General features: G+C 46.2%; 4 protein-coding genes across 4 annotated transcripts in view; all 4 read right to left on the bottom strand.

The window, feature by feature from the left end:
- Positions 1 to 47: 47 nt before the first annotated feature.
- LOC130126356 (gastrula zinc finger protein XlCGF48.2-like) lies at positions 48 to 6,756 on the bottom strand. Its single transcript, XM_056295834.1, has 2 exons — positions 6,573 to 6,756; positions 48 to 1,767 (listed from the first exon to the last, which is right to left on the bottom strand). Exons 1-2 carry the CDS (start codon positions 6,754 to 6,756, stop codon positions 668 to 670), a joined length of 1,284 nt encoding a protein of 427 aa, XP_056151809.1. The 3' UTR covers positions 48 to 667.
- A 13,760-nt stretch (positions 6,757 to 20,516) lies between these two features.
- LOC130126355 (gastrula zinc finger protein XlCGF48.2-like) lies at positions 20,517 to 27,801 on the bottom strand. The gene is made up of 2 exons (XM_056295833.1): positions 27,565 to 27,801; positions 20,517 to 22,713 (listed from the first exon to the last, which is right to left on the bottom strand). The coding sequence occupies exons 1-2, from the start codon at positions 27,746 to 27,748 to the stop codon at positions 21,614 to 21,616; spliced, it is 1,284 nt and encodes a 427-aa protein (XP_056151808.1). The 5' UTR covers positions 27,749 to 27,801; the 3' UTR covers positions 20,517 to 21,613.
- A 5,781-nt stretch (positions 27,802 to 33,582) lies between these two features.
- Positions 33,583 to 53,009, bottom strand: LOC130126880 (4F2 cell-surface antigen heavy chain-like). Its single transcript, XM_056296525.1, has 8 exons — positions 52,688 to 53,009; positions 50,103 to 50,293; positions 48,553 to 48,726; positions 46,874 to 46,968; positions 45,079 to 45,221; positions 42,135 to 42,447; positions 36,843 to 36,899; positions 33,583 to 34,899 (listed from the first exon to the last, which is right to left on the bottom strand). The coding sequence occupies exons 1-8, from the start codon at positions 52,915 to 52,917 to the stop codon at positions 34,549 to 34,551; spliced, it is 1,554 nt and encodes a 517-aa protein (XP_056152500.1). The 5' UTR covers positions 52,918 to 53,009; the 3' UTR covers positions 33,583 to 34,548.
- Positions 53,010 to 60,234: 7,225 nt separating this feature from the next.
- Positions 60,235 to 71,873, bottom strand: part of LOC130126881 (dehydrogenase/reductase SDR family member 13-like) — a 14,254-nt gene continuing 2,615 nt past the window's right edge. Inside the window, exons 2-6 of the mRNA XM_056296526.1 lie at positions 69,105 to 69,223; positions 68,653 to 68,776; positions 63,666 to 63,838; positions 61,877 to 62,030; positions 60,235 to 60,675 (exon numbers count right to left, since the gene is read on the bottom strand). Coding sequence (XP_056152501.1) covers positions 60,416 to 60,675; positions 61,877 to 62,030; positions 63,666 to 63,838; positions 68,653 to 68,776; positions 69,105 to 69,223 — 830 coding nt within the window. The 3' untranslated portion in view covers positions 60,235 to 60,415. The remainder of the gene's footprint in view (positions 60,676 to 61,876; positions 62,031 to 63,665; positions 63,839 to 68,652; positions 68,777 to 69,104; positions 69,224 to 71,873) is intronic.

A 71,873-nucleotide genomic window follows, 5' to 3' on the forward strand; every position in this document is an offset into this window, starting at 1 on the left:
TCAAAATACTTGGAAAAAGTCAAACCTTAAAAATGTACCTCCTTTATTTCCAACAACAATCTTTTTGAGTTGAGAACACGTTTTCTTAACGCAGTTTCTCTTGGCAAAACAGCAGTTTCATGTTTTTTTCCCCTCTACGTTGAAAGTCACTGTGGATATAAAGAAGCATGGCTTCTACATTTCATGGCCAGCATAAAACAGTAATTTCAGATTTTATCCACAAAGCAAACTAGGGAAAAACATGCTGGCAACCTGTTAATGAAACAAGATTCCTGGGAATGAAACAAGATTCCTGGGAATGAAACAAGATTCCAGGGAACAGCAACATTAATTTGGAGCTAAATGGTTCCTTTGTACTGCATTTGAGTCAAGCAGGTTCGGTTGATTTAGTGTGAATACAGTACCTTAGATTTACTTTGGTAAATAATGCTGCCTTAACCACTCTCATTGGCATCTAAAAAAGTCTGGTGTTAAGCACAGAAACTCCGTTAAACTGAACAAATTCGTGGCAGGCTTCTCTGTTAACAAAAACGTTCTTTTCTCCAACGATGCGGGATGCAACATCCACCTCAGAACTCTAGCGTGATCATCAGGTCAGTCCGTTGGACATAGATTAATCCTGGCGTGTGGACAAAGTACGTTTTTTCACAAGATGAGCTAACTTATGTTATCTATGAAACGTCATGTGTTTGCTGTGACTGTACTTATGGGTAAACCCTTTACCACAGACTGAGCAATTCAAGGGTTTCTCTCCTGTATGTATTCTCATGTGTGTCTTCAAATGCTCTCTTTGAGAAAACCCTTTACCACAGACGGAGCAGCTAAACGGCTTCTCTCCTGTATGAATTTTCATGTGTCTCTCTCTATCTTCTCTTCTTGAAAAACATTTAGCACAGGCTGAGCAACTAAAGGGTTTCTCTCCCGTGTGTCTTCTCATGTGTGTCTTCATGTGTCCTCTTTGAGAAAACCCTTTACCACAGACTAAGCAACTAAACGGCTTTTCTCCTGTATGGATGTTTGTGTGTTTCTGTCTATCTTCTCTACTTGAAAAACCTTTACCACAGACTGAGCAACTAAATGGCTTCTCTCCTGTATGGATTCTCATATGTCTCTCCGTAACATCTTTTCTTGAAAAAACTTTACCGCACACTGAGCAACCAAATGGTTTTTCTCCCGTATGTATTCTCATGTGTGTCCGTATACATCCGCTTTGAGAAAACCCTTTACCGCACACTGAACAACTGAAGGGTTTCCTCTTAGTAAATCTCTTGTGACTTATGTCATTCTTTGTTGTGTCCAATCCTGACTGAGTTTTTCTAGTCTTGTTCAAACCATCACTACTGTCATCAGTCTCACTTTCACAACCATCTGAGGGGAGGGGCTCTCCGTCGCTATTTGGTGGTAAGTTAGCAGCTGGATCCAAGTTGCTGGCTGGTTCTGATAGTCCACAGTCCTCTTCATCAGGTTCTGTTTTGATCTGATCAGTTGAGGTGCTATCTGAAGGCTCTGCCCTTCTGTTCTCCTTAGTTTGACTTTGATGAAAATGTGAGGACTGAACTTTCACCTCACCAGTTTCACTCTTAACAGTGACGGGAGTGAATGTCAACACCTCCAGTCCTTGAAGCTGCTCTTCCTCCTGACTGCTCCAGATTTCCTTCTCTTCCTCTTTAATGTGTGGGGGCTCTGGCTCCTCCAAGACTAGACTGTGGCTCCACTCCTGTTCCTCACTGGGAACCTCCTCTTTACAGTCAAATAGCTGTAGAGGATCTAAACACAGGGAAAATAAAGACATATCAATGTTAGTTCTACTTGTACAGTTGCTTATAGAGGTAATCACAAAATGGCATATCACTCAAAGCACCAGTGAAATATTTATTCAGGCTCTCTCCTCCATACCCACCCTCTCTCAGGTCTCAGTCAATGAACTTGTAGATAATTCTATATCTAAAATTACAGATGTTATCGATACTATTGCACCCGCTAAGGTGAAGGTGGTCTCTGGTAAGAAAGATCGCCATGGAGATGTGCTACGCTGGTCAGAATAGAAAAAAAGAGTGTCGTAAAGCTGAATGCAGGTGGCAAAAAACAATTACTGTTCATTATGAAATCTATAAAGAGAGACTGCGCATTTCCAATTTGGAACTGAGAAATGCAAGGCAGTCTTACTTCTCTGACATCATTGCCAGAAACAATAATAATGTATGTGCCTTGCTTTCTACTGTCGACAGGCTAAGAAACCCCCCCAGTGGCAGCTGCCTCTGAATTTCTATCTACCAGGGCCTGCAATAAATTTGCCTCCTTCTTTAATGACAAAACTCATATAATTAGACAGGCAGTCAGAGCCTCCATAGTAGGTACAGGGCATGTGCTGTCCCTAAAGCCACCTAAAATCAATTCAAATAACATGTCACTATTTGATCCCATCAACCATAAAACCTTGGGGGACATTATACAACATCTGAAATCCTCCTCCTGCTGCCTTGATATTCTGCCACCATGCTTTTTTTTTCAAAAATTCTAATTGCATGTCCTCAGACCATCTACAAATTGTCAACACTTCTCTCATGTCTCTACCCACAGGCCCTGAAAACTGCAGTCATCAAGCCACTTAAGAAAGAATAATCCAGACACTTCACTAATGAACAGTTATAGGACCATATCAAAACTCACGTTTCTGAGTAAAATCATTGAAAAAGCTATTTTTTGGCACTACACAACAGTTTTGATGTCTTCCAGTCAGGATTTCGACCACACCACCACACTGAGACTGCTCTTATTAAGGTTTTTAATGACATCCGCTTAAACACAGACAGTGGCAGAATCTCAGTCCTGGTATTATTAGATCTCAGTGCTGCATTTGACACAGTTAACTAAAACATATTACTGGACCTTTTGGAAAACTGGGTGGGACTTTCTGGCACAGCACTTAACTGGTTTGAATCCTACTTAAAGGACAGGGACTACTTTGTGTCTATAGGTAATTACAAATCTGAGCATACAAAAATGATCTGTGGCGTTCCCCAAGGCTCCATTCTGGGGCCGCTTCTGTTTAAAATCTATATGCACCCATTAGTCCAGATTATGGAAAACAACAAAATATGGTACCATAATTATGCAGACGACACACAGGTTTACATAACCATATCACCAGGGGGCTATAATCCCATACAAGCACTGAGTAATGATTGGCAATTATGTAGTATATAATCCAGTGAGTCAAGTAAAAGACAGTACAAGCCTGTTTCATGCCATAAGCAATCATCAGCTGTATATATATACTATATATATATATATATATATATATATATATAGTATGTGTGTGTGTGTGTGTATATATGTATATATATGTGTGTGTGTGTGTGTGTGTGTGTATATATGATATATAAGTGTGGTTATCCTAACTGGGCATTTGTTAAAGCCAGGAAGATGCCCAAACAGTGCAGCCAATTGAAGAGAGAAGAAGGACAATAGCTGTCTAAGTGTAAACCAGCGGTGATTCCGTATGTGGCAGGAGTGTTGGAATGGTTGCTTTCAAACCCCAAAACATGCTACACCAGAAACAGGTCCACCCCAAGGATTGGGTCCCCCGGCACAAACAGAGCAATATAGTGTACGCTGTTAAGTGCCAGGAGGATTGCCATGACTTGTACATCGGGGAAACCATACAGATGAAGGCCAATAGGATGGCACAACACAGGAGAGCTAACACGTCAGGCCTGGACTTCACAGTCTACACCATCTACAGGCCAGTGGCCACTCGTTCAAAGATGAGGATGTGCACATCCTTGATAGGGAGGAACGCTGGTTTGAACGGGGAGTCAAAGAGGCCATCTATGTGAAGAGGGAACAACCATCCCTGATCAGATTTGGGGTGGGGGTGGCTAATCGTACGTAAGGGTAAGGCTGGATCCGAATATCTGAGTAGTTGGATATTCGTTCGTTGGGTAGGTATTCAGTTTCAATTTTGGGATTCGGATATTCGGGGTTTTTTTTGTTTTGCTAAATGTAGGCGATCAATGAAGGTAAACTGTACATACACTATACATTTATCAGTATCAGCCCATTCTCGTACTTCTTGTACTATATTTATACTCTTTAATTCCACTGTTAAAATGTGGAAATATAAACTGTCTCAGCTGCGGCGCCTGACGTCCCTCTCACGCACAGCAGTGACATCATGCTTCAGTTCAGCTTGGCTGTTAAGGGGAAGATGCAATGCCGAAGACTTCAGCTGGGTGGCGACACTTTAAACTGAGCGATGACAAGGCAGTGTGCCAAATATGCCATTTGAAACGGGCCTACCACGGTGGCACAACACGCATGATAAACCACCTGAGTGCTGTAAGCAGTAGGCTATTCTTACATGGTGTACAAACCGAGACTATACTAGCTAGCAAACTTAGCTTAGCTCATGTCCATTTTCCAAGCTGCTTTTATCCACCATTCAAACAGTAACGTTACACATGATAAAAACGTGCACTTACTTTGCTTGGAAAATAGTTGCAACTGATCCGAATAGTTAAAATAAAACACAAGGAGTAATGTGGGAAAATCTGAGGCTTACGCAATTATTGGCATAAGAAAGCTTAATAATAATTTGTCCATAGGTGCATTCTCAGGCACTGCAGCCATCAACATCCTTAACCACACCCAACACTACATAGCAGAGCCTACAGTTCCAAACACCATTAACAGAGAAAAGAAAGAGACGTAACAGATGCCATCGTAGAGTTCCTCACTATGGGTATGAGACCCATTAACGTAGTCGAAGGCTTCAGAACATTAATGAAGACGATGGAGCCTGACTACACTGTACCTAAACACGCCAGTATCTCACGCCCGGTCTCTGAAGTACAGCAATGTGCCAGACCAAATGTTAACTCTTGTAGAAAACTCAACTGCCTGAAGTTTCACCAAGGACATGTGGACCTCGGTGAGTATGGAGGCGTCCATGGCCGTCCCCTGCCACTTTATAACTCGGGACTGGGAACTCTGGGCCTTTGCATTAGAAACCAAAGTAATAGAGGTGAGCCATACCGGGGGTCAACACTGCACAACAGCTTGGAGAAGCGCTGGACGCCTTCGCCATTCCAAATTATGAGCATCTTTTTATTTGAATGTTTGGAAAGAAAGTGTTTACTGTAATGTGTGCTGCTGTTATTATAATTGCGTTGGATATGTTATATTCAATGGTGACAGGCATGGGCACAAGTCCATGAATACTGGGACAGCATCCAGCGTTTTACCTGGGCTCCTGTCCATAGGGTTAGTGGTTGTGTCAAGAAGGGCATCCGACGTAAAATTTTGCCAAATCATTATGTGGATTAACAAGACCATACCTGATTGGTCAGGCCTGGGTTAACAACGACCGCCATCAGTGCCGTACCCTCACACGGTACCGATGGAAACTTGCAAATCCGCTGTGGCGACCCCTGGGAAACAGGGAACAAGCCGAACGAAGAAGAAGAAGATGTTATATTTAACCCATTTATTCAGGCGCTCCCCCACACCAAACGGCTCTCCCGCTCCTAACTACTTCCTGTCTACACTACTCACTTCACCTCACCTAGGTCGTCCGTCAGGACACCCCGTAACTGCTTCCACACGGCATTTCCAACTATCCCGCTCTTTCACGATCATTTGTAGCTCCTGTATGTTCTCCACCCGTGTGCTTTAATAGGTTGTCCACACAGGTGAGTCTTCCTCTACCACGTTGAGTTTTTCCATCAGATGGTTGCCAGAGCACCAGTTTGTTGGCAGCTTCATCACTGTGACACACGCAGTGGCCTGCAAGGCGCATTACACTACACCCAGCCAGTAGATGATGCAAACACCACACCCTTCCTCTTCATGGATTAATACTTTCACAACAAATAAAAATAACATAGTAGTAGTAGTAGTGGTAGTAGTAGTGGTAGTAGTACTAGTAGTAGTAATGGTAGTAGTGGTACTAGTAGTAGTAGTGGTACTAGTAGTGGTAGTGGTACTAGTAGTACTAGCAGTAGTAGTGGTAGTAGTAATGGTAGTAGTAAGAGTACTAGTGGTAGTAGTGGTAGTGGTGGTTATAGAGCGTGACGTCACAGTGTCGGGTGTCCAGAGCGGCATACATTAAGGAGGGAGGACAGCCGTGTGATGGAGCAGAAAGTGCAGCAGCCAGGTTGCTGAACGGTTTCATGACAGACCAACACGCCGTACAAACATGGAACCTGGACAGTCAAAGTTTCTTTTCTTCTTCTTCTCTTGATCGAGGGCGTTTACTGTAGTCTTGAAAAACGAACAAACAGCGCCCCCTACAGGCGACACATCGTCACTTTAAAGTGGAACGACAATTTCTTATCAGAAGCCGCTGGGTAAGAAGGCAACTTGGGCGTCGTGAAAACACCGCAGGGCTTGGAGCACTGTCGCTCCCTTGTGCCCCAAATTCACCCCAACACCACGACAACGCGCCCCACGCCTGAGCGCCATCTTTTAGCGCCCCCACCCCGTTAGCCCGTGTAAAGGAGCGACTGTGGCGGTGACGACAGGTAACGTCGTCTGGTCACCTGAATGAGACGAAGCGGTTTGCCACCGACCTGCGGCGCTGCTCGCGTCCTTCCCGTCTGCCAGCAGCCCGTGTTGGCGAGCTGCGGCTCTGCGCTGGCGTTCTAGCTCCTCCTCGTAGTCCTCCACGGTCTTCTCAAACACGCTGAAGATCCCCTCCGCAGCCGCGCTCAGGCGCTGCTGGACCACCAGCCTCAGCATCTGGAGTCTGGACATCTTCTCTCTTTCTCTCTCTCCTTTTTTTGCGACGACTTTCTAATCAATGTGTAACTGTTTCACCACACGACACTAGGCGCTTCCGCACTCTTCCGACTCCAACCAACTCCGACTCCAACTCCGCCTACTTTCTTCCTCCTTTTACTGCAGTTGGCAACCCATGAAAGGCGCATTATCGCCACCTACTGATCTGGAGCGTAGCTGAGGAGACGTTTTATTTTCTGATAATCATCATCATCATCATCATCATAATCATCACAATCATCATTAAATTTGTGTAGCGCTTTTCTAGACACCCAGAGCGCTTACAAACAAACCAAAATTATATGGATTTAAAAGATAGATAAAAAGAAAATGTGATGAGGGGGATGCCAAGCAGCGTCCAGGTGGCGACCACCATGGACACCTGGGAGGAGGACAGACTGGACGTGCACACAAGGGAGACTCGCATGACACCATTCACACGCACAAAGAGAGAATACAGTACAGTAGTACAAATATAACAATTCTATTTAAAGAAATATACAAGGAAACGAATATATAAGTGAATAAAAGACAAATAACAAACAAGAAAAATAGATAAAATAGATAAGTTATTGTCTTAACATATAGCCCAATTTCTCTCTTGAAAATACGAATGTGAGGTTTAACTTTGGAAGATTTACGTTTAAGAATATAAAACTGCAAAAAAATATGATTGATAATAAAATACTCTTTTTCATAGATTGTGTTGATCCTTAAAAGTCCACAAAAAAACCCCCAACAAAAACTCCTTTTCCAGTAGAAGTTCAAAGTTACAGATAATATTATCCAAGATAAATCTACAGATATCTTGCCACAGTTCATGGGAATGTTGTGGAAGTTGGGAGAAAACAGACCAACAACTTTGACTCCACAAACACGTGTGTCATTTATCTTCTATTTCACAACCCCGCTTCAACATGGCGCTCCATTACCATGGCTACACCCTGGGCCCTTAAAGTGATCACATCAACTTAATACAAACAAAAAGCTATGATGAATTATGTCCATAAGTTCACTACACACGTCCCCCCAGAATCCACCATAACAGGAAGTTAGTGTGGATGGGGCCAGATGACCTGGCCGGAACGGCTCTGCTGAACAAGAACGGGAGCCGGGGCTCCCTCTGGAGGGGCCTTAGGAACCTTGCAGTAGTGTGGGGGATGGGTGAGGGGTGGAGGAGCCTTGGGGGCCTTGTTGGGGGGGGGGGAACAGGTCGGTCCAAGTCTCGGTGAGCCGGTTTGAGGTGATCCACGGAAATGCACTCCGGCTTGCCACCAACGTCCATGTCCAAAGTGCTTGTTCTCGGTCTCCAGGACATGGGGGATGCAGGGGTCCACGGTGGGCATCATGGTGGATGAAAACGTATTATGAGACTGTGGGTGGCCGTGTTGCAAAGTGGGGACTGGTGTGAAAACTCTGGCGTTATCCAGAAGCATGGTTCGTTGGTGAACTGCAGACCAGGGAGCCATGGTGTTGGGGGAAAAAACAAAAGCTCAAGGAAGACCAAGGTGATCGACGGACCAGGAGAAGTCTATAGAGACATGGAGCCAGTACCATACCTACACCCCCAGTCAGTGATCTTACCTGTTCCGTCTGTGGCAAACAGTGTGGATCGCGGATTGGGCTTTACAGCCATAAGAAGACTCACAAGTAACAGAGGCAGGATTGTCATCGTCGGACACGACGGACAACCTTAAGTAAGTAAGGTGTTGGGGATGAAATCCCCTGGGATGCGCAGCAGCTTGCCGTAAACCAGGTCAACGGACGTGGACTTAGGGGTGGTCCTGAGGCCCAGCATGACCCACGGGAGCCTGTTGACCCAGCTGCTGTCCTTAAGGCTGGCCCGAAGAGCATCCTTCATAGAGCGATGAAACTGCTCACACAACCAATTGGCCTTGTGGTATGCGGTGGTGCAGTGGAGCTTCACCCCTAGGCTCTCTGCGACTGCGTTCCAGAGCTCAGAGCCCCGGTCAGAGGAGAGGTCAGACGGGGTGCTGAACGGGGCAACCCAGGTCCCCATGAATGCCCAGGGTACCTAAGTGAATGCCGCTGATGAAAGTGGGATGGCATCTGGCCATCGAGTCGTGCTGTCCATCGAGTCGTGCTGTCCACCATTGTAAGGAGGTAAGTAAAACCGTGGGAGTGGGGCAGGGGGCCCACCAGGTCCATGTTTTTACGTGGTCGAACCTCCTTTAGAAAACCGAGAACTGCAACATGGGGGCTTTGGTGTGGTGGTGCACTTTAGAGCGCTGGCACTCCACGCAGGTGTCAGCCCAGTCTCTCGTGTCTTTTTTGAGCCCATGCCAGATGAATTTGTCCATCACCAGTCTTTGAAGTGGCTTTTTGCCCGGGTGACTCCCGCTGGCCGGGGACTCCACTGGCCGGGATAGGCCATAGACAGCATCAAAAACACGCCCCCTCCATCCAGTGGCAATGACAGTCTGGGGCTGACCCATGGAGACGTCGCATAGGAGCGTGGTACCAGCATCGTCGAAAGCCACATCCTCGAACTGCAGCCCTGTGACAGCCGTCCTGAAAGCCTACACGTCCGGGCCTGGTCAGCTGCCATGCATCCGCAGTCAAGTCCCAAGTGGACGGCCCCTGCGATGGCACAGGAGAGGCAGTTGGCGATGAGGTTGGTTTTTCCAGCAAAATGCTGTACGTCTGTGGTGAACTCCGAGATGTATGAGAGCTGTCGCTGCTGGCGGGCGGACCACAGCTCAGCCACCTTGGCCATGGCGAAGGTCAGTGGTTTGTGGTCCACAAACGCCATGAACTGGCGGGCCTCCACCAGGGAACGGAAGTGTCGAACAGCGAGGTAGAAGGTGAGGAGCTCCTGATCGAAGGCGCTGTACTTCCGTTCACTGGGGGCGTAAGTGTCGGCTGCAGAAAGTGAATGGCTGCCAAGCACCGTTAACCCACTGCTCGTGCACTGCACTGACTGCATAGTCTGAAGCATCCGGGGTAATGGCGATTGGAGCCTTGGGTGACAGGTGCGCCAGCATTGTTGCGTCAGCCAGAGCAGTTTTAGCATCCACAAATGTCTTGTCCCTCTCTGTGGACCAGTCCACATGTGTTTGGTGGCCTTGCCTTTGGTGGCCTTGCCCTATTAAACAAACCAACCTTGACCCTGGAGTACTCAGTAAGTTTCCATCATGCTCCAGCCTTTTTTATTTCAAAATACTTGGAAAAAGTCAAACCTTAAAAATGTACCACCTTTATTTCCAACAACAATCTTTTTGAGTTGAGAACACGTTTTCTTAACGCAGTTTCTCTTGACAAAACAGCAGTTTCATGTTTTTTCCCCCCTCTACATTAAAAGTCACTGTGGATACAATGAAGCGTGGCTTCTACATTTCATAGCCAGCATAAAACAGTAATTTCAGATTTTATCCACAAAGCAAACTAGGGAAAAACATGTTAATTAAACAAGATTCCTGGGAATGAAACAAGATTCCTGGGAACAGCAACATTAATTTGGAGCCAAATGGTTCCTTTGTACTGCATTTGAGTCAAGCAGGTTCGGTTGATTTAGTGTGAATACAGTACCTTAGGTTTACTTTGGTAAATAATGCTGCCTTAACCACTCTCATTGGCATCTAAAAAAGTCTGGTGTCAAGCACAGAAACTCCGTTAAACTGAACAAATTCGTGGCAGGCTTCTCTGTTAAAAAAAACGTTTGGTAACACTTTAGTATGGGGAACGTAGTCACCATTAATTAGGTGCTTATTAGCATGCAAATTAGCAACATATTGGCTCTTAATTGGTCATTATTACGTACTCATTAATGCCTTATTCTGCATGGCCTTATTATACAACCAGTAAGCCATTAACTATGAGTTTTCCCTCTATAACCTCAGAAGTATCGCTTATTAGTAGTACCATCTCAATATGCTTTGCTTGGTGTGGACTTTATAAGGTGGTAGTACCACAAGAAGAGTTATTCTCCCTTACTAACACTTAATGAATATGGTCTGTTCTTACATAACAAAACACAAAACTACAAGTGTTCATAGTGTTAAATTACTCTAAATTAAGTTTTTGTTACTTAGAATATGTTCCCCATACTAAAGTGACCTCTTGATCATTACTAATTCACTAGTAATTAAGTTTTTTTATGTTCCCCATACTAAAGTGTTACCAAACGTTCTTTTCTCCAATGATGCGGGATGCAACATCCACCTCAGAACTCTAGCGTGATCATCAGGTCAGTCCGTTGGACACAGATTTACGTGATCTAATTCTGGCGTGTGGACAAATTAAGTTTTTTCACAAGATGAGCTAACTTATGATGTTATCTATGAAACGTCATGTGTTTGCTATGACTGTACTTATGGGTAAACCCTTTACCACAGACTGAGCAACTAAAGGGTTTCTCTCCTGTATGTATTCTCATGTGTGTCTTCACATGCTCTCTTTGAGAAAACCCTTTACCACAGACGGAGCAGCTAAATGGCTTCTCTCCTGTATGAATTTTCATGTGTCTCTCTCTATCTTCTCTTCTTGAAAAACATTTAGCACAGGCTGAGCAACTAAAGGGTTTCTCTCCCGTGTGTCTTCTCATGTGTGTCTTCATGTGTCCTCTTTGAGAAAACCCTTTACCACAGACTAAGCAACTAAATGGCTTTTCTCCTGTATGGATGTTTGTGTGTCTCTGTCTATCTTCTCTTCTTGAAAAACCTTTACCACAGACTGAGCAACTAAATGGCTTCTCTCCTGTATGGATTCTCATATGTCTCTCCGTATCATCTTTTCTTGAAAAAACTTTACCGCACACTGAGCAACCAAATGGTTTTTCTCCCGTATGTATTCTCATGTGTGTCCGTATACATCCGCTTTGAGAAAACCCTTTACCGCACACTGAACAACTGAAGGGTTTCCTCTTAGTAAATCTCTTGTGACTTATGTCGTTCTTTGTTGTGTCCAATCCTGACCGAGTTTTTCTAGTCTTGTTTAAACCATCACTACTGTCATCAGTCTCACTTTCACAACCATCTGAAGAGAGGGGCTCTCCCTCGCTATTTGGTGGTAAGTTAGCAGCTGGATCCAAGTTGCTGACTGGTTCTGATAGTCCACAGTCCTCTTCATCAGGTTCTGTTTTGATCTGATCAGTTGAGGTGCTATCTGAAGGCTCTGCCCTTCTGTTCTCCTCAGTTTGACTTTGATGAAAATGTGAGGACTGAACTTTCACCTCACCAGTTTCACTCTTAACAGTGACGGGAGTGAATGTCAACACCTCCAGTCCTTGAAGCTGCTCTTCTTCCTGACTGCTCCAGATTTCCTTCTCTTCCTCTTTAATGTGTGGGGGCTCTGGCTCCTCCAGGACTAGACTGGGGCTCCACTCCTGTTCCTCACTGGGAACCTCCTCTTTACAGTCAAATAGCTGTAGAGGATCTAAACACAGGGAAAATAAAGACATATCAATGTTAGTTCGACTTGTACAGTTACTAATAGAGGTAATCACAAAATGGCATATCACTCAAAGCACCGGTGAAATATTTATTCAGGCTCTCTCCTCCATACCCACCCTCTCTCAGGTCTCAGTCAATGAACTTGTAGATAATTCTATATCTAAAATTACAGATGTTATCGATACTATTGCACCCGCTAAGGTGAAGGTGGTCTCTGGTAAGAAAGATCGCCATGGAGATGTGCTACGCTGGTCAGAATAGAAAAAAAGAGTGTCGTAAAGCTGAATGCAGGTGGCAAAAGACAATTACTGTTCATTATGAAATCTATAAAGAGAGACTGCGCATTTCCAATTTGGAACTGAGAAATGCAAGGCAGTCTTACTTCTCTGACATCATTGCCAGAAACAATAATAATGTATGTGCCTTGCTTTCTACTGTCGACAGGCTAAGAAACCCCCCCAGTGGCAGCTGCCTCTGAATTTCTATCTACCAGGGCCTGCAATAAATTTGCCTCCTTCTTTAATGACAAAACTCATATAATTAGACAGGCAGTCAGAGCCTCCATACTAGGTACAGGGCATGTGCTGTCCCTAAAGCCACCTAAAATCAATTCAAATAACATGTCACAATTTGATCCCATCAACCATAAAACCTTGGGGGACATTATACAACATCTGAAATCCTCCTCCTGCTGCCTGGATATTCTGCCACCACGCTTTTTTTTTCAAAAATTCTAATTGCATGTCCTCAGACCATCTACAAATTGTCAACACTTCTCTCATGTCTCTACCCACAGGCCCTGAAAACTGCAGTCATCAAGCCACTTAAGAAAGAATAATCTAGACACTTCACTAATGAACAGTTATAGGCCCATATCAAACCTCACGTTTCTGAGTAAAATCATTGAAAAAGCTATTTTTTGGCACTACACAACAGTTTTGATGTCTTCCAGTCAGGATTTCGACCACACCACCACACTGAGACTGCTCTTATTAAGGTCTTTAATGACATCCGCTTAAACACAGACAGTGGCAGAATCTCAGTCCTGGTATTATTAGATCTCAGTGCTGCATTTGACACAGTTGACTAAAACATATTACTGGACCTTTGGAAAACTGGGTGGGACTTTCTGGCACAGCACTTAACTGGTTTGAATCCTACTTAAAGGACAGGGACTACTTTGTGTCTATAGGTAATTACAAATCTGAGCATACAAAAATGATCTGTGGAGTTCCCCAAGGCTCCATTCTGGGGCCGCTTCTGTTTAAAATCTATATGCACCCATTAGTCCAGATTATGGAAAACAACAAAATATGGTACCATAATTATGCAGACGACACACAGGTTTACATAACCATATCACCAGGGGGCTATAATCCCATACAAGCACTGAGTAATGATTGGCAATTATGTAGTATATAATCCAGTGAGTCAAGTAAAAGACAGTACAAGCCTGTTTCATGCCATAAGCAATCATCAGCTGTATATATATACTATATATATATATATATATATATATATATATATATATATATATATAGTATGTGTGTGTGTGTGTGTGTGTGTATATGTATATATATATATGTGTGTGTGTGTGTGTGTGTGTGTGTGTGTATATATGATATATAAGTGTGGTTATCCTAACTGGGCATTTGTTAAAGCCAGGAAGATGCCCAAACAGTGCAGCCAATTGAAGAGAGAAGAAGGACAATAGCTGTCTAAGTGTAAACCAGCGGTGATTCCGTATGTGGCAGGAGTGTTGGAATGGTTGCTTTCAAACCCCAAAACATGCTACACCAGAAACAGGTCCACCCCAAGGATTGGGTCCCCCGGCACAAACAGAGCAATATAGTGTACGCTGTTAAGTGCCAGGAGGATTGCCATGACTTGTACATCGGGGAAACCATACAGATGAAGGCCAATAGGATGGCACAACACAGGAGAGCTAACACGTCAGGCCTGGACTTCACAGTCTACACCATCTACAGGCCAGTGGCCACTCGTTCAAAGATGAGGATGTGCACATCCTTGATAGGGAGGAACGCTGGTTTGAACGGGGAGTCAAAGAGGCCATCTATGTGAAGAGGGAACAACCATCCCTGATCAGATTTGGGGTGGGGGTGGCTAATCGTACGTAAGGGTAAGGCTGGATCCGAATATCTGAGTAGTTGGATATTCGTTCGTTGGGTAGGTATTCGGTTTCAATTTTGGGATTCGGATATTCGGGGTTTTTTTTGTTTTGCTAAATGTAGGCGATCAATGAAGGTAAACTGTACATACACTATACATTTATCAGTATCAGCCCATTCTCGTACTTCTTGTACTATATTTATACTCTTTAATTCCACTGTTAAAATGTGGAAATATAAACTGTCTCAGCTGCGGCGCCTGACGTCCCTCTCACGCACAGCAGTGACATCATGCTTCAGTTCAGCTTGGCTGTTAAGGGGAAGATGCAATGCCGAAGACTTCAGCTGGGTGGCGACACTTTAAACTGAGCGATGACAAGGCAGTGTGCCAAATATGCCATTTGAAACGGGCCTACCACGGTGGCACAACACGCATGATAAACCACCTGAGTGCTGTAAGCAGTAGGCTATTCTTACATGGTGTACAAACCGAGACTATACTAGCTAGCAAACTTAGCTTAGCTCATGTCCATTTTCCAAGCTGCTTTTATCCACCATTCAAACAGTAACGTTACACATGATAAAAACGTGCACTTACTTTGCTTGGAAAATAGTTGCAACTGATCCGAATAGTTAAAATAAAACACAAGGAGTAATGTGGGAAAATCTGAGGCTTACGCAATTATTGGCATAAGAAAGCTTAATAATAATTTGTCCATAGGTGCATTCTCAGGCACTGCAGCCATCAACATCCTTAACCACACCCAAAACTACATAGCAGAGCCTACAGTTCCAAACACCAATAACAGAGAAAAGAAAGAGACGTAACAGAGACCATCGTAGAGTTCCTCACTATGGGTATGAGACCCATTAACGTAGTTGAAGGCTTCAGAACATTAATGAAGACGATGGAGCCTGACTACACTGTACCTAAACACGCCAGTATCTCACGCCCGGTCTCTGAAGTACAGCAATGTGCCAGACCAAATGTTAACTCTTGTAGAAAACTCAACTGCCTGAAGTTTCACCAAGGACATGTGGACCTCGGTGAGTATGGAGGCGTCCATGGCCATCCCCTGCCACTTTATAACTCGGGACTGGGAACTCTGGGCCTTTGCATTAGAAACCAAAGTAATAGAGGTGAGCCATACCGGGGGTCAACACTGCACAACAGCTTGGAGAAGCGCTGGACGCCTTCGCCATTCCAAATTATGAGCAGCTTTTTATTTGAATGTTTGGAAAGAAAGTGTTTACTGTAATGTGTGCTGCTGTTATTATAATTGCGTTGGATATGTTATATTCAATGGTGACAGGCATGGGCACAAGTCCATGAATACTGGGACAGCATCCAGCGCTTTACCTGGGCTCCTGTCCATAGGGTTAGTGGTTGTGTCAAGAAGGGCATCCGACGTAAAATTTTGCCAAATCATTATGTGGATTAACAAGACCATACCTGATTGGTCAAGGCCTGGGTTAACAACGACCGCCATCAGTGCCGTACCCTCACACGGTACCGATGGAAACTTGCAAATCCGCTGTGGCGACCCCTGGGAAACAGGGAACAAGCCGAACGAAGAAGAAGATGTTATATTTAACCCATTTATTCAGGCGCTCCCCCACACCAAACGGCTCTCCCGCTCCTAACTACTTCCTGTCTACACTACTCACTTCACCTCACCTAGGTCGTCCGTCAGGACACCCCGTAACTGCTTCCACACGGCATTTCCAACTATCCCGCTCTTTCACGATCGTTTGTAGCTCCTGTATGTTCTCCACCCGTGTGCTTTAATAGGTTGTCCACACAGGTGAGTCTTCCTCTACCACGTTGAGTTTTTCCATCAGATGGTTGCCAGAGCACCAGTTTGTTGGCAGCTTCATCACTGTGACACACACAGTGGCCTGCAAGGCGCATTACACTACGCCCAGCCAGTAGATGATGCAAACACCACACCCTTCCTCTTCATGGATTAATACTTTCACAACAAATAAAAATAACATAGTAGTAGTAGTAGTGGTAGTAGTAGTAGTAGTGGTAGTAGTACTAGTAGTGGTAGTAGTAGTGTTAGTAGTGGTACTAGTAGTAGTAGTGGTACTAGTAGTACTAGCAGTAGTAGTGGTAGTAGTAATGGTAGTAGTAAGAGTACTAGTGGTAGTAGTAGTACTAGTAGTGGTAGTAGTGGTAGTGGTGGTGGTTATAGAGCGTGACGTCACAGTGTCGGGTGTCCAGAGCGGCATACATTAAGGAGGGAGGACAGCCGTGTGATGGAGCAGAAAGTGCAGCAGCCAGGTTGCTGAACGGTTTCATGACAGACCAACACGCCGTACAAACATGGAACCTGGACAGTCAAAGTTTCTTTTCTTCTTCTTCTCTTGATCGAGGGCGTTTACTGTACAGTCTTGAAAAACGAACAAACAGCGCCCCCTACAGGCGACACATCGTCACTTTAAAGTGGAACGACAATTTCTTATCAGAAGCCGCTGGGTAAGAAGGCAACTTGGGCGTCGTGAAAACACCGCAGGGCTTGGAGCACTGTCGCTGCCTTGTGCCCCAAATTCACCCCAACACCACGACAACGCGCCCCACGCCTGAGCGCCATCTTTTAGCGCCCCCACCCCGTTAGCCCGTGTAAAGGAGCGACTGTGGCGGTGACGACAGGTAACGTCGTCTGGTCACCTGAATGAGACGAAGCGGTTTGCCACCGACCTGCGGCGCTGCTCGCGTCCTTCCCGTCTGCCAGCAGCCCGTGTTGGCGAGCCGAGGCTTTGCGCTGGCGCTCTACCTCCTCCTCGTAGTCCTCCACGGTCTTCTCAAACACGCTGAAGATCCCCTCCGCAGCCGCGCTCAGGCGCTGCTGGACCACCAGCCTCAGCATCTGGAGTCTGGACATCTTCTCTCTTTCTCTTTCTTCTTCTTTTTTTGCGACGACTTTCTAATCAATGTGTAACTGTTTCACCACACGACATTAGGCACTTCCGCACTCTTCCGACTCCAACCAACTCCGACTCCAACTCCGCCTACTTTCTTCCTCCTTTTACTGCAGTTGGCAACCCATGAAAGGCGCATTATCGCCACCTACTGATCTGGAGCGTAACTGAGGAGACGTTTTATTTTCTGATAATCATCATCATCATCATCATCATAATCATCACAATCATCATTAAATTTGTGTAGCGCTTTTCTAGACACCCAGAGCGCTTACAAACAAACCAAAATTATATGGATTTAAAAGATAGATAAAAAGAAAATGTGATGAGGGGGATGCCAAGCAGCGTCCAGGTGGCGACCACCATGGACACCTGGGAGGAGGACAGACTGCACGTGCACACAAGGGAGACTCGCATGACACCATTCACACGCACAAAGAGAGAATACAGTACAGTAGTACAAATATAACAATTCTATTTAAAGAAATATACAAGGAAACGAATATATAAGTGAATAAAAGACAAATAACAAACAAGAAAAATAGATATGCCAGGGGTCGACAAACATAAATAGAAAGTGTATTAAGTGGAAACATTAGTTTGGGGCAGTCTCAGTTTTAGCTGATTTGCTTTTTGCTGAAGTTATTGTCTTAACATATAGCCCAATTTCTCTCTTGAAAATACGAATGTGAGGTTTAACTTTGGAAGATTTACGTTTAAGAATATAAAACTGCAAAAAAATATGATTGATAAGAAAATACTCTTTTTCATAGATTGTGTTGATCCTTAAAAGTCCACAAAAAAAACCCCAACAAAAACTCCTTTTCCAGTAGAAGTTCAAAGTTACAGATAATATTATGCAAGATAAATCTACAGATATCTTGCCACAGTTCATGGGAATGTTGTGGAAGTTGGGAGAAAACAGACCAACAACTTTGACTCCACAAACACGTGTGTCATTTATCTTCTATTTCACAACCCCGCTTCAACATGGCGCTCCATTACCATGGCTACACCCTGGGCCCTTAAAGTGATCACATCAACTTAATACAAACAAAAAGCTATGATGAATTATGTCCATAAGTCCACTACACACGTCCCCCCAGAATCCACCATAACAGGAAGTTAGTGTGGCTGGGGCCAGATGACCTGGCCGGAACGGCTCTGCTGAACAAGAACGGGAGCCGGGGCTCCCTCTGGAGGGGCCTTAGGAACCTTGCAGTAGTGTGGGGGATGGGTGAGGGGTGGAGGAGCCTTGGGGGCCTTGTTGGGGGGGGGGGCAACAGGTCGGTCCAAGTCTCGGTGAGCCGGTTTGAGGTGATCCACGGAAATGCACTCCGGCTTGCCACCAACGTCCATGTCCAAAGTGCTTGTTCTCGGTCTCCAGGACATGGGGGATGCAGGGGTCCACGGTGGGCATCATGGTGGATGAAAACGTATTATGAGACTGTGGGTGGCCGTGTTGCAAAGTGGGGACTGGTGTGAAAACTCTGGCGTTATCCAGAAGCATGGTTCGTTGGTGAACTGCAGACCAGGGAGCCATGGTGTTGGGGGAAAAAACAAAAGCTCGAGGAAGACCAAGGTGATCGACGGACCAGGAGAAGTCTGAAGAGACATGGAGCCAGTACCATACCTACACCCCCAGTCAGTGATCTTACCTGTTCCGTCTGTGGCAAACAGTGTGGATCGCGGATTGGGCTTTACAGCCATAAGAAGACTCACAAGTAACAGAGGCAGGATTGTCATCGTCGGACACGACGGACAACCTTAAGTAAGTAAGGTGTTGGGGATGAAATCCCCTGGGATGCGCAGCAGCTTGCCGTAAACCAGGTCAACGGACGTGGACTTAGGGGTGGTCCTGAGGCCCAGCATGACCCACGGGAGCCTGTTGACCCAGCTGCTGTCCTTAAGGCTGGCCCGAAGAGCATCTTTCATAGAGCGATGAAACTGCTCACACAACCAATTGGCCTTGTGGTACGCGGTGGTGCAGTGGAGCTTCACCCCTAGGCTCTCTGCGACTGCGTTCCAGAGCTCAGAGCCCCGGTCAGAGGAGAGGTCAGACGGGGTGCTAAACGGGGCAACCCAGGTCCCCATGAATGCCCAGGGTACCTAAGTGAATGCCGCTGATGAAAGTGGGATGGCATCTGGCGATCGAGTCGTGCTGTCCATCGAGTCGTGCTGTCCACCATTGTAAGGAGGTAAGTAAAACCGTGGGAGTGGGGCAGGGGGCCCACAGGGTCCATGTTTTTACGTGGTCGAACCTCCTTTAGAAAACCGAGAACTGCAACATGGGGGCTTTGGTGTGGTGGTGCACTTTAGAGCGCTGGCACTCCACGCAGGTGTCAGCCCAGTCTCTCGTGTCTTTTTTGAGCCCATGCCAGATGAATTTGTCCGTCACCAGTCTTTGAGGTGGCTTTTTGCCCGGGTGACTCCCGCTGGCCGGGGACTCCACTGGCCGGGAGAGGCCATAGACAGCATCAAAAACACGCCCCCTCCATCCAGTGGCAATGACAGTCTGGGGCTGACCCATGGAGACGTCGCATAGGAGCGTGGTACCAGCATCGTCGAAAGCCACATCCTCGAACTGCAGCCCTGTGACAGCCGTCCTGAAAGCCTACACGTCCGGGCCTGGTCAGCTGCCATGCATCCGCAGTCAAGTCCCAAGTGGACGGCCCCTGCGATGGCACAGGAGAGGCAGTTGGCGATGAGGTTGGTTTTTCCAGCAAAATGCTGTACGTCTGTGGTGAACTCCGAGATGTATGAGAGCTGTCGCTGCTGGCGGGCGGACCACAGCTCAGCCACCTTGGCCATGGCGAAGGTCAGTGGTTTGTGGTCCACAAACGCCATGAACTGGCGGGCCTCCACCAGGGAACGGAAGTGTCGAACAGCGAGGTAGAAGGTGAGGAGCTCCTGATCGAAGGCGCTGTACTTCCGTTCACTGGGGCGTAAGTGTCGGCTGCAGAAAGTGAACGGCTGCCAAGCACCGTTAACCCACTGCTCGTGCACTGCACTGACTGCATAGTCTGAAGCATCCGGGGTAATGGCGATTGGAGCCTTGGGTGACAGGTGCGCCAGCATTGTTGCGTCAGCCAGAGCAGTTTTAGCATCCACAAATGTCTTGTCCCTCTCTGTGGACCAGTCCACATGTGTTTGGTGGCCTTGCCTTTGGTGGCCTTGCCCTATTAAACAAACCAACCTTGACCCTGGAGTACTCAGTAAGTTTCCATCATGCTCCAGCCTTTTTTATTTCAAAATACTTGGAAAAAAATCAAACCTTAAAAATGTACCTCCTTTATTTCCAACAACAATCTTTTTGAGTTGAGAACACGTTTTCTTAACGCAGTTTCTCTTGACAAAACAGCAGTTTCATGTTTTTTTCCCCCTCTACATTAAAAGTCACTGTGGATACAATGAAGCGTGGCTTCTACATTTCATAGCCAGCATAAAACAGTAATTTCAGATTTTATCCACAAAGCAAACTAGGGAAAAACATGTTAATTAAACAAGATTCCTGGGAATGAAACAAGATTCCTGGGAACAGCAACATTAATTTGGAGCCAAATGGTTCCTTTGTACTGCATTTGAGTCAAGCAGGTTCGGTTGATTTAGTGTGAATACAGTACCTTAGGTTTACTTTGGTAAATAATGCTGCCTTAACCACTCTCATTGGCATCTAAAAAAGTCTGGTGTCAAGCACAGAAACTCCGTTAAACTGAACAAATTCGTGGCAGGCTTCTCTGTTAACAAAAACGTTTGGTAACACTTTAGTATGGGGAACGTAGTCACCATTAATTAGGTGCTTATTAGCATGCAAATTAGCAACATATTGGCTCTTAATTGGTCATTATTACGTACTCATTAATGCCTTATTCTGCATGGCCTTATTATACAACCAGTAAGCCATTAACTATGAGTTTTCCCTCTATAACCTCAGAAGTATCGCTTATTAGTAGTACCATCTCAATATGCTTTGCTTGGTGTGGACTTTATAAGGTGGTAGTACCACAAGAAGAGTTATTCTCCCTTACTAACACTTAATGAATATGGTCTGTTCTTACATAACAAAACACAAAACTACAAGTGTTCATAGTGTTAAATTACTCTAAATTAAGTTTTTGTTACTTAGAATATGTTCCCCATACTAAAGTGACCTCTTGATCATTACTAATTCACTAGTAATTAAGTTTTTTTATGTTCCCCATACTAAAGTGTTACCAAACGTTCTTTTCTCCAATGATGCGGGATGCAACATCCACCTCAGAACTCTAGCGTGATCATCAGGTCAGTCCGTTGGACACAGATTTACGTGATCTAATTCTGGCGTGTGGACAAAGTAAGTTTTTTCACAAGATGAGCTAACTTATGATGTTATCTATGAAACGTCATGTGTTTGCTATGACTGTACTTATGGGTAAACCCTTTACCACAGACTGAGCAACTAAAGGGTTTCTCTCCTGTATGTATTCTCATGTGTGTCTTCACATGCTCTCTTTGAGAAAACCCTTTACCACAGACGGAGCAGCTAAATGGCTTCTCTCCTGTATGAATTTTCATGTGTCTCTCTCTATCTTCTCTTCTTGAAAAACATTTAGCACAGGCCGAGCAACTAAAGGGTTTCTCTCCCGTGTGTCTTCTCATGTGTGTCTTCATGTGTCCTCTTTGAGAAAACCCTTTACCACAGACTAAGCAACTAAATGGCTTTTCTCCTGTATGGATGTTTGTGTGTCTCTGTCTATCTTCTCTTCTTGAAAAACCTTTACCACAGACTGAGCAACTAAATGGCTTCTCTCCTGTATGGATTCTCATATGTCTCTCCGTATCATCTTTTCTTGAAAAAACTTTACCGCACACTGAGCAACCAAATGGTTTTTCTCCCGTATGTATTCTCATGTGTGTCCGTATACATCCGCTTTGAGAAAACCCTTTACCGCACACTGAACAACTGAAGGGTTTCCTCTTAGTAAATCTCTTGTGACTTATGTCATTCTTTGTTGTGTCCAATCCTGACCGAGTTTTTCTAGTCTTGTTTAAACCATCACTACTGTCATCAGTCTCACTTTCACAACCATCTGAAGAGAGGGGCTCTCCCTCGCTATTTGGTGGTAAGTTAGCAGCTGGATCCAAGTTGCTGGCTGGTTCTGATAGTCCACAGTCCTCTTCATCAGGTTCTGTTTTGATCTGATCAGTTGAGGTGCTATCTGAAGGCTCTGCCCTTCTGTTCTCCTCAGTTTGACTTTGATGAAAATGTGAGGACTGAACTTTCACCTCACCAGTTTCACTCTTAACAGTGACAGGAGTGAATGTCAACACCTCCAGTCCTTGAAGCTGCTCTTCTTCCTGACTGCTCCAGATTTCCTTCTCTTCCTCTTTAATGTGTGGGGGCTCTGGCTCCTCCAGGACTAGACTGGGGCTCCACTCCTGTTCCTCACTGGGAACCTCCTCTTTACAGTCAAATAGCTGTAGAGGATCTAAACACAGGGAAAATAAAGACATATCAATGTTAGTTCGACTTGTACAGTTACTAATAGAGGTAATCACAAAATGGCATATCACTCAAAGCACCGGTGAAATATTTATTCAGGCTCTCTCCTCCATACCGACCCTCTCTCAGGTCTCAAGTCAATGAACTTGTAGATAATTCTATATCTAAAATTACAGATGTTATCGATACTATTGCACCCGCTAAGGTGAAGGTGGTCTCTGGTAAGAAAGATCGCCATGGAGATGTGCTACGCTGGTCAGAATAGAAAAAAAGAGTGTCGTAAAGCTGAATGCAGGTGGCAAAAGACAATTACTGTTCATTATGAAATCTATAAAGAGAGACTGCGCATTTCCAATTTGGAACTGAGAAATGCAAGGCAGTCTTACTTCTCTGACATCATTGCCAGAAACAATAATAATGTATGTGCCTTGCTTTCTACTGTCGACAGGCTAAGAAACCCCCCCAGTGGCAGCTGCCTCTGAATTTCTATCTACCAGGGCCTGCAATAAATTTGCCTCCTTCTTTAATGACAAAACTCATATAATTAGACAGGCAGTCAGAGCCTCCATACTAGGTACAGGGCATGTGCTGTCCCTAAAGCCACCTAAAATCAATTCAAATAACATGTCACAATTTGATCCCATCAACCATAAAACCTTGGGGGACATTATACAACATCTGAAATCCTCCTCCTGCTGCCTGGATATTCTGCCACCACGCTTTTTTTTTCAAAAATTCTAATTGCATGTCCTCAGACCATCTACAAATTGTCAACACTTCTCTCATGTCTCTACCCACAGGCCCTGAAAACTGCAGTCATCAAGCCACTTAAGAAAGAATAATCTAGACACTTCACTAATGAACAGTTATAGGCCCATATCAAACCTCACGTTTCTGAGTAAAATCATTGAAAAAGCTATTTTTTGGCACTACACAACAGTTTTGATGTCTTCCAGTCAGGATTTCGACCACACCACCACACTGAGACTGCTCTTATTAAGGTCTTTAATGACATCCGCTTAAACACAGACAGTGGCAGAATCTCAGTCCTGGTATTATTAGATCTCAGTGCTGCATTTGACACAGTTGACTAAAACATATTACTGGACCTTTGGAAAACTGGGTGGGACTTTCTGGCACAGCACTTAGCTGGTTTGAATCCTACTTAAAGGACAGGGACTACTTTGTGTCTATAGGTAATTACAAATCTGAGCATACAAAAATGATCTGTGGAGTTCCCCAAGGCTCCATTCTGGGGCCGCTTCTGTTTAAAATCTATATGCACCCATTAGTCCAGATTATGGAAAACAACAAAATATGGTACCATAATTATGCAGACGACACACAGGTTTACATAACCATATCACTAGGGGGCTATAATCCCATACAAGCACTGAGTAATGATTGGCAATTATGTAGTATATAATCCAGTGAGTCAAGTAAAAGACAGTACAAGCCTGTTTCATGCCATAAGCAATCATCAGCTGTATATATATATACTATATATATATATATATATATATATATAGTATGTGTGTGTGTATATATGTATATATATATGTGTGTATATCTATATCTATATATCTATCTATATACACACACACACACACACACATATATATATATATATATATATATATGATATATAAGTGTGGTTATCCTAACTGGGCATTTGTTAAAGCCAGGAAGATGCCCAAACAGTGCAGCCAATTGAAGAGAGAAGAAGGACAATAGCTGTCTAAGTGTAAACCAGCGGTGATTCCGTATGTGGCAGGAGTGTTGGAATGGTTGCTTTCAAACCCCAAAACATGCTACACCAGAAACAGGTCCACCCCAAGGATTGGGTCCCCCGGCACAAACAGAGCAATATAGTGTACGCTGTTAAGTGCCAGGAGGATTGCCATGACTTGTACATCGGGGAAACCATACAGATGAAGGCCAATAGGATGGCACAACACAGGAGAGCTAACACGTCAGGGCTGGACTTCACAGTCTACACCATCTACAGGCCAGTGGCCACTTGTTCAAAGATGAGGATGTGCACATCCTTGATAGGGAGGAACGCTGGTTTGAACGGGGAGTCAAAGAGGCCATCTATGTGAAGAGGAAACAACCATCCCTGATCAGATTGGGGGGGGGGGTGGCTAAGCGTACGTAAGGGTAAGGCTGGATCCGAATATCTGAGTAGTTGGATATTCGTTCGTTGGGTAGGTATTCGGTTTCAATTTTGGGATTCGGATATTCGGGGGTTTTCTTGTTTTGCTAAATGTAGGCGATCAATGAAGGTAAACTGTACATACACTATACATTTATCAGTATCAGCCCATTCTCGTACTTCTTGTACTATATTTATACTCTTTAATTCCACTGTTAAAATCTGGAAATATAAACTGTCTCAGCTGCGGCGCCCGACGTCCCTCTCACGCACAGCAGTGACGTCATGCTTCAGTTCAGCTTGGCTGTTAAGGGGAAGATGCAATGCCGAAGACTTCAGCTGGGTGGCGACACTTTAAACGGAGCGATGACAAGGCAGTGTGCCAATATGCCATTTGAAACGGGCCTACCACGGTGGCACAACACGCATGATAATCCACCTGAGTGCTGTAAGCAGTAGGCTATTCTTACACGGTGTACAAACCGAGACTATACTAGCTAGCAAACTTAGCTTAGCTCATGTCCCTTTTCCAAGCTGCTTTTGTCCGCCATTCAAAGTGTGCTCAGACTTGATAGCAGCATCTCCTCTAACTCCTCCATGTTTTAGATGGAGAGGCCAATGAGAGCGGATGCAGCGTGACTACAACCACCCTACACTGTGACTGTATACTCACACGTGCCGTGTTCAGAAGGTCGTGATAAAGAAATGCTACAGTAAAAGGTCATAACATTCAGGATTGTAGTAATCAGTTAAACAGTGTGACACCACAGTGTCGGGCTGTTGCCATTTCTTTGTATTAAGGAGGGAGGAGCCACGGTAATTAAACAGAAATTTGAATCATAACATTATAACCACAGAATCACACATGCCATGTTCAGAGGGTCCAGCCATCCATCCATCCATCCATCATCCAAATAGCTTATCCCAAATGGGATCGCGGGGATGCTGGAGCCTATCCCAGCAGTCATTGGGCGGCAGGCGGGGAGACACCCTGGACAGGCCGCCAGATCATCACACACACACACACACACACACACACACACACACACACACACGGAAACGGTGGCTGTGGCGCCCCCTAATGGGAGCAGCCGAAAGTAGTAGTAGTGGTAGCAGTACTACTAGTAGTAGTGGTGGTAGTAGTAGTAGCAGTAGTAGTGGTACTAGTGGTAGTAGTACTAGTAGTACTAGTAGTAGTAGTGGTAGTAGTAGTACTAGTGGTAGTGGTACTAATAGTGGTAGTGTTAGTAATACTAGTAGTACTGGTAGTAGTAGTACTAGTAGTGGTAGTAGTAGTGGTACTAGTAGTACTAGCAGTAGTAGTGGTAGTAGTAGTAGTAGTACTAGTGGTAGTGGTACTAGTAGTGGTAGTACTAGTAGTACTGGTAGTAGTACTGGTAGTAGTAGTAGTGGTAGTACTAGGGGTAGTAGTGGTACTAGTAGTGGTAGTAGTGGTGGTGGTACTAGTAGTAGTAGTGGTAGTAGTACTAGTAGTAGTGGTAGTAGTAGCAGTAGTAGTAGTAGTGGTAGTAGTGGTACTAGTGGTAGTAGTACTAGTAGTAGTAGTGGTAGTAGTAGTACTAGTGGTAGTGGTACTAATAGTGGTCGTGGTAGTAATACCAGTAGTACTGGTAGTAGTAGTGGTACTAGTAGTGGTAGTAGTGGTAGTGGTACTAGTAGTACTAGCAGTAGTAGTGGTAGTACTAGTGGTAGTGGTACTAGTAGTGGTAGTAGTACTAGTAGTACTGGTAGTAGTAGTAGTGGTAGTAGTACTAGTAGTAGTAATGGTAGTAGTACTAGTGGTAGTAGTAGTGGTAGTAGTGGTACTAGTAGTAGTAATAGTAGTGGTAGTAGTGGTAGTGGTACTAGTAGTAGTAGTAGTGGTACTAGTAGTAGTGGTAGTGGTACTAGTAGTACTAGCAGTAGTAGTGGTAGTAGTAGTACTAGTGGTAGTGGTACTAGTAGTGGTAGTAGTACTAGTAGTACTGGTAGTAGTAGTGGTAGTGGTAGTAGTGGTACTAGTAGTACTAGCAGTAGTAGTGGTAGTAGTAGTACTAGCAGTAGTAGTGGTAGTAGTAGTAGTAGTGGTAGTAGTACTAGTGGTAGTAGTGGTAGTGGTACTAGTGGTAGTAGTGGTGGTGGTAGTAGTGGTAGTAGTAGTGGTGGTGGTGGTTATAGAGCGTGACGTCACAGTGTCGGGTGTCCAGAGCGGCATACATTAAGGAGGGAGGAGAGCCGTGTGATGGAGCAGAAAGTGCAGCAGCCAGGTTGCTGAACGGTTTCATGACAGACCAACACGCCGTACAAACATGGAATCTGGACAGTCACCGTTTCTTTTCTTCTTCTTCTCCTGATCGAGGGCGTTTACTGTAGTCTTGAAAAACGAACAAACAGCGCTCCCTACAGGCGACACATCGTCACTTTAAAGTGGAACGACAATTTCTTATCAGAAGCCGCTGGGTAAGAAGGCAACTTGGGCGTCGTGAAAACACCGCAAGGCTTGGAGCACTGTCGCTCCCGTGTGCCCCAAATTCACCCCAACACCACGACAACGCGCCCCACGCCTGAGCGCCATCTTTTAGCGCCCCCACCCCGTTAGCCCGTGTAAAGGAGCGACTGTGGCGGTGACGACAGGTAACGTCGTCTGGTCACCTGAATGAGACGAAGCGGTTTGCCACCGACCTGCGGCGCTGCTCGCGTCCTTCCCGTCTGCCAGCAGCCCGTGTTGGCGAGCTGCGGCTCTGCGCTGGCGCTCTAGCTCCTCCTCGTAGTCCTCCACGGTCTTCTCAAACACGCTGAAGATCCCCTCCGCAGCCGCGCTCAGGCGCTGCTGGACCACCAGCCTCAGCATCTGGAGTCTGGACATCTTCTCTCTCTCTTTCTTCTTTTTTTGCGACGACTTTCTAATCAATGTGTAACTGTTTCACCACACGACACTAGGCGCTTCCGCACTCTTCCGACTCCAACCAACTCCGACTCCAACTCCTCCTACTTTCTTCCTCTTTTTACTGCAGTTGGCAAACCATGAAAGGCGCATTATCGCCACCTACTGATCTGGAGCGTAACTGAGGAGACGTTTTATTTTCTGATAATCATCATCATAATCATAATCATCATCATAATCATCACAATCATCATTAAAATTGTGTAGCGCTTTTCTAGACACCCAGAGCGCTTACAAACAAACCAAAATTATATGGATTTAAAAGATAGATAAAAAGAAAATGTGATGAAGGGGATGCCAAGCAGCGTCCAGGTGGCGACCACCATGGAGACCTGGGAGGAGGACAGACTGCACGTGCACACAAGGGAGACTCGCATGACACCATTCACACGCACAAAGAGAGAATACAGTACAGTAGTACAAATATAACAATTCCGTTTAAAGAAATATACAAGGAAACGAATATATAAGTGAATAAAAGACAAATAACAAACAAGAAAAATAGATATGCCAGGGGTCGACAAACATAAATAGAAAGTGTATTAAGTGGAAACATTAGTTGGGGGCAGGCTCAGTTTTAGCTGATTTGCTTTTTGCTGAAGTTATTGTCTTAACATATAGCCCAATTTCTCTCTTGAAAATACGAAAGTACGTATTATGAGACTGTGGCGGCCGTGTTGCAAAGTGGGGACTGGTGTGAAAACTCTGGTGTTATCCAGAAGCGTGGTCCGTTGGTGAACTGCAGACCAGGGAGCCATGGTGTTGGGGGAAAAAACAAAAGCTCGAGGAGGACCAAGGTGATCGACGGACCAGGAGATGTCTGAAGAGACATGAAGCCAGTACCATACCTACATCCCCAGTCAGTGATCTTAACTGTTCTGTCTGTGGCAAACAGTGTGGATCGCGGATTGGGCTTTACAGCCATAAGAAGACTCACAAGTAACAGAGGCAGGATTGTCATCGTCGGACACGACGGACAACCTTAAGTAAGTAAGGTGTTGGGGATGAAATCCCCTAGGATGCGCAGCAGCTTGCCGTGAACCAGGTCAACGGACGTGGACTTAGGGGTGGTCCTGAGGCCCAGCATGACCCACGGGAGCCTGTTGACCCAGCTGCTGTCCTTAAGGCTGGCCCGAAGAGCATCCTTCATAGAGCGATGAAACTGCTCGCACAACCCATTGGCCTTGTGGTACGCGGTGGTGCAGTGGAGCTTCACCCCTAGGCTCTCTGCGACTGTGTTCCAGAGCTCAGAGCCCCGGTCCGAGGAGAGGTCAGACGGGGTGCTGAACCGGGCAACCCAGGTCCCCATGAATGCCCAGGGTACCTAAGTGAATGCCTTTGACGACAGTGGGACGGCGTCTGGCCATCGAGTCGTGCTGTCCATCGAGTCGTGCTGTCCACCATTGTAAGGAGGTAAGTAAAACTGTGGGAGGGGGGCAGGGGGCCCAGGTCCATGTTTTTATGTGGTCGAACCTCCTTTAGAAAACCGAGAACTGTGCCACGGGGGCTTTGGTGTGGTGGTGCACTTTAGAGCGCTGGCACTCCACGCAGGTGTCAGCCCAGTCTCTCGTGTCTTTTTTCAGCCCATGCCAGATGAACTTGTCTGTCACCAGTCTTTGAGGTGGCTTTTTGCCTGGGTGACTCCCGCTGGCTGGGACTCCACTGGCCGGGAGAGGCCATAGACAGCATCAAAAACACGCCCCCTCCATCCAGTGGCAATGACAGTCTGGGGCTGACCCATGGAGACGTCGCATAGGAGCGTGGTACCAGCATCGTCGAAAGCCACATCCTCGAACTGCAGCCCTGTGACAGCCGTCCTGAAAGCCTACACATCCGGGCCTGCTCAGCTGCCATGCATCTGCAGTCAAGTCCCAAGTGGACGGCCCCTGCGATGGCACAGGAGAGGCAGTTGGCGATGAGGTTGGTTTTTCCAGCAAAATGCTGTACGTCTGTGGTGAACTCCGAGATGTATGAGAGCTGTCGCTGCTGGTGGGCGGATCACAGCTCAGCCACCTTGGCCATGGCGAACGTCAGTGGTTTGTGGTCCACAAACGCCATGAACTGGCGGGCCTCCACCAGGGAACGGAAGTGTCGAACAGCGAGGTAGAAGGTGAGGAGCTCCCGATCGAAGGCGCTGTACTTCCGTTCACTGGGGCGTAAGTGTCGGCTGCAGAAAGCGAACGGCTGCCAAGCACCGTTCACCCACTGCTCGTGCACTGCACTGACTGCACAGTCTGAAGCATCCGGGGTAATGGCGATTGGAGCCTTGGGTGACAGGTGCGCCAGCATTGTTGCATCAGCCAGAGCAGTTTTAGCATCCACAAATGTCTTGTCGCTCTCTGTGGACCAGTCCACATGTGTTTGGTGGCCTTGCCTTTCAGGGCCTTGTACAGGAGTCGCATGAGTTGAGCAGCTCGGATGATAAAGCGGTGGTAAAAGTTCACCATGCCAAAGATTTCCTACACGGACTTGACAGTGAGCGGCTGCGGCAAGATCCCAACGGCGTCCACCTTTGACAGGAGGGGACCACCCCATCTTTGGTGATTCGGTGTCCGAGGAAGTCTATGGTGGTCAGCCTGAACTGGCACTTGGCTGGGTTGTTGATCAGCCCGTGCTGGCTGACTGAGCCGCTCGAAAAGTGTCCGGAGGTGAGACAGGTGTTCCGCTTAGTAGGTGCTGGCGATGAGGATGTCGTCTAGATACAAACCCCAATTCCAATGAAGTTGAGACGTTGTGTAAAACGTGAATAAAAACAGAATACAATGATTTTGCAAATCCTTTTCGACCTATATTCAACTGAATACACTACAAAGACAAGATATTTAATGTTCAAACTGATAAACTATTGTTTTTTTTGCAAATATTCACTCATTTTGAATGTGATGCCTGCAACACGTTCCAAAGAAGCTGGGACAGGGGCATGTTCACCACTGTGTTACACAACCTTCCCTTTTAACAACACTCAATAAGCGTTTGGGAACTGAGGACACTACTTGTTGAAGCTTGGTAGGTGGAATTCTTTCCCCTTCTTGCTTGATGTACGACTTTAGTAGCTCAACAGTCCAGGGTCTACCATTGTTGTATTGTGCGCTTCATAATGCGCCACACATGTTCAATGGGAGACATGTCTGGACTGCAGGCAGGCCAGTCCACCCGCACTCTTTTACTACGAAGCCCCGCTGGTGGAACACGTGCAGAATGTGGCTTGGCATTGTCTTGCTGAAATAAGCAGGGACGTCCCTGAAAAAGATGTCGCTTGGATGGCAGCATATGTTGCTCCAAACCTGTATGGACCTTTCAGCATTAATGGTGCCTTCACAGATGTGCAAGTTACCCATGATGCCATGGGCACTAACACCCCCATACCATCACAGATGCTGGCTTTTGAACTTTGCGCTGATAACAATCTGGATGGTCCTTTTCTTCTTTAGCCCGGAGGACACGACGTCCATGATTTCCCAAAACAATGTGAAATGTGGACTCGTCAGACCACAGCACACTTGTCCACTTTGCGTCAGTCCATCTCAGATGAGCTCGGCCCAGAGAAGCCGGCAGTGTTTCTGGGTGGTGTTGATATCTGGCTTTGGCTTTGCATGGTAGAGTTTTAACTTGCACTTGTAGATGTAGCGACCAACTGTGTTAACTGACGATGGTTTTCCCAAGTGTTCCTGAGCCCACGAGGTACCATCCTTTGCACAATGATGTTGGTTTTTAATGCAGTGCCGCCTGAGGAGTCGAAGGTCACGGGCATTCAGTGTTGGTTTTCGGCCTTGCCGCTTATGTGCAGAGATTTCTCCGGATTCTCTGAATCTTGTGATGATATTATGGACTGGAGATGATGAAATCCCTAAATTCCTTGCAGTTGTACGTTGAGAAACGTTGTTCTTAAACTGTTGGACTATTTGCTCACGCAGTTGTTCACAAAGTGGTGAACCTCGCCCCATCCTTGCTTGTGAACCACTGAGTCTTTCGGGGATGCTCCTTTTATACCCAATCATGACACTCCCGTTTCCAGTTAACCTGTTCACCTGTGGAATGTTCCCAACAGGTGTTTTTTGAGCATTCCTCAACTTTCCCAGTCTGTTGTTGCCCCTGTCCCAGCTTCTTTGGAACATGTTGCAGGCATCAAATTCAAAATGAGTGAATATTTGCAAAAAACAATAAAGTTTATCAGTTTGAACATTAACTGAATATAGGTTGAAAATGATTTGCAAATCATTGTATTCTGTTTTTATTCACGTTTTACACAACGTCCCAACGTCATCGGAATTGGGGTTTGTAGAAGAAGATGAAAGGCAGGTCCCATAGAACCGAATCCATGAGGCACTGGAATGTAGCGTTCTTGAGGCATGCTCAGGAACTCAAACAGTCCAAATGGTGTGATCACCGCCGTTTTGGGGACATCCAGGGGGTGGATGGCCACTTGATGGTATCCACAGACGAGGGCCACTTTGGAAAACATGACTTTTCCAGCCAGGTGGGTGAAAATTCCTGGATGTGTGGGATGGGGTAGCGGTCCGGTGTCATTGCATTGTTGGGTTGGCGGTCATCGCCGCACTGGCGCCACCCACCGCCAGGCTTCAGGACGATGTGGAGGGGTGAAGGCCACGGGTTGTTGGAGCGGCGAATGACGCCGAGGCGCTCCATATTCTCAAACGCCTCCCTGGCGGTGACCCGAGTACGGTGGGCCAGTGGTGGTGACGTGGTGCGCCACTCTGTGCTTGGCGGTGGATGACGAGAAGGTGGGCTGCGTGAGGACCGGGAACTCATCCGGAAGTCGGAGAAACTCACCAGCGGCGGAGAGCATGCGGTAGAGCATCTGGTAGAGTCCGCTCCGCGGAGAGTGCATGCATACGAACAGGAAGCGATCAAGCAGCGGTTTGTGACAACCACCAGCAGCCCACAGGCGCATAGGGAACGGCCACTTAGCCGTGACAAAGTCCCAACCTGCCGATGAGGCTGCCGTTAGCGGCCTCCATGGAGGGGGCATCGCAGGACAGGATGTCCACTCCTGATGCAGACAGGATGCTCCTCTGCGCGCCCGTGTCGCACACAGGATGGTGTCTTGGGTGAACAGCAGTCCGCCAGTTCGGCCGCTGCACATTATTATGATTGAATTATCACAGGGTAAGCCCCGCCCACCCTGACCGCACGTCACCAGCGGAAGTGACGGCAGTGGGTACGACTCGTAACCGCTTAAATCTCTCAGCCTTGTAAACAACAACAAAAAGTAATAAGCTGTTGAATTACTATCATGGAACGTGTCCCCTGAAACCTCCGTCTGGTTATTTTACAGTTGTACATATGCGCTCCGGTTTTGTTTGTCTGTTCTGTTTTTGTATTATTATCATTTATTCATTTATCTCTGTAACCCTTGTTGCATTCTTTTGGCGCAGTTGTAGAATCGAACCTGATATGTTCTAACACTATACATGTGTAACCGGTTATTTTCTTGCCCGGTGCGGGATTCGATACGAGGTGTACTGCACCACAAGGCGACATCACTAACCGCTCGGCTAAAGGGTCAGACACGTTAGCTAGGGGCTAACGGGTCTTATTAGTAGTTTACACATATATCTGATTCTTTCTGTAAAAAGTTCTATTGTTCAATAAAAAAAAAATCTCCATGGTAACCACGCAAAGCCGCCATTTTCTTCTGGAACAGTGTACACCCAATTAACCCTCCCCAGCCAGACAACAAGTCAGCTCACTCTCCCATGTTTACATACACAGACACGAATGTATTTCCTCTTTTCTTTATTCGCTTTCTGTTGATCGAGGGCACAACATGGAATACCAACAAACACGTCATCATAGCACGTTTTACCATCACGAAGACGATCCCGGGCTCAGGTAACAGAACTGTACCTGGTGGAAACGGTCTTGACTACTACTATTAACTCAAATGGAAACCAGAGGAAATAATAAAACGTCAAAAAAAGTCAATTGAAAATGCCATTGATGATTGAACTTGAATGACTTACCAGTCGTCCACAGTCGGCTCTGTGCATAACTGTAGTCCACTGACTTCCGGTTTCTGCTGGCGGTTTCTCCAAACTTTTCCGGTTTCTACAAACTTTTACGTCCGTCTGGGCGTAACGTGACATGTACAACTTGAACCTTTTCGCCGTGTGCTGGCAGGTGCAGGTGGAAGTGTGTGGACAGTCGTGTGCATGTGGTTGACATTTATCCATGGTAAATCTCGCAGGCGTCGCCAAAAATATGCCATTGTCAACAGCACGCGCCAACAAACAGGAAACTGGTATGACCGCTGCAGTAGAAACCGGAAGTCAGTGGACTCCAGTTATGCAGAGTGGAGCCAGGAGCTCTCAGGGCTCAGCAGTTTTACACAACGTATGGTGGTCTCGTTATAAAACGACTTTTATTTTGAAAGTGAGACATGTATTATTTTGGAACTACTTTTATTTTGAAAAAAATTAACGTTGCAGAATCATCCAAGCAATAAAAAAAGGTGTCTCGAAATATTCTTAACGTCGGCAGTTCATCCTGGCTGGCGTCCTTTCCCTTGGACAGTGATTTTTTTTTAAAAAGTTTAGATATGTGTTAGTTTAGATATGTGTGTTCTTGAAGTTCTTGTAGTTTTGGGCTTTGTGTTGCACGATATTGACAAATTGAAATGACAAATAAAATGTTCCTGATTCCTAATGTGAATCTTAGACATATTACAGAAAGACTACTGGCTATAACATCAAGGCCCACGTTCAGGGTGAGTAGGGAAACTGGAGCAGAACGGCGTGGCCCGGGCCCAGCTGCAGGCCGGTGAGCTTCACGGCGGCGGCGTCCTCGGCCACCGAGTCGCTGTCGGTACTCAGAACCAGCAGCGCCTGACGGGGCAGGTCGGGATGGCTCAGGTCCAAGGTCACCGGGTCGGACGCCCAGTTGAAGGCGGCCACATAGCGCTCGCTCTGGTCCCAGGAGCGTAGGTAGGCCAGGGAGGAGGTGGAGTTGAAGAGCAGGAGGAAGTCTCCGAAGAGGAGGGAGCGCTCCTTCCCTCGCAGCTCGCTGAGAGTCTTGAAGACCTGCAGACACGAGCGCCGCTGCTCCCTCTCCTCCTGCACCGCGAATAATGAGGGGGAGGCACAATCAATTTAGTGCAAATAATGATGTTAAACCAGGGGTGGGCAGTCTTCTCCAGAAAGGGCCGGTGTGGGTGCAGGTTTTTGTTCCAGCCAAGCAGTTACACACCTGATCCTGTTAATCCACCAGTAGGGTCTCTGCTGAGGAACTTGATTAGGAGGCACAGGTGTGTAACTGCTTGGCTGGAACAAAAACCTGCACCCACACCGGCCCTTTCTGGGTAGGATTGCTCACCCCTGTGTTAAACTGTCGGGCTGCAACAGATGATCATTTTCATTATCGGGTCATTACAAGTTCCCAGAGCACAAAGTGATTACAACTGTTTACTGAGTCTGACCAGAAGCCAAAAAACCCTTAAGTATTCATTCTATCATGGCATCAGGCGGCAAGGGGTGGCAGCGGCCATCTCTGGGACACAGTCTTGCCACCCCTGTTGCCACCCCATTTATAAGTCAGATATGTTTTTAAAGTATATTTTATGTACATGCATGGCGAAGGCCAATGAGACCCGCACCCAGCTCATCTCAAACAGAAGTCGCCGATTTAGAATCCCCCTCCCCCTCACAGGCGCGGATCTACGGGGTGGCAGCTGCCACCTCTGGGACACAGTCTTGCCACCCCTTTGCCACCCCAGGAAAAAAATCTCTAGATCCGCCACTGCATGGCATGGATCAAAGAATGGCGGGAAAGTCTTCACATCTGTAACCAGCAAATGTTTGGCATCTTTACTCGATGAGTGTATAAAAGGATTAATCAATTACCAGAATTACAATCGATTAATATTCTGTCAATCAACTTGCAATCCAGATGATTTTAATATTTCCCCTTCATCACAACGCTGAAGCACAGCAAACACACGCAGTGAGGAGGCTGGTGTTGCGGGAGTGCAGGGATGAGGAGACGGAGAGAGCGAGTCGACTCCATTCCGTTTACTCGCCACACAAAACGACACCGATACAGCACAGTCTCTCCTGGCAACCAGCTGACCAACCGCTAGGCTGCTGCAAACATGGCTCCGCCCCGGAAACGCTAAGCAGTGCCTACGTCATCACTCTGAACGTCTGCCTTTAAGGCGCCGCAGCCCCTGGTGAATCTACCCTCAGTTGTGTATCACCACAATGTCATGATTTCTACGTCCTCCAGCGACTGAATCTGGATTATCTGCATGTTCCAGCTCATGTTTTAAAGACAACATCAAACACCACTCACAGTGTATCTGTCTCCTGTAATGTGTCGTATTTCCAGGTAGAGCAGGACATTAGGGTGGGACAAAACCCGAGGAGCTATGTGGGATTTGATTGGATGGTGCAAAACGTTTGATGATATTATTGACTGGAATGTCCTTGCCCGGGCTCTTGGACTTGGTGATGCAATCAAAAAACTTGGCTGTTTTACAGGAAGTTAAGGGTTTAGATTTTGATGTAATACACCCACACACACACACACACACACACACACACACACACACACACACACACACACACACACACACACACACACACACACACACACACACACAGGGACAATTTAGTACGGCCGATTCACCTGACCTACATGTCTTTGGACTGTGGGAGGAAACCGGAGCACCCGGAGGAAACCCACGCAGAGAACATGCAAACTCCATACAGAGGAGAACCTGGGATGACCCCCAAGGTTGGACTACCCCGGGGCTCGAACCCAGGACCTTCTTGCTGTGAAGCGACTGTGCTAATCACTGCGCTACTGTGCGGTTTGGGAGCTCTAAGGAAAGGCATTTCACAGCTATCCAAAACCATATAAAACAAGAAAAAAGTACTTCATATATACTTTGAGAATATTTTTGTTTAAAAGGTCGTTTTTAAGAAAATCACAGGACAATCTACCATTTTGCATCTTTTAACTGTGAATAAATAGCTTGGTAAAAATGGGAAGAGTTTACCTTTAAAGTTCCATTCAGCTCTTCTGGTTCCTCAGCATCCCAAATCATCATGGGAGACTGTGTGAATTTTAACAGAGACAAGAAAAATAATTGTAATAGAAATAAAACAGCCTTTATCAACATCAAATCTGTTTTTCCCATGGTGTATGCGCAACTGCCGCCGTGGGCTATGCGTGGCAAACTGTGGTCATTCACTCACTCATGGACGACCTGAGAGGGATATTTAGTAGGGACGTTAAGTAGGGCGTGCTTACTACTGATGTATGGACACATGGAGGACAGCAAATTATGTTACAGAGGTGAGGACATGCCATAGCTAGCTAGCTATATAGTTAGCCTAGTTTTACTTAAGACACTTTTAGGATATGACCATGGCGAGCTGGCGTGGAAGAATGAGTCGAGAGACAGAGACCTCTTTTTAATAGCAGCTCCCGTGTCCCATACGCCACACGACCCTGGAAGCGCTCTTTTATTTACACACCAACCAGAACTACAGTTAACAAGAATCCCCCCCCCCCCCCGAGGTCACAACTGGAGACATTAGTCTAAGTCACGGTCCTACAGCCAGTCAGTAAATGGTCTTCTACTTAGTCTAAGTCGAACCCCAAACAAACAACACACCCCAACATGAAAGGAATATTGAACACATAAAAATACAACATAAATCATAACAATTTTAACTCTAACACTAACAGTCCCATGAGCCCCTGAGCTGCCCGAGTGCAGAGCCGCTAATAGTCAGAGCGACCACCTCCTCCAGCCACTACATAGCCCCCACCTCAGGGGTCAGTCGTCCTCGATGACCACATCACCCAATACATAGTCTCTCAAATGTCCAGGGTGTCACCGCTGGCGAACGGGCCACCTGGGGCTCACAGGAAGCGCAACTGGGGGAAAGGCACACTTATAGCCGCATGGGGTGCTACTGTTGACCCCAGCTCCAAAAAACAGGTGAAGCAAGGGGGCAGTATGGGTAGAGTCTGTCCTGGTGCAGCACCACCATGTGCCCCTTGTCGGGCATGCATACCCAGGTACATCACCTCAGACAGCTGGCTCATGACCTCGCAGGGCCCCTGCCAGTGGCTGTGAATCTTGGGGGCAATCCCTTTCTTGTGAACGGGACAATACACCCATATCTTGTCCCCTCGCACGAAGGCCTGTCCAAGGCACCGTGTGTCATAGGCCCTCTTCTGCCGCACTCCAGAGCCGGCCTGGGCCCGGCGGTTGCAGGAGTCGCAGCAGTGCACATGCAGCTCCAAGTCTCACCGACAGTCAGCCCAGTAGAGCTGCCCCCTGAGGCAGTGGAGGGTCTTGGAGTTCCTATAGTGCCCTGCCCACACCGAGCCTGGAGATGGAGCACACAGGGCACCAATAGCTGCAGGAGGTTGTTCTCTCGTCCGGGAGCTTACCAACCCTGGTACACCAACCCTTCGCAGAAGACAAAGTTGCCACATTGAGAGTGGTAGGCCTTTACCTCAGATCCCAGTGCTGACACCTCTGTCCACTCGGGGCGATGCCCCATCTCCAGTCAGCCCCTCACCAGCACCAGGGTCATCTCTGCCTCCTGCTGCTGCCTTAGTTGCTGCATGGTCAATGGGACGACCAAGAAGCGGAAGAGAGTGAAGGCAGAGACAAGGATCAAATGGTAGAAGTTGAAGAAGGAAGACTTGTGGGGAGTTCAGGGTGGAATTTAAGACCAGCACTGGGTGGTAGTGAAGAGTTGCCGCTGGGCAAGAACTGCAGAAATAGTGAGGAAGGCGGCTAGGAAGGTACTTGGTGTGTCATCAGGACAGAGGAAGGACGATAATGAGATTTGGTGGTGGAACAAGGAAGTACAGCAAAGTATACAGAGTAGGAAGTTGGCAAAGAAGAAGTGGGATAGTCAGAGAAATGAAGAAAGTAGACAGGAGTACAAGTAGATGCGGCATAAAGCAAAGAGAGAGGTGGCAAAGGCAAAGGAAAGGGCATATGGTGAGTTGTATGAAAGGTTGGACACTAAGGAAGGAGAAACGGACTTGTACCGACTGGCTAGACAGAGGGACCGAGCTGGGAAGGATGTGCAGCAGGTCAGTGCGATGATGGATAGAGATGGAAATGTGCTGTCAAGTGAGGGGAGTGTGTTGAGAAGGTGGAAAAAGTACTTTGAGGGGCTGATGAATGAAGAAAATGAGAGAGAGCGAAGGTTGAATGATGTGGAGATAGTGAATCAGGAAGTGCAGTGGATTAGCAAGGAGGAGGTGAGGGCAGCTATGAAGAGGATGAAGAGTGGAAAGGCAGTTGGTCCTGATGACATACCTATGAAGGCATGGAGGTGTTTAGGAGAGATGGCAGTGGAGTTTTTAACTAGATTGTTTAACACAATCTTGGAAAGTGAGAGGATTTCTGAGGAGTGGAGAAGAAGCATACTGGTACCCATTTTCAAGAACAAGGGCGATGTGCAGAGCTGTCTTGATGCATGCTCAATAATCCAGGTGAGAAAATCAAAGAAGGTTGAATCACTTCATGTGGATACAATGTTTATTGTCTGATACGTTTCATCACTCAACTAAGTGACCTCTACAGTCTCAACTGACTGCAGCTATCCCCACCCCTTATAAACAGTACAGTACAATACAGGTGCATAATGACTGAAACCAACCACCAGTTTCATATGCAAATATGGGTGTGACTATCAACTAGAGCTTCAAAAGCCAAAGGTGTTCACAGAGGACAAGGAAATGTTGCAGTCACAGCATTGTAAGATGGCAACAGATGTACTCTTGGGCCCCTCCTCAGTTCAGGGATGGTCATTCCCTCATAACATAGATGGCCTCCTTAACTCCCCGTTCAAACCATTATTCCTCCCTATCAAGGATGTGCACATCCTCATCCCTGAAAGAGCCAACACTGGCCTGTAGATGGTGTGGACTGTGGAGTCCTGGCCTGCAGATGGTGTGGACTGTGTAGATGGTGTGCACTGTGGAGTCCTGGCCTGCAGATGGTGTGGACTGTGAAGTCCTGGCCTGTAGATGGTGTGGACTGTGGAGTCCTGGCCTGTAGATGGTGTGGACTGTGGAGTCCTGGCCTGCAGATGGTGTGGACTGTGGAGTCCTGGTCTGACGTGTTAGCTCTTCTGTGTTGTGCCATCCTCTTGGCCAGTGTCTGTTCAGTTTCCCTGATGTACAAGTCACGACAATCCTCCTGGCACTATGTTGCTCTGTTTGTGCCGGGGACCTGATCCTTGGGGTGGACCAACTTCTGGCGCAGCGTGTTTTGGGTTTTGAAAGCAACTGAGACACGGTGTTTTGAAAATATGCATCTCAACTTTTCTGACAATCCCGCCACATACAGAATCACCACTGGTTTACATTCAGACAGCGGAGAAGGACAACAGGTGCCTAAGCGTAAACCAGTGATGACATCCCTCCTTGTAACCGGTGTATTCCTTGATGACTGTAGAGTCCAATTCTTGATCCGCAAGTTTTATTGCATATTGGGCATATGAAGTCTGGGTTAGTGGGGGCAGACATGGTTGTGATGGTTGTGTGTCTCCTTGGTCTTTTCTGTTGTTTTTCCACATTCCTCTCCATTTCCAGCTGTTCTATACCTCTGTGGTAGATCTCCTGCCAGTTGGAACGGTTGATGGCAGCTTGCTCCAGTCTCACGGGCTCGATACAACACTTCTTCAGTGATGCTTTTAGCTGGTCTTTGTATCGTTTCTTCTGATCAACTGCAGACCGACAGCCCAGATTAAGCTGTCCATACAGGACTTGTCATGGTAGGCATTCTTGACATCCTGATGACATGCACAAGCTAGCGCAGTTGGTGTTCAGTGACCGTGGCTTCTGTGCTCTTGCAGTTTGTTCTAGCAAGAATCTCGACATAGAGAACACAGTCACACCATGTGATCCCCATGATTCGCTGCAGACACCTTATGTGGAACCACTCCAGCAACTTTAGGTGGCGGCTGTATGTGACCCAGGCTTCACAGCTGTAAAGGAGAGTTGTGATGAAGATGGCTTTGTAAATGGGCATTTTCATGTGCAGGTGGAGGTGTTTGTTTTGGAAGAACTTATGTCGGAGTTTGCCGAAGGCTACAGATGCTTGTTTGATTCTACTGTGAATTTCATGATCAGTATTGCAGCCCTCAGAAAGGATGCTGCCCAAGTATTTGGAAAATAGAACAACTGAGAGTGGTTGGTGTTCGAAAGTGAAGACAGGTATAGTGGGTGGGGAGGTGGGCCTCCGTTGGCATAACACCTCAGTCTTGGTGGAGTTGACTGATAGACCCATTCTGCTGTAGGCATTCACAACTATGGCAAGGGTGGCTTGCAGGTCTTCTGACGTGTTAGCTTCAAGAGCGCAGTCATCAACATACTGCAGCTCAAGGACCTGCACTGCTGACAACTTGGTGGTTGCCTGGAACCTTCGAATGTTGAAGAGGTTTATATATATACGTATATGTGTGTGTGTGTGTGTGTGTGTGTGTGTGTGTGTGTGTTGTGCATTTGTGTGTGTGCGTGTTTGAGACTTTTTTCAATAACTTTTGGTGGTTAGAGTAGAGCTCTCACATTGGACTCTGCCATCTCTCAGGGAACACACCAAGACCACAACACACACACCAGCTGTGTGTATTGCTTCTGTGTTGCCTCAGCCAGGCACACAGAACACAGAAGCGTTCATTGAACTCTGCCTTGCTTCACCTACATGCGCAGCACAGGTGTGCTGTGGGTCTGGACGGTTTTCTGCTTGTTTTCCACCATGAGACAGACATCATCACCTGCCTCTACCCCCCCCCCCCAATATATGTTCCAGATCTAACACATCACCCCCTGCTGGAAATTTGGATCACTTAAATCAGGGAATCCTCTGCAAGATGCGGTAAAGCATGCCATATTACCAACACTCTGGGAAGTTTTTTGTGTTACAAACATAAAATTGATTAAATCAGATTGGATTCAGGGAATCAAAGTTTCTGTAATAATTAATGTTATCAATCTAACCAATATCCATGTCTGATCAGGTTTCATCATCATCATCAGTTCTGTAACCTATGGAGGTCATAGGAGCACAGCTGATGCCTCAACAAGTCTCCTCCACCGTTCCTTATCCATCGCAGTTCTCCCTGCCTCCACTACGCTCATCTGTAGCCATTCTCCGATGTTGGTCACGCAGGTTTTTCTCGGTCTCCCTCTTTTCCTTGTCCCTTCTACCAGGCCTTGCAGGTTTAAAGGCCTTGATCATAAAATTTTCATGCAGAGCCCCGCCCACAGCGGAAATGTATTATGGGTAAATTGCGTTAACTGTACTCACCTGGTCACCTAGACCAATCTCGTCTCCATAGTTGAAGACGGGCGTCCCGGGAAGGGTAAGCAGGAACAGCTGATAGAGTTTGACAAGCGCTGGTCCATCCAGAGAGGCCAGGTGGCCCCCCGCTGGGCTCCCGAGGTTCCAGGCCAGCTTGGTCTGCTCATGAGCCAAGTACAGGAGCTGTATGGACTGAGCATGCTCAATGGCGTCTTTGTTGGACTGGAGTACCCTCGACAGCAGCAGGTCCACCCCCGTGGAGGACAGGAGGGAGGAGACTTCCTCTGCTGACGACCTCTCTGTTACACCAATCAGTACTCTGGAATCACACACACACACACAAACACACTGATGGATCAACCCACATGCAACTCCAGGTTCAACCAACATGCATGTTTCTGAACAATAGGAGGAAACCTAGATGAACAGGTAAAGAATGTGTGAACTCCACTCAGTGCAAGCAAGTTAACCATCGTGCTGCCCTGCTGCATTGTGGTTAACTGGATTTTTAAATCTGAACCAGAGCAATATTTCTCCATTAATGACTGTTTATTGTCTCCATGTGTATGATGGCGTCAGGCTCCGTGACACTACCAGTCATCTTCACCATGGTTGGAGACACTCTCCAGTCTCTGTATACCGCTGTTGAGATGTTTTCACCGGGTGGGATGAACACCGGTGCAGTGGCAAACACGTACGTGTTGGAAAAAAGACTCAAACATGATGCCGATGTGTCCATGACAACCATATATGACAGTACAACAGTGTTCCCATAAAATGTGATGTAGTTTGTATACATCAGACTGTCTGTGTTAGCTTTGGCCCCGGGATCCATTTTTACAAGGGTGGGAACTGTTGACTGCTGAGCTGACAGCACACCAGCCACAATGGCTGCTACACCTGGTTTGTAGTCCTGCTACACCTGGTTTGTAGTCCTGCTACACCTGGTTTGTATTCCTGCTACACCTTGTCTGTAGTCCCAGAACATCAGAGTCAACAGGTCTGTTTCTCTCTGCCTCCCTACATGCACAATATCACACCACTGTTCTACTGGAACACTGACTGACTGTCTAAAACAATCACCACATCACCTCCACCTCTCACATGGAGGACATAAACACTTATTAATGGAGGAAAGTAGATTTCAGCTTTAATCTAGAAACTTTAGAACATTGCTCATTTAAGGAAAACAGATTCGCCTGTCCAGGGTGTCTCCCCGCCTGCCGCCCAATGACTGCTGGGATAGGCTCCAGCATTCCTGCGACCCTGAGAGCAGGATAAGCGGTTTGGATAATGGATGGATGGATGGAGATTCCCCATAGTCCTGTGTAGATGGATAGCTTTAACACATCATAAGCAATCGCCATATTTTGTCTTATCTATCAGGTTGGTTAATCTGGCCTCATAACCTTCCTTCACCAAGTACACAACATGGAGAACTCTCACCAGGTACATGTGTATTCACACCACAGATAAAGAGAATACATGAACATCCAGAAGACAGAGTCAGACAGGAATTGATGTATAATCGTGGATGGAGGCAGTATCTCAATCTGAAATCTGTCTCCGGGCTTCTAAAAGGAGAAGCCAATGAAGACTGTCCCATATAGTGCCGAGAGCATGTTTTCACTGTTCAGAGAGCTAAATGCTAACAGCTTTGGCAAAAAAAGCAAAGTACTTCGGAGATGTTTTCCACAGATATTAGGTGGTTTTCTACACGCAGTGTTTCTCAACCCAGTCCTCAAGGAACCCCTATCCTGCAGATTTTCATTGTAACCCTGCATAGGTAGCCCTGCTTGTACTTACTCGACCAATCATCTCGCAGCACTTAATTATGCAAGGTGTGCAACATCTGACAAAATTCATTGCTGATTGGTTGAATAACTACAAACAGGTACCTATTCAGGGTTGCAAAGAAAATATGCAGGATAGGGGGTCCTTGAGGACTGGGTTGAGAAACACTGTTCTACAGTATGATATTGGAGCAACACCTGTGGAATTATCAAAATTTGCTCAACTATTAAATTATCAAACGCTAATACACTATATACTAATAAACACCAATAAACAAGAGCGATAAAGAGTTGGTGTCACTGTCCAGTCATATGATGTCACTGCTGGTATCAAATTACAACCTGACCTCGGTCAGTTCTAGTCCCACGGCCCAGATGCAATGAAATAGAGGATTTGGAAGCCTCAGTATCATAGCCTCTGTTGAGGCTTCAAAATCGACGCACCAATTAACACTTCCGGCGTACGTTCTGTCATTTAAAACAATTGGTGTACTTTAAACTGTGTGCATCCGTTGCTTCCAATTCCATTTCTGCCTTCATGCCAGCAGAAGAGTATCTAAACAGTGAGGGTCATTTTGAAACACAATGACCCTCATCATGTTCATCATGTCTGCTATTTCTCTCCCTCTGCTTGTCATTGTCCCAACATTAAGTGTGGCCATTCCAGTCTTTCTTCTTCAGTTGTCTCTTCTCGCATTTCTGTCTTGCTTGTACCCCTCCTCTCCTCCATCTTTTCCTATGGTCCCCCAACAAGTGCACAGTTTCCATCAGTACTATGTGAGGGCACAGCACCAATGGCGGTCGTTGTTAACCGATCCGGTATATCATCCCTGGTCTTATCGATTCGCATAATCATTCGGCAGAATTTTACATTGGATGCCCTTCCCGACCCAACCACTAACCCCATGGATGGGGGCACAGGTAAGCGCTGGATTCCATCCCAGTATTCATGGACCTACGCCCATGCCTGTTGCCTGACTGGTCATCATGGAAATTAAAGGTAGACATGTTTCAGTGGGGGGGGGGGCGATGTTGCTACATCGTGACGATTAAAGGTAGCAACAAGGAAACCACTGAAACATGTCTATTCAACACACACACTGTTTAGCAAAGCTACCTGAGGATGAGGATCATGTTTTATACAGGAGTTTACTGACCTCCGGCTGGTTCTCTCCTCCGTACCATTCTGGATGATGGTCCGGATGTCGGCCCAGAGAGTCGGAACCACGCTGGACACGTGTTCCACCCCAACCAGCTGAACCCCATCCACACCCTGATCCAGCCAGAAGACCAGGGCAGACTGCAGAGGAAAGAACCATTTACCTCCAATCCAAATTTTTTTACCTCCATCCAAAAGACATTACCTCAATCTTAAACTTATTACCTCCATCTGAGACTCATTATGTCCATCTGAAACTCATAAAGCCTAAGCCTAACCTTAAACTCTATCTCCATCCCCAACTCATCCCCTCCACCCTAAACTCGTTACTTTCATCCAACACTCATTGCCTCCATCCAATATTCTTTACCTCCATCTAAAACTCATACCTCCATTTTTAAGTCATTACCTCACACTTAGAGTAATGACCTTCATCTAAAACAAGTTCTGTTCATGCAGTGTGGTGTAACGTCATGTACAGTCATGGAATGTATCATTTCTCGTGATTGCTATTCACTGTGTTATTACCGCTGTAGTGCATCTCTTAAGTCTCATATCATTATGCACCTAACCTGAACAAACTCGTACAAACCTGAACTAACCCTAACTACCCTACCCTTACCTCGGCTAACCAGCGCTAACCTAACCTAAAGATAACCTCATCTAAAGTAAATTAACCTAAAGTAACCTAATCCTTTGAGTTGCATTGTCATGTCACGATAATATAAATTCTGTATTAAAGCAAAAGCCAGTAGAGCTTCACAGCATTGATATGGACAATAAGTCTCTATATAATAACAAATCCAGTGAGTCAAGTAGAGACAGTACAAGCCTGTTTCATGCCATAAGCAATCATCAGCTGTCAAATTGATTGATTGGTTGACAGCTAATGATTGCTTATGGCATGAAACAGGCTTGTACTGTCTCATAAAGAATTTACTTGAATCACTGATTATTTTGCTCCTTGTTTGTTAAGCACTTTTCCTACCGTTGAGTGTTTCTTTTAACAAACTTTTATACACACACACACACACACACACACACACATATATATATATATATATATTATCCAGTGATTCAAGTAAATTCTTTAGTGGACAGTACAAGCCTGTTTGATGCCATAAGCAATCATTAGCTGTCAACCAATCAATCAATTTGACAGCTGATGATTGTTTATGGCATGAAACAAGCTTGTACTGCCTCATAAAGAATTTACTTGACTCACTGGATTATTTTCCTCCTTATTTGTTGAGCAATTTCCCTACCGTTGAGTGTTTCTTTTAACAAAGTTATATAATAATAAAGAATCTCTATATAACAATACGTCTCTGTTGTGGTAAATACTCTCTTGCAGAGCTGAGAGGTGAGTCAGGGTCTGTCTGCCGACTCCAGGTCTTATCTATCTATCTATCTATCTATCTATCTATCTATCTATCTATCTATCTATCTATCTATCTATCTATCTATCTATCTATCTATCTATCTATCTATCTATCTATCTATCTATCTATCTATCTATCTAGCACCCTTCCATCTATCTATCTATCTATCTATCTATCTATCTATCTATCTATCTATCTATCTATCTATCTATCTATCTATCTATCTATCATCCATCCATCCATCCATCCATCCATCCATCCATCCATCCATCCATCCATCCATCCATCCATCCATCCATCCATCCATCTATCTATCTATCTATCTATCTATCTATCTATCTATCTATCTATCTATCTATCTATCTATCTATCTATCTATCTATCTATCTATCTATCGAACGAAGGATCTACCTTCAGTCTCTCAGCCACGTTTGTCACACTGACATTGGAGAACCAAGGTCTAGTTCCCTGGTAGTTTGGAGTCAGATCCAAAATCACAGAGATACCTGCAAGAAAAAAAAGTAGGAAAGGGGTGACAATGCAATCATTTCTGTTTATTTACTCATTTATCTATTTGTAGCTGAATTTTCCTTTGTTCGGTGCGTTTTCTCAATATTTGTGGGTCAGCAATCCTCTAATCAGTTTGTTAGCATTTTTTCATTGCGATACTGGGAACTGCAAGCTAAAGCTAAATCGTTAAATGATGCCCGCTAACCTTTTGGAGACAACAAAGTCCCCAAATAATCTTTCTTCTGCGTCTATTTTGTAGTTTTGCATGAGATCTATAGAGGAGCGAAGCTGTTGTTGCTGCCGTACGTCACAGTGTGACCGGGGGATAACGAAGGCTTTCTTTCCTTTCTTCTTTTTTTTAAACAAATAGGAAAATATTGATTATCCCCAAAGCTGTACAAATTTACTTTGTATCCAAGCAGGTGGAAGAACATCTCTCAGATTCTCAGAGATGAATCACTGCTAACGCTTTATGAGTAGCTCTAAATAGTGATTAATAAAGGAGTTAACAGAACACGTATAAGCTCTGACAACACACACATTAACATTAGCACACAGTTGGAACTAATAAATATAGTCTTATTGATATGTCTTGAAGTGTTGCATGTAGTGTCTTCTTCCTTTAATCTTATCCAAACCTGACCTCTTCCTGGTAACACTTACTAGACCAGGTGGTCCAGTCTAAAAGATCTGTCCTAACCTGGACCACTTACACCGTTTTGCCTAAATTTAACCTTCAGGTTCAGAAATATCCCCCTGCAAATTCTGAATTGATTTCGTTTTTAGATTTTGTGTTTTTCTTGTGATGTGATTCACAACTATTTAAAATTGCGAGATGGTGTGGGGGTGATTAGTGCTCCCCGTGGACTACAATACCCATGACTCCCTCACAGGCGAGCTCCAACCGCTGTCTCACCTCACACTGTAGTGTTACTGGTTACAGCACTACTGTATCCAAGAAGGAATAAAAACGGGCTAATTGGACATCCTTGTCTATTGCACGACAAATATCAAACCTCGGAGTCGTACCATGTGCTAGCTTCACTGAGCTGTTGCATCCTTTATATAATCTTCTGACAGCTCCCAAAAATTGGTTCCCAAACCCAAAACGCTTAATAACTTTAAACATAAATTGGTGGCTTACTGTATCAAATGCTTTGTAAGAATCAATAAATAAAACAATTGTCCACTACATCTTCATTATAATCAATCATGTCCAATATTGATCGTATGTTATCAGATATATTTCTTCATGGCATAAATCCAGGTTGTTCTTTGTTAAAAATATCATCCAATCCTAATTTTAATCTTTTAGCCAAGACCAGTGCAAATAACTTGGCATTGCTGAATTTATCTTTTTTGGTTTAGGGATCAATTTAATAAGACCTTGTCGAAGAGTTGGCGGTAATTCTTCTTTTACTGTGGCCTCTTCAAACACAGCCACTAAAAATGGGATCTTGTAAATGTATATAAGCTCCCCATAACTCATTTATCAATCACTATCTAATCTACTCATTATGAAGTGTCACCTGTGAGGTTTTGGTAACTGGCTGGTATCCGGATACAAGAACCTGACTCACTGGCTTTGTGTGCAGCCTGGACCAGCCCTTTAAACTGCTCCAGGGTGCCGACTGCTGAGGAAACCTCCTCGAACCTCAGGCCCATGGGGTCTTCTTTCGGGGCCACGTGGACGGGTCCCACCACCAGACCTTTGACCTTCAGCTTGGCCAAGTTATACATCTTCTCCTCTACACCTGGAAGAGAGGGAGGCCGTGTAGTGAAGAACTGTCCTTAACTCGAGTGCGGAGCGGCGGAACAATGACCTGTCAGGCGATGATTCAACTTTGGTTCGATCGATGTTTGGTCTTTGCATCCCCTTTGTGTTAATGACGCTATCTGATCGTGTCTCTTTGTCTTAGCTAATTGCTGTTTCAGTGGCACGCTGTTATTGTTGTGATAGAAGAAGAGTGTGTTGAACCCTTATCCCCTTCTTTACACAAACTAAATCACCCCAACTTGACACGCAGCATGTGTTTTCGTTGGCTTGACGTTCATGCGTGGTACGTGTGTGGTATATAATGTTGTGTGGACATTGCAGTGAGTGAGTACTGTAATAACATGAATTCTTAACAGTCGAAAATAGAAAATATGAGTATAAAAATACAAAAAAAAGATGCTGCGTTATAATATGAACATAAGGGAGTCTAATACAAACACCAAGCCGCGAGAGCGGTGGCTTGCTTTTTTTGTCTTCTGTTCCCAAATAGTTTTTAAATACGGTTGGTGTAAAAAATCCTCCATGGTTAAGACAACATATGGCCATGGCTTCGGTTTAAAAGGGGGTTGTGTTTGTTAAGGGGCGGATGGTTGTCCCCATAAACGGTTGTGTCCTCCCTCGTTTCAGCGTGTGTTGGCTGTTTCTCCAAACTGAAGTGCAGATGTGGATTCGGTTCGGCTCGGTAAAGACCGGGCCTGCTGTCAACATGTGGCTTCAAACTGCCAAACACTCGTCTGAGTGAAAAACGTCACACCAGCAAAAAACACAAAACTCACATGGCTATTAGCTTCATCAGCACTGAGTCAAGTGATAGCAATCGACTCTGTGCAGAACTGCGGTCCACCGACTTCCGGTTTCTACTGCGGCGGTCATACCAGCTTCCTGTTGGTTGGCGTGTGCTGTGGACAACGGCATATTTTTTGCGATGCCTGCGAGTTTCACCATGGCTAAATGTCAACAACATGCACACGACTGTCCACACACTCTCACCTGTATCCTCCTAATTGTGGTACTCATCCTCATCATGGTGGGCGTAACCTGACATGTACAACTTGAACCTTCTCGCCGTGTGCTGGCAGGTGCAGGTGGAAGTGTGTGGACAGTTGTGTGCATGTGGTTGACATTCATCCATGGTGAATCTCGCAGCCGTCGCCAGAAATACGTCATTGTCAACAGCACACGCCAACAAACAGGAAACTGGCATGACCGCCGCAGTAGAAACCGGAAGTCGGTGGACGACAGCTATGCACCGAGCTGATTGAAGGATACTGAAATGATAAGTGAATAATAATCAATCAGGCGATGCAAGTAAACCATCGATCAGGTTTTCCAGACCTCATCTTTTCTTCTAACCTTTCAGGTTCTGGGTGCTGCTGAAGGCCTGAATGTTTCCAATCTGGTAGAGGGGTCCGTGGTTCCACCAGTCGATGGTGGGCAGGTCTCTGCAGCGCGGTGCCTGCAGGATAAGGACCACGGCCCCCGCCAGCATCCCCACCCAGCCCAGCCAGAACAGAAACAGCAGGGCCCAGCGGGTCCGCACCCATCTGCCGTGCACACAAGACCAAAGGATAGGTAAAAAACAGTAATGCAGCTCAACTAAGGTTTATTATTTGAACATGTAGCAATACTGCCACCTGTTGGCCATTCTATTTGTAGCACTTCAGTTCTTATATTAACCACAAAGCAGGTAGTAGTTTGCAGAGGGCCGCCATCCTCCTCTTCCCAGGTCTCCATGGTGATGGTAGTCACCACCTGGACACATTTTCTTTTTACATATCTTATAAATCCATTTAATTTTGTTATCCTGTTTTAATGTTATATCCTTCTCTCAGTGAGATGTGTGGCCATTTTTTTTTTTTCATGGTGATGGTGGTCGCGTGGCTCGGGTCCTGGGCTGTTCCGGTGGCGTCTGGACACTGCTTGGCATCCTCCTCATCATATCCCTCATATATCTTATAATTGCATTATAATTGTGTTATCCTCTTTCAGTGTTGTGCTGTGTAAATTGTGCAAACACAACATCATTGCACGCCGTGCGTCTTGGGAGAGAGATCCCTCCTCTGTTGCTCTCCCTGAGCTTTCTCCCTGTTAAAGGGTTTTCAGGGAGTTGTTCCTTATCTGACGCAAGGGCCAAAGCTGCAGGGCTGGGCAGTCTTACCCAGAAAGGGCCGGTGGGGGTGCAGGTTTTTGTTCCAGCCAAGCAGTTACACACCTGATCCCTCTAATCCACCAGTAGGGTCTCTGCCGAGGAACTTGGTTAGGAGACACAGGCGTGGAACTGCTTGGTTGGAACAAAGACCTGCACCCACACCGGCCCTTTCTGGATGACACCCCCCACCCCTGGAAGGACAGGAGGCTGTGCTGCTGTAAAGCCCACTGAGGCAAATTTGGAATTTGTGATACTGGGCGATGCAAATAAAATTGACTTTACTTGACTGTTTTTATGATTATTTTTGGACTATTTTTTATTTTTATTCTTTATCTTTATTTTTATGGCTATGCTGTAAAACAAATTATCTCATAGACAACATTTAATTTGTCTGTATATATAATACTAGAAGAACCCCGCTACAATGTAGCGGTTTGGTTCTCCATCCGTCTAAATCTCCCTCCTCTTCATCCTGCCAGCTAACCGCCTTCCCCCTGCCCCTAAACCCCCCCCCCACTCCAACTCCCTCCCCCCAAATGCTCAGAATCATCTGAAATGCCGAGAAAAGTGGTTTTTAGCCATTTTTAGAAAATGCATATTTTTGCATAATTATGCATAATTATTTTAATTTTCTGCTATTTTTCTGGTCCTCTCTGGAACAATAACTACCACCTCCACAAAAATGAGGATCATAAGTGCATTATGCAAAAATGCATATATTTTGCATAATGCCAAAACATGAGTCCCAGAAATTTTTTTTAAATATAGGTGAAAAAATCAAAGATGCTCAGAATCATCTGAAATGCCGAGAAAAGTGGTTTTAAGCCGTTTTTAGAAAAATTCATATTTTGCATATTTATGCATAATTATGCATAATTTTAATTTTCTGGGATTTTCCCCTTACTCTCTGAGACAATACCTACCACCTCCAAAAAAAAAATGAGGATCTTAAGTGCATTTTTGCAAAAATGCATATATTTTGCATAATGCCAAAACATTTGTCCCAGAATTTTTTTTAAATAGGTGAAAAAATCAAAGATGCTCAGAATCATCTGAAATGCCGAGAAAAGTGGTTTTTAGCCATTTTTAGAAAAAACGCATATTTTGCATAATTATGCATAATTTTAATTTTCTGGGATTTTTCCCTTACTCTCTGAGACAATACCTACCACCTCCAAAAAAAAATGAGGATCTTAAGTGCATTTTTGCAAAAATGCATATATTTTGCATAATGCCAAAACATTTGTCCCAGAATTTTTTTTAAATAGGTGAAAAAATCAAAGATGCTCAGAATCATCTGAAATGCCGAGAAAAGTGGTTTTTAGCCGTTTTTAGAAAAAAATGCATATTTTGCATATTTATGCATAATTATGCATAATTTTAATTTTCTGGGATTTCCCCCTTACTCTCTGAGACAATACCTACCACCTCCACAAAGAATGAGGATCATAAGTGCTTTAGTTTTCGGTCCCGCTATCTACACTAACACCACACACACACACACACATTGTGAAAACATAGGAGTAGATTGAATGTAGGCCATATGTGTGTGTGTGCAGTGAACGTCACAGGTCTGTATAATTGTCCTGCGTTATCTTTCCTGTCAGGGCTGCTGCTTATCTTAACGGACATCGTATACATTCCACGAACCACATGGTGGCACTGTGGTTGTTAAGGCCTCGGTGACTAAACACCTGCTGAGGGGCCATACAACTAAACAAACAGCTAAACAGCTAAACGACTACATGTGAGCTGTGAAAGGTCCTCTGCGTGTCTGCAGTCAGCTCACCCCGGCGTCCCAGCCACCCTGAGCAGCTCCTCTTTAGACAGGCCGGTGAACCGGACCTCCTCATCTGCGGGGATTTTGAGGTTAACGGTGCCGTTTTTCTCCGCAGCATCCCGGTTCTCCCCATCATCTCCTCCTCCTCCTCCTCCTCCTCCCGTCATCGGTTGCTTCTCCTGGTCCACCTCATTCAGCTCCACGTCCTTCATGTCCACGTCGGTGTCCTCCGCACTCATCTCGTCTGAGGGGGTCCGCTCAAGTCCGCCGGATCAAGGCAGTTCGCCGCAGCAGGAGCAGAGAGGGCACGTCCGAGGCGGAGGGAGGCTGCGGGTCTGCATGCGTGAATGACGCATCTGCTGCTGCAGGCAGGAAGGGGAGGGGGGAGGAGACGGGGGGGGGGAGCGGGCCGGTTGGGAATGACATGCTGACCGGCTATTTTTGGAAAACCCCACGTTCATGAGAAAAAACCGTGGGCAACCAACCAACCAAGCCAGATCTCCTAATGAATTTAAACAATACAGCACCGTTTAATGTCATCCTAAAAAGAAGGAAGCTGTTAAGGCTTTTAAGTTAACATGCTGCGTATATCACAAACCGGGGCGTTGTAAAATGGGACCTTTTCGGTTTAGTTTGTCTCCTTTTTATTTTTGTTTTCTATTGTCAGCGCCTTTGTTTGTATAAGCAAATATGTTCAGTGAAGAATGGAGGGGGGAGGGGGGAGGGGAAGGGGGGAGGGGGGTGCGGACCGGTTTTATCCCCGCGTGCAAAAGCGACCCCGGCATCAGCATTTTCAGCCCATACGGACGGGCTAACATCAGTCCTGATCCTGATCCTGATCCACTCTGCACCTTTCCTTCTGCCGCCTGTCTAACAGCCCATACGGACGGGCTAACATCAGTCCTGATCCTGATACTGATCCACTCTGCCGCCTTTCCCTCTGCCGCCTGTCTAACAGCCCATACGGACGGACTAAACTCAGTCCTGATCCTGATACTGATCCACTCTGCAGCGTTCCTTCAGCCGCCAGTCTAACAGCCCATACGGACGGGCTAAAATCAGTCCTGATCCTGATCCTGATCCACTCTGCACCTTTCCTTCTGCCACCTGTTTAACAGCCTATACGGACGGGCTAAAATCAGTCCTGATCCTGATCCACTCTGCACCTTGCCTTCAGCCGCCTGTCTAACAGCCCATACGGACGGGCTAAAATCAGTCCTGATCCTGATCCTGATCCACTCCGCACCTTTCCTTCTGCCGCCTGTCTAACAGCCTATACGGACGGGCTAAAATCAGTCCTGATCCTGATCCACTCTGCACCTTGCCCTCTGCCGCCTGTCTAACAGCCTATACGGACGGGCTAAAATCAGTCCTGATCCTGATCCACTCTGCACCTTGCCCTCTGCCGCCTGTCTAACAGCCCATACGGACGGGCTAAAATCAGTTCTGATCCTGATCCACTCTGCACCTTTCCTTCTGCCGCCTGTCTAACAGCCCATACGGACGGGCTAACATCAGTCCTGATCCTGATCCTGATCCACTCTGCACCTTGCCCTCTGCCGCCTGTCTAACAGCCGGCGGACGGGATAAAATCAGTCCTGATCCTGATCCTGATCCACTCTGCACCTTTCATTCAGCCGCCTGTCTAACAGCCCATACAGACGGGCTAAACTCAGTCCTGATCCTGATCCTGATCCACTCTGGACCTTGCCCTCCGCCGGACCGCCAGTCCGCTGCTGGTCAGCAACAAAGGCTGCCAGCGCGCATTAAAGCAGCAGCCTTCCCAGCGGAGCAGGAGGCCAGGAGACCAGGAGGCCAGGCAGCGAGGAGCAGCCCGAATGAAACGCCTCATTGTTCCGAGGTCCGGACTGTCCTCTGCCTCCCTGCGAGGAGGCCTCGGCTTCCAAAAGCAAATATAGCAGGATGAAAAGGAAATACAATACGGTTCGGACGCTTCATCTTCCCACCCGAGGCTTTGGGGAAAGACCCAGGGGACGAGAATCACGCTTTTCAGTCTTGATGCGTGTCATAACGGGGGGGTATTAATATAACTTTAACTAAAATATCGCCTGAAAATGTGACTAAAGCCGCTCGAGAAACTCCCCCTGTGGTCAACATGATTAAACCGCTTCAGAAAACCAGCCAGCGTCTCTAAACGCCTTCATTTAAGTTTAATTTATTATTATTGTAACCGGTTATTTTCTTGCCTGGTGCGGGATTCGATACGACGTGTACTGCTCCACAAGGTGACGTCACTAACCGCTCGGCTAAAGGGTCAGACCCGTTAGCTAGGGGCTAACTTGTCTTATTAGTAGTTTACATTATCATTATTATCTATTACAGTCAAATGAGTTGACATCATCAGTCTGTCAGCTGGTGTTTTTGAACCGTTGCCTAGCAACGTCATGCTAGTTAGCCAGCTAGCTAGTGTAAACTACTAATAAGACGACCCTTTAGCCGAGCGGTTAGTGACGTCGCCTTGTGGTGCAGTACACCTCGTATCGAATCCCGCACCGGGCAAGAAAATAACCGGTTACATTGTCTAATACAGTCAAATGAGTTGACATCATCAGACTGTCAGCTGGTGTTTTTGAACCGTTGCCTTGCAACGTCATGCTAGTTAGCCAGCTAGCTAGCTAGCTAGCTAGCGATCCACAAAGAGTCTTGTGAACTCAACCTGCTGAGACTTGTTTGTGTAGAGAGGGGGCGCTAATACCACTATAGCAAGATGAAGTAATTACGACTCCCCTCACATTAATACCACACAGTGAAAGCTGGCTGACCGATATAAATCCTTACCCGGGTCTCAAATTCCCAAACCCAACCTCGCCTGCAGGATCTCCCCTTCAACCTCTGACCTCCGTCAAACCCCGCGCGCCTCATCCGCTTGGTTAAATGTGCAGGATTCTGCGCGCGGGTTGCGTAGCGGTCCGTCCCGTTGCCTTACCAACAAGGGGGGTTGCCGGTTCGAGTCCCCGTGTTACCGCAGCGGCTGGCGACTCCACGTGTATGGGAGGAGGCATGTGGTAGTCTGCAGGTCCTCTCCGGAGCGGCAGAGGGGGGCGGAACAGAAACCGGGACGGCCCGGAAGAGGGGGCAATCGGCCAAGTACAACTGGGGGGAACAAGGAGGGAAATGAAACAAAATAACACTATAGTCAACTGAATACACTACAAAGACAAGATATTTAGTGTTCAAACTGATAAACTTTATTGTTTTTTGCAAATATTCCCTCACTGTGAATGTGATGCCTGCAACACGTTCCAAAGAAGCTGGGACAGGGGCAACAAAAGACTGGGAAAGTTGAGGAATGCTCTAAAAACCCCTGTCTGGAACATTCCACAGGTGAACAGGTTAACTGGAAACAGGGGAGTGTCCTGATTGGGTATAAAAGGAGCATCCCTGAAAGGCTCAGCCGTTCACAACCAAGGATGGGGCGAGGGTCACCACTTTGTGAACAACTGTGTGAGTAAATAGTCCAACAGTTTAAGAACAACGTTTCTCAACGTACAACTGCAAGGAATTTAGGGATTTCATCATCTCCAGTCCATAATATCATCACAAGATTCAGAGAATCCCGAGAAATCTCTGCACGTAAGCTGCAAGGCCCAAAACCAACACTGAATGCCCGTGACCTTCGACCCCTCAGGCGGCCCTGCATTAAAAACCCACATCATTGTGTAAAGGCTATTACCACGTGGGCTCAGGAGCACTTGGGAAAACCATCGTCAGTTAACACAGTTGGTCGCTACATCTACAAGTGCAAGTTAAAACTCTACCATGCAAAGCCAAAGCCAGATATCAACACCACCCAGAAACACCGCCGGCTTCTCTGGACCGAGCTCATCTGAGATGGACTGACGCAAAGTGGACAAGTGTGCTGTGGTCTGACGAGTCCACATCTCACATTGTTTTTGGAAATCATGGACGTGGTGTCCTCCAGGCTAAAGAGGAAAAGGACCATCCAGATTGTTATCAGCCCAGAGTCCAAAAGCCAGCATCTGTGATGGTATGGGGGGGGGGGGTTAGTGCCCCATGGCATCATGGGTAACTTGCACATCTGTGAAGGCACCATTAATGCTGAAAGGTCCATTCAGGTTTTGGAGCAACATGTGCTGCCATCCAAGCGACGTCTTTTTCAGGGACGTCCCTGCTTATTTCAGCAAGACAATGCCAAGCCACATTCTGCAGGTGTTACACCAGCGGGGCTTCGTAGTAAGAGAGTGCGGGTACTGGACTGGCCTGTCTGCTGTCCAGACCTGTCCCCCATTGAACACGTGTGGTGCATTATGAAGCGCAAAATACGACAACGGAGACTCCGGACTGTTGAGCAGCTGAAGTCGTACATCAGCAAGAATGGGAAAGAATTCCACCTACAAAGCTTCAACAAGTAGTGTCCTCAGTTCCCAAACGCTTATTGGGTGTGGTTAAAAGGAAAGGTGGTGTAACACAGTGGTGAACATGCCCCTGTCCCAGCTTCTCTGGAACGTGTTGCAGGCATCACATTCACAGTGAGGGAATATTTGCAAAAAACAATAAAGTTTATCAGCTGGACATTAAATATCTTGTCTTTGTAGTGTATTCAATTGAATATAGGTGGTAAAGGATTTGCAAATCATTGTATTCTGTTTTTATTCACGTTTTACACAACGTCCCAACTTCACTGGGGTTTGTAAATGTGCAGGATTCTTCCTACTGACAGAGGGAAACGACATTGGGCCTTCATTCTCTCTACATTGGTTTAGTAGTGAATGAATGTCTTAATGGTTTACTTCAACAAATATGACCAAAAACCCAAAGCTTTGGCTCATTCATTGCATGGCTGCTTCCTGGGGACCAGAACAACAGGTTATCCAGTGGTGTGTGCTCATTCATTCAGATTTGTATACCAGCATTAATTTTAGAGAACCAACCGCTTTCGGGACGTTTCTGCTTCGTGGCAGAGGCCATTTGTGTTGATGTGAAGGGTTGGCTGACTGACAGGGTGCGGAGAGTCTGACATCACACCGTGTTTCTGATAGTACACACTAGGTGGCAGTATCGTCCCTTTCAATCTACTGAATTTATCCACTCGCATCCCACTGATAGGTTGGTTGGTTGGGTGGTTGATTGATTGACACCAAGTACTTCCCAGACGATTTGTGTCTGAGGGCTTTTAGAGTGTAGTAGATTAACTGAACGTTGAATCAACAGAGAACAGAACAACATTGGGTGGCTGGCTAACACTGGCACATTTATAGAAACGTTGATTAATGTGTGTTGTTATTACATATATATAAATTGTAGCAAATTCGGAGGGGGGGGGCAGCCGGGCCGGACCGTCACAGCCGGGACGCGAACCCGTCTGTCTCGTACTGTTGAAGACATCGCTAACCACTCGACTAAAGGGTCCGACCCGTTAGCCAAGGGCTAACGTGTCTGCTTATCCATGCACGTTACACTACCCCCCTCCTTCGAGAAGCGCGTTCGCGCGCATCCCACTTCTTACACAATGTAGCGAATTCGGGGGGGCGGGGGGCAACCACAGGAACTGCCGCAGCCGGGACGCGAACCCCTATCTCCCGCACCGCGGGCGACAACCTTAACCAGTCGACTAAAGTTGAAAGGTGCCTTTGGTCGAGCGGCCTGCGATGATACAGGTTCGCGTCCCGGCTGCGGCAGTTCCTATGGTTGCCCCCCGAATTTGCTACAATATATATATATATAGCGTTTTTTCCCCCGAAACCCTCAATGGTGTTATAAGTGCTCAGCTAATGAGGGGCGGAATATCCACACAGATACAGGGAAAAAAGTTTTGATGCATTACAGGCCTGTTTTGTGCGACGCGCACTCATCAGCTGCTAATGTGGTTCAACAAAGAATCATACGAAACCGGCCTGTACTGCAATGTAAAACTTTTTTTTTTACTGTATCTGTGTTGAGCTAGATATATATTGTAACGTGCATGGATAAGTAGACACGTTGGTCCTTGACTAACTGGTCAGACCCTTTAGTCGACTGGTTAACGTTGTCGCTTGCGGTGCAGGAGATACGGGTTCGCGTCCCGGCCGTGGCGGTTTCAGGGCTGCCCCGAATTCGCCACAATATATATATATATATATATATATATATATATATACATATATATACACACGTATATGGTGCATGGGTTTCATCTCAGTACAATAGAACCAGGTTAGATCACATACTCGTCTCTGTGATCACACTGAAAGAATAAAATAACTCATCTCTTGGTGGCAGTTCTTTATTATACTTTAATATGAATATGTAAAACAATCTGTTAAGCCAAACAGTAGAAGTGCTGGACTTGGCTCCGGCTCTAGATTTAACAAAAAAAACAAACTGTTGAGGAACCATTTGAAACACTCAATAAAAGACACGTTTAGACTAAAATCCAGTTATCAGCATGAAGACACTGCTGGGAAAACACAACAACTCAACGTTCAGAATAAACTCCACAGAGTGGGCAGTGTGATGAGGATGGGTGGGCTGCACGTTTTAAATCCAGAGGAAATGATCTGTTCAATAGGTGCAAAATGTAAGTTATCGCTCCTGAAGAAAATTGTGACTAGTAAACATCATAATATTGACCGGTAAAATATTGTAATATGACCAGTAAACATCATATGACCAGTACCTATTGTAATATTGACCAGTAAACATCATAATATGACCAGTAACTATTGTAATATTGACCAGTAAACATCATATGACCAGTAACTATTGTAATATTGACCAGTAAACATCATATGACCAGTAACTATTGTAATATTGACCAGTAAACATCATATGACCAGTAACTATTGTAATATTGACCAGTAAACATCATAATATGACCAGTAACTATTGTAATAATTACCAGTAAACATCATAATATGACCAGTAACTATTGTAATATGGACCAGTAAACATCATAATATTGACCAGTAACTATTGCAATAATTACCAGTAAACATCATAATATGACCAGTAACTATTGTAATATTGACCAGTAAACATCATAATATGACCAGTAACTATTGTAATAATTACCAGTAAACATCATAATATGACCAGTAACTATTGTAATATGGACCAGTAAACATCATAATATTGACCAGTAACTATTGTAATAATGACCAGTAAACATCATAATATGACCAGTAACTATTGTAATAATGACCAGTAAACATCATAATATGACCAGTAACTATTGTAATAATTACCAGTAAACATCATAATATGACCAGTAACTATTGTAATATGACCAGTAACTATTGTAATATTGACCAGTAAACATCATAATATAACCAGTAACTATTGTAATATGACCAGTAACTATTGTAATATTGACCAGTAAACATTGTAATATGACCAGTAACTATTGTAATATTGACCAGTAACTATTGTAATATGACCAGTAAACATCAGTAGGTGTTACTGAGTGGTACAGATTAAAACAAAGTAAACTGGTCAGACCACAGGAGCTGGTCTGGCTGACTGGTTCTGGTGTCGTTTGTCTCGGTAAACTCTACAGCCATCACAGTAAACTGATCTCTACTGGAGGAGCTTAGAAATGGTGAAGATGTGGGACAACGTGATGCGTGTCGTACCACCTTTGTATTTGAATCAGTTTGTATGTTTTTTGTTGTTCACATCCTGCATCGATAAATGGATGCAGTGTCGGGTCCGTTGGACAAAATTTACAATCTATGATCTGAGCACAGACTTGATTGGCAGGTTAGTCCTCACTCCTCCTTAAGACAGACCACACAGCCTCTCGCTGACCTCCCACAGTTTCCGGGCCACAGCATCGTCCCTGGCGTAAGCCCCCACTTCCTGCATGCTGCAGCAGGAGAAATAACGCCCGCTCAGGGGTTCGATTCCCTCCTGCAGGGCGCAGTGCAGTGTGGTCTGGGCGCCGGTGTCAGGGTCCAGGAACAGAAGCCTGGAGATGGGTTCAATGAAGATCATCTGCCACAGACTGACATGTCTGGATAGCCCTGTCCGCACAATACCTGTGGTCAGAACAACAACGAGGGCCACGTGATTTACCAAGAAAGTATAAAAATGTCATTATTAAGGCTGTAATTCATCACCGCAGCCAAACGAGGAAGAAGAAGAAGGCAGCTAGTGTGGAGTTTGAAGAGGTGAAGGTGTGTCTAACAAGCAGAACAAGCTGGTAGAGGACCTTTACCTACAGATGGAAGTACATCAATAAGTCAGTCATCATAAGTCATCACCAACCTCGGTTCAACCACCAAACTTAAATGTCTGCCTTCAGCATTGTAGATTACAGTTTTAATTAAAAGAGGGAAAAGAAGAATTAAAGGGCTGCTGCATTGTCTCCCACCAGGTAACGGTGTATCAGACAGTCTCTTAGACAGGCCAGTGGAAATTCTCAGGCATCCACTTCAAGGGCACATGGCGGTCTATTCTGTTGCCTACCAAGGCGGGGATCGCCGGTTCGATCCCCACATTACATCCGGCTTGGTCGGGGGTCTCTACAGAGACAATAGCTCGTGTCTGCTGGTGGGAAGCCGGATGTGGGTGTGTCCAGATCGCTGCACTAGCGCCTCCTCTGGGTGGTGGGGACGCCTGTTCAGAGGGAGGGGGAACAGCGTGATCCTCCCACGTGCTACGTCCCCCTGGTGAAACTCCTCACGGTCAGGTGCAAAGAAGCGGCTGGCGACTCCACATGCATGGGAGGAGGCATGTGGTAGTCTGCAGCCCTCCCCGGGTCAGCAGAGGGGGTGGAGCAGCAGAGACCGGGACGGCTCGGAAGAGAGGGGTGATTGGTCGAGTACAATTGGGGAGAAAAAAGGGGGGGGGGATCCAAAAAAGAAATGCATTTCAAATCGATATTCGACGAAAAATTCATCCCACTGAGCAAAATGTGACCAGCACCCTCATCTTTGGCACTTTCCTGGGTAGTGATCATGAGACGCCGACTCGTTTAAACGTAACCTTATCTCCTTTAAACAACGTGTTCTAGTACGGGTGGAGGTAATAAACTACAGCATGACTACCATACTCTACTCTCCACTGCTTCTGATTATGTCCAGCAGTACAACACAACAACAACCAGCCAACGGGGAGGAGGTCAAAGTTCAGAGACACTGCACCCTGGTTAAATACTTCGGAGACTCTGGGCGGATGTTTGAGAGAGAAGAAAGGATTGTTTTGAGTTAGAAAAAAGTAATTTCCCAGCTCTCCCACCTGGGTGAAGGCAGTAGCAGGTGACATTGGTGCCGGCCAGCCTCTTAGCCAGTTCATATGTGAAGAGGACGTTACACAGTTTGCTGCTGCAGTACGCCTGGAAGAACTGCCAGCTGTACTTCCCCGTGCCCAGGTCCTTGTTAGCCACAAGAGCCTGGAAACAAACGACAGGAATTAATGGCTGCCGCCCAATGACTGCTGGGACGGGCTCCAGCATCCCCGGGACCCTGAGCGGGATGGGCGGTTTGTATAATGGATGGAATAATTCATTGAACTGAATCATACAGAACTGCATTCACATTCACGTTCAATCAAGCGAATAAGAGAATGACTGACAGGCCAAGTAAGCGAAAACGATCTCACTGTGAGCGGGAGCGCATGAAGGAAAGTGAGGGAAACTATAAGGAAAGGGGGATGCTATCTGCAGCAGGTCAAATACAGTTAGTGTGTCTGCATGTTAGGGAAAGGTGTTGGCAGACATCAAACTGATGACAGTATGCATCAAATCATAATTTCCACCAGTGGCGGCTGGCCAGTAGAGGGCGCTGGAGCGCCGCCCCTTCAAACATCAAGAGATGAAAATCTACTTCAACGTGTTAAATATAATGTAGTTGTGTAGTGATATAATAACGATGAAATACAAGTGTTGTCAGTCTGTGAGCGCCTGTCAGCAGCCATTAAATACTGGTTCAAATGGTGTTTGGTTGGTTCCTGTCTGAATACATATACTTCCTGTCTGAATACATGTACTTCCTGTCTGAATACGTATACTTCCTGTCTGAATACTTAGACTTCCTGGGTGAGGGGCGCCGGCCAAACCATACCTTATGTAAGCCCTCAAACTTGTGGCGAGCAGGTGACCGGAGGCTGCTGTCTGATTGGTTTCTTCAGGTTTTCCAGGGGGCGCTGTTCTGTGCTGCCCCAGACACTCCCACTTTTATTGGCAGTGAATTGGTATTGTTTTAATGTTTTTTGATCTAATGTGATTGGACGATTCTCGTGGCTGTCAATCATGTTCACACCCACCACGACGCCTCGTCTCGACTGTCAATCATCCACCGTCTACCAACCCTGATAAAACGTCTAGGCCACATCGTCCTTCTTAATAACTCTGGGACTGTGTGGACACTAAAGCAGCTGTCAGGTGTGCTGCACCAAGGTACATTGCGCCCCCCCCCAAAAAAAGTCTTTTTAGCACCAGCCGCCACTGAAAAAGCATCATAACATAACATGTCAGACCAAAGAACAGATGGCGCTCTCTAATGGACCCTCTGTTGGCCTTTTGATTGGTCCGCTGACCCACCAATCAGAGGGCGTCGGCACCACCATGCGAACGGTACAGCTCATCAATGTTTTAAAAAGCCAAGAAAATAAAAACAGTCGATGTAGGCTTACATCACCCAGCTTTCAGGAAACGGACAACCTTTAGCATGGGTCCCCACGAGACCAGCAGCAGTGTCTCCCCCCACAGGCCGTCCAGGTACGTAGCGGTTGCCCAGTAATAGTTGGAGTCCAGTTCCAGCATCTATCGTTCTTATCAGTCCGCCTGACAAAATGGCCCCATCCATGGCTGACTAACCAGTTAAATATCTCAGTGACCACACAAACTCGGACACCTGCCCAAACTGCAGATGCATGGCGTTTGTGTGACGGTAGGGGTGGGTGTTGTTGGGTAGTTGTGTGGTAGTATATCATGTACGATTGTGTAATGGTTTGGTGGTTTGATGGAGAAGTCTACGCTCTGTTCAGACACTGTTCACAGTAGCATATGGTGCGTTGGACCGAGTACCTCAAAGTCGATGTTGCCCCAGCGGTGAGCGATGGAGGACAGGGTGACCACACGGCCGCCGCCGCCCTCCTTAAGCCGCTCCAGCAGCAGGCACGTCAGCAGGAAGTGACCCAGGTGATTCACACCGAACTGGACGCCAAATCCGTCCTCTGTTCGGCCATCCGCCACCAAACCTGAATATATCGTCAGAACCATCAGAACCACCGACACACACACACACACAGTTCTGGATTCTAAGGCCTTGTTCAGACTGTAGTCAAGTTGGACTGGTTTCTCAAATCAGATCTTGAAGACAGACTGTCTGTCCAGTTATCTGCAGGTGGTCAGATGGGATTTGTGTGTCCAGACATCATCGACCCGTCTGCCTGGGTTGCTGTTGTAGTGACGCAGGCGTGAGTCACCACGCACGCCGGTGACGTGGTTCACCAACAGGAAGCAGGAGAAGCGGAGGAGCTCCTTCATCTCGTGCTGCCAAGCTGCAGGTGCCATGTCCCGTGCTGCGGTCACGGCGGCCACTCTGGATTTGCCGTCATCGTTGTGAGGGACACAAAAGACAGTTTGAAATGGGATTTGGGCAGCCAGAGCATCCGAACCGAGACGTCTGTAGAGCTCCGATGGGAATCGCTTTCAAACCACCTCCGGATTTGGTTTAGGTTCAAGTTGTGAAAACCACATTTCATGTGGGGGGGTTTTTGGCTGTCCCAAACTTTCTAAAATCCATCTGGGTACAAACTGGATATGCCAAAAACGGATTTGGGCTGGCAGTCTGAACAAGGCCTTGTACACCTCACACTCAATAACAAAGCATTGTTTGTTGTCTTTCTGAACAAACGCACACAAAACATCAGCTGAGACTTGTTTTTAGGAGGTTTAAAGATTTTTTTCTGCACTGTAATTTGTAGAGACATTTTTCTTTGATTGATTGATTGATGGGTTGAGAGAAGGGAAGAACCGAGGATGTGAAGCAAGGATATAGGACAGATAGATAATTCATATGGACAATTGACTAGGAAGCAATGGTAGGCGACTAGGAAACAAGGCTTCTCCCCCTCCCGGCAGCACGGCACTCCACCTGACATACACCAAGGCTTCGGTTACATCCTACTATCGAATCGTCCCCACCATGAATACAGCTCAGGAAGCTACCCTACATGTCAGTGAATTTAGACACAGAATCTTTGGGTTTGGCCAACACTAACTCGTACGAGGCTGTAACCGTCATGAGTTCAACCCAGTCCTTATAGCAAGGTGTGCTTGTATTTATCCGGTCCCCCAGGATAACCCTGGCTGCGTTAAGAAAGCCGGCAAGGGCTAACCCAAACCCTGCCTTTGGAAGTCCAGCTGGTAGAGCAGATTGGTCTCCAAGCAGGCAAAAACGTGGCGAGCTTGGCAAAGGCTGATCCAACCACTTCTCAGGTGCTCCAACCCCTCGAGTCAAGAGTGGGGAAACCAGAGAACTGTCCCAAATGAGGTGTAGAAAAGTACCCGTAAAACTGTTGCATTGCCAGCACTCGTTGCTTTGAATTAGACCAAGCGTTTTCAGTCTGACTGGAGTTCAATAATATCTATGGATTATTTTATAATGTATAAATTTGCTCTTACTATCCCTTACTGGTCCAAACCATGTCATGGACAATATTCTCCCAGACCTCTTGTTCAAGCTCAGGGTCCAGGTCCCTTTGCCATATTATCCTCAGACTCTCACTTTTACCAAAGCATTTACTGTGATTTTGTATAATACGGAGGATGATTGTAGAATATTTGGAAGGTGTAAGAACCTTGGCAGTACGTGTCTTGACGCGTGCTCAATAATCCAGGTAAGAAAATCAGAGAAGATTGAATCAGTTATGTTTCATCACTCAACTAAGTGACATCTTCAGTCTGAAGATGTCACTTTTCAATGTAATGTTATCCAATGGAACAACCCTGTAGGTCAGGAATAATGGCAGCGGGAAAGAAGGGGAACATTATATACAGACATATATGGAGGTGTGGAACAAGTGTAAACGTAACATGAAAAAGACCACTTGAATGTTGTGTGACTTGTCGTGCCATGGTGGAGAAGCTTGCGTGTACCAGTGATCCCAAGAGCTATGCCATCCAGAGCTTGGCTCCTGGTAGGGTCACCCAAGGCCGATAGCTCAAGGGGGAGGAACTGGCGGAAGATGTCTCCAGGTCACAACAGCAGTGGTGGCTGCAGGCACATCAGCCACTCCACATAAAAAGCTGTGCATTGCACAGACATCGTCCCAATTTGCTGCTCCAGGATCAGTCTCTACACCCACCTGAGGACCCAGAGGGAGGACGGTCATACTCAACCCCGAGTGACCGACGATGGTGTAGGACATCAAATACAAAAGTACACCAAATCGCCGCCAAAACGAATGTCGAAGTAAGCCTCCGTTCAGTGTGATTATCTTAAAGGCAACCGGTGCCCCCTTACAACCTTTGTACTCCTTGTACACTAACCCCGAGGAAAAAGAGAAAACCCCAGTCCTACATTTACCTCCCCAAATGAGGCAAACAGCAGGCATCTAGAACTGCACAACTTCTTGTAGAACATACTCCCTATCCAATACTCAGCTCTCCTAAGGACGCTTCCAAATGTTGAGATAGCTACACCCATATTGAGTGAACACCCAATGCAGCACGTGCATCAACTTGTGTAACATGTAGTAAAAGTAAAACAAATGAATGAATGAAGTCAGCTGATTAAACTACATTTACTATACATCAGTTGGAAACGATTGTAGAGAACTGGCCTGGTATGTGGCAAATAGGTTGTGTTACCCCACTTGAAATAATCAAACTGTGCCTTAGGTGTCATGAAAAGCTGCATAACTTGAATCCAACAATGTTAACTATACAAATATCGTTTTGCAATGACCCAATTCAAAGCGATATCTCGGTGATAGAATAGAAAATAATTCACCGGCATTGTCAGCTTTGTCTAGCCCAGTGTTTCTCAACCCAGTCCTCAAGGAACCCCTATCCTGCAGATTCTCATTGTAACCCTGCATAGGTAGCCCTGCTTGTACTTACTCAACCAGTCATCTCATAGCACTTAATTATGCAAGGTGTGCAAACTCAGACATTCATTGCTGATTGGTTGAATAACTACAAACAGGTACCTATTCAGGATTGCAAAGGAAATCTGCAGGATAGGGGTTCCTTGAGGACTGGGTTGAGAAACACTGGGCTAGCCTTTCTAGCTAAACACAGCCAGCTGGCCACACTTTAAACGATAGCAAACAGCCCATCGGAGAAAACGTGAACAGCATAAAACGCTGACATACATGGGTCCGGTCCAGAGCAAATGAATAGCCGGTTACAGTGCGATATTCAGCACAGTCCCGGTCTATCCACATGTGCTCGGAGCTTATTGGCTGGCGTCCAGTCTGTCTGATCTGCTCAGGCCGATTCTATGTTCCTTGAGAAGATTTCCTCAGCCTTTGATGGAGTGTCAAAACGAATCGTTTTGCCCTCAGAAACCACATGGGGGGGGGCTCACCCCGCCCGGTGGCTCACCTGGTAGAGCATGTACCACATGTAACGATCACGGATGAAGAGACTCATCGGACCCTTTAGTTGATTGGTTAGCGCAGTCGCCCGTGGTGTGGACGACCCAAGTTCGCGTCCCGGCTGCCCCCCCCAAATTCACTACACACACAAGGCTGAGTCCTTACCGCAGCGGCCTGGGTTCGAATCCGGCTCAGGCCCTTTTCTGCATATCGTCACCTCTCTCACCCCCGCCTTTCCTGTCTCTCTCGACTACCAGTATCTAACAAAGGTGAAGAATGCAACACAAAAAAAACCCCACCACATAGAGGACAGCTGGATGTTGCCTAGTGAACTTGACTCCTTTCTTATAAAGGGACAACGTCACGCCATTGAATGTGGCCTGCTTCTTTGCCAGGTTAGCACTTAAGATGTTGAAGAAAGACATCTTCTTGCCCTGGTAAGAGCACCTGACCCGTCTCTCACCCAGCGCAATACTCATTCCTTATCCTCCCATCGATGGAGGTGGACTATCCTCACCCTTGGCCGCTTGCCTGGTGCATGTTTTGGGTGCAGAGACCTGTGGGCTCCGTCTAGCGCCGGGGCCTTCTGGAAAATGCCGTTGCCCATCACTTCCATCAGGAGCTCGGAAACAAATTTAATGGACGTCGGTCCGGCACACCAATAATACGGATGTTTCGACGCCGAGAGCGATTCTCCAAGTCATCCGCTTCAGTCGCTAATTCAGCGAGAGCTGCCTCCACTGATGGTGTCCCGTCACCGTGGTCCACAAGGCAAGCTTCGGTGGTAGGGGGAGCTCACCCGTGGCTGTCTGAAGGAAGACGGGTTGCATCAAGTGAAGCGTGAATTGGAGACAGAGCGGTTGGTTGGTAGTTCAGCCAGGGGCGATTCTAGGATCAGAGCTTTAGGGGTGCTGAGCACCCAGAGTGCTGGCCAGCCAGGTAAGATAAATTTGGGGGTGGTGGATCAAACCATTTTCGAAGCATGGGGGGGGGGTGCTGTATTTTTGTTGTTAAAATATTACGTTTAAACCATATACTGGATATGGTTTTGACATTTCTTCAGCTTATTAAACATGGACGTACAGTAAAAAAATAAAAAATCTCTTCAATTTTAGGGGTGCTGGGGTTCAATTTAGGGGTGCTGCAGCACCCCCAAAAATGGGCTAGAAACGCCTAGGAGTTCAGCTGAGAGGCTTGCTGAGTTCGGAGGTTAGAGGGGAGGCTGAAACAGGTTCCACATCAGCGGCCGTGTTTCCCCAAACTTTCCCAGAGACCTGGAACGCTTGAAATCTCAGGAATTGACTCGCTCGGTAGTTTTTGCCCCATGGGTCTGTAGCAGTTTGAGTGACAAATGCGTTAGACAAGTGTGGGATCAAATGAAACAAGGAATGCTGGGGGGGGGGTCCCCAAGTAAAAACACATTCATTTGTGCTGTCAATCCACCTGAAACAACATGAAACTCTTACCGGCGTTGTTGATGAGCAGGTCGAGCCGGCTCTCGGTTTTAAGGAAGTTCTCTGCAAAGGAGCGGACCGACTTCAGACTGGCCAAGTCCAGTTTCATGTAGAGCACATCTGTGCTGCCCGTCACCTGGAAAGCCAAATACCCACCCGTTTAGCATATGAGCTACATATAGCCAACTATAGTTTCATGTAATGCTGATCCAGTAAGAGAACCACAGCCAAAGAAGCAAACTACATTTTAAATGGGGTTGCATTCACAGCTACAGACAAAGAGCATTATTATACGGTAAGTATTCATCATTGTTATTCTAAAAAATAGTTATATTAATAGAATATAAATGGAACTGAAAATGGTAGATTTAGTGGCATTTGGGTTTGATGAGCTGCAGCTCTACTTTCCTGCCTACTGTTGAAGTAAAAGCTGACAGAGAGAGCGGAAGTACGCTTATTTGGACCTGTTTGATGTCACCGATGGCTGACTCGGCTTTCTCTCGGTTCCGACAGGCCAGAATCACCCGGGCTCCTCTGCGGGCCAGATGGAGCGCCGTGGATTTGCCGATTCCTGTGTTTCCACCTGGAGGAACAAACAGTCCTTCAGACAACCCCTCATCCAGTCATTTGTGTCCGACAGGCATCTCATTCTGGGTGGGAGATGTCGAGCCGCTCTCATCCACCAGTTAGATGTGACATCCTGAAGCTGTCCTTGTGAATACTTCCATTCTCCGGTGTATTCAAAGCAGTAACTGATGACGAATATCCAAATACTTGGTGTCTTGATATCAGTTCTACTCCCCGAAGCTGCTTTCTGGCCCCTTTACCACGCACTGGGATTCAAACAGCAAGTCAGCCCAATATCTATTCCATATTGACCACTTCCGTCATCTGCTGCTTACGTGTGTACTAGAACGACCAAGACGGCCATTTTGGATTTTCAAAGTTTAATAACTTCGTGGGGGGGGGGGTACAGACCTGCCACTCCCTGAATTCGACTAAAATTGCATATAAAATGAGTTTTAGATCAATTGCACAAGAAAAGTTATGAGAGCTACCTAAAACGACCATGAGCAGTCAAAATGACCACACCTAATTTGCACGCGACGGTGTGCGTCATGTCAGTGTTGATGACGTGTGCTGGTCGCATCATTTCCTGTGTGAAGTTCGTTGCTGTGTCCTAGAAACACACTAGCGCCCTCCAGTGTTGACAAACAGTCTAAACTTGATGTGTGATGATGTCCAACATGTCTGGGTACAGACGCACCACGACTACCACCGAGGCGCTGCAGGATTTACAGGCGTTGAACAGCCGCCATTTTAACTTGTTTAAAAAAAAACAGTATTGTGGAGTTAAAAAACAACAAGACAGGAGACGTGAGAGTAGACGTAATCGAGGTAGTTTACTAGCTCCAACTTAGCATGTCATACATTCGACAACGACACTGAACCGGAAGTGCATTATCTGACCCCTCGCCTCTGCCCTTAAAGGTACACCGTCCTCCAGGCCGTAGTCATAGTCATACAAATCTACAATCCAAATGAGAATACTCGGTCTTATCTTCATCTCAGTTATTAATGCTATAAACAATATGCATAATTATTCAGGATGGGTCGTTTTGACACAAACAGAACATCAAGGTTACTGGTCTGGTAGGAAGATGATAGGAGATCATGTTTTACATCACGATCGCAGCCCACTGTGGAAGCAGGCAGCATCTCCGTCACTTCTCCATCATACCATCATTCTCTCTGTCACTTCTCCGCCATACCATCATTCTCTCTCCGTCACTTCTCCGTCATACCATCATTCCCTCTCTCCATCACTTCTCCGTCATACCATCATTCTCTCTCTCCGTCACTTCTCCACCATACCATCATTCTCTCTCCGTCACACCATCATTCTCTCTCTCCGTCACCTCTCCGTCATACCATCATTCCCTCTCTCTGTCACCTCTCCGTCATACCATCATTCTCTCTCTCCGTCACTTGCCCATCATACCATCATTCTCTCTCTCTCCGTCACTTCTCCATCATACCATCATTCTCTCTCTCTGTCACTTCTCTATCATACCATCATTCTCTCTCTCTGTCACTTCTCCATCATACCATCATTCTCTCTCTCTGTCACTTCTCCATCATACCATCATTCTCTCTCTCCGTCACTTCTCCATCATACCATCATTCTCTCTCTGTCACTTCTCCATCATACCATCATTCTCTCTCTCCGTCACTTCTCCATCATACCATCATTCTCTCTCTCTGTCACTTCTCCATCATACCATCATTCTCTCTCTCTCTCACTTCTCCATCATACCATCATTCTCTCTCTCTCTCACTTCTCCATCATACCATCATTCTCTCTCTCCGTCACTTGCCCATCATACCATCATTCTCTCTCTCTCCGTCACTTCTCCATCATACCATCATTCTCTCTCTCCGTCACTTCTCCATCATACCATCATTCTCTCTCTCCGTCACTTCTCCATCATACCATCATTCTCTCTCTCCGTCACTTCTCCATCATACCATCATTCTCTCTCTCCGTCACTTCTCCATCATACCATCATTCTCTCTCTCCGTCACTTCTCCATCATACCATCATTCTCTCTCTCTGTCACTTCTCCATCATACCATCATTCTCTCTCTCTGTCACTTCTCCATCATACCATCATTCTCTCTCTCTCTCACTTCTCCATCATACCATCATTCTCTCTCTCCGTCACTTCTCCATCATACCATCATTCTCTCTCTCTGTCACTTCTCCATCATACCATAATTCTCTCTCTCTGTCACTTCTCCATCATACCATCATTCTCTCTCCGTCACTTCTCCATCATACCATCATTCTCTGTCTCCGTCACTTCTCCATCATACCATCATTCTCTCTCTCCGTCACTTCTCCATCATACCATCATTCTCTCTCTCCGTCACTTCTCCATCATACCATCATTCTCTCTCTCCGTCACTTCTCCATCATACCATCATTCTCTCTCTCTGTCACTTCTCCATCATACTATCAGTCTCTCTCTCCGTCACTTCTCCATCATACCATCATTCTCTCTCTCCGTCACTTCTCCATCATACCATCATTCTCTCTCCGTCACTTCTCCATCATACCATCATTCTCTCTCTCCGTCACTTCTCTATCATACCATCATTCTCTCTCCGTCACTTCTCCATCATACCATCATTCTCTCTCTCCGTCACTTCTCCATCATACCATCATTCTC

This window comes from Lampris incognitus, chromosome 16 (assembly GCF_029633865.1).
Source record: "Lampris incognitus isolate fLamInc1 chromosome 16, fLamInc1.hap2, whole genome shotgun sequence".
In the NCBI taxonomy this organism is placed as follows: Eukaryota; Metazoa; Chordata; class Actinopteri; order Lampriformes; family Lampridae; genus Lampris; species Lampris incognitus.

Coding starts and splice junctions, on each gene's coding strand:
- LOC130126355 (XM_056295833.1), bottom strand. CDS start 27,748: ATGTCCAGACTCCAGATGCTGAGGCTGGTGGTCCAGCAGCGCCTGAGC. Junction 22,714..27,564: donor GGACGCGAGCAGCGCCGCAG/GTCGGTGGCAAA, acceptor CCCTGTGTTTAG/ATCCTCTACAGCTATTTGAC.
- LOC130126356 (XM_056295834.1), bottom strand. CDS start 6,756: ATGTCCAGACTCCAGATGCTGAGGCTGGTGGTCCAGCAGCGCCTGAGC. Junction 1,768..6,572: donor GGACGCGAGCAGCGCCGCAG/GTCGGTGGCAAA, acceptor CCCTGTGTTTAG/ATCCTCTACAGCTATTTGAC.
- LOC130126880 (XM_056296525.1), bottom strand. CDS start 52,917: ATGAGTGCGGAGGACACCGACGTGGACATGAAGGACGTGGAGCTGAAT. Junction 50,294..52,687: donor AGGGTGGCTGGGACGCCGGG/GTGAGCTGACTG, acceptor TGTGCACGGCAG/ATGGGTGCGGACCCGCTGGG. Junction 34,900..36,842: donor AGCTGAATGGAACTTTAAAG/GTAAACTCTTCC, acceptor TTCGCGGTGCAG/GAGGAGAGGGAGCAGCGGCG.